Below are 72,089 nucleotides of genomic sequence, written 5' to 3' on the forward strand. Positions count from 1 at the left end.
GGAAAACATGCTAGCGATGAATGCCAAGGAACTTTAGGAAAATGTCATCGTTGCTATGAAGTGGGACATTTTTCGAGAGTGTGTCCTAATCCTTGGGTAACGAGGAGAAACTTGAATGAAGATCCAACTCTGAGACAACAAGCATCTACCGATACTTTGGTTCAATATGCACCAGATGAAGACACTACAGGTATATTTGAGCTTTGAGTAATTTGCCTGTATATTGATGAACCTGGGTGCATTGCATACAAATATAGTTGCATAATCTGTTATGTTACATTAACAGTATGGTGAACCTTTATCTGAAGTAGTTGCTATGAACTAATCGTGATGAACGGCTATGAAAGAAGATATCGGTACTTGTATCAGAAAAGCTGAATTATAGTTTGATGGAAATCAGAAATCAGATTGAAAGGAAGTTGATTGTGTTACTTGAAATATTGCGAGAATTATCAAATTTAGGTTCCGCTTATTTTGGGTATTGAATAAGTTTTGGATCAATCATGATTATTTGGGAAGAATTTATACATCTGATAAGATAAGTACGAAAATCAGTTATAGTTGAGTCTTCTTTTTGATTTTGCTGAATCTAGTATATCATGGAATCATGACTCTTGAATTTCTTGATATCGATTATGAGGTTTTGTATTCGACCTCGATTGATTTTGATTGACTCTTATTCCTTGTTAGAGTCTGATTTGATTCACTCACTTAAAGTCGAGATGCAAGTGAGTTGTTTTCACTTTGCAAATTTTGTCGTTCAGAATATTTGATCTTTGGATGACCTCTACTTGAGTGAGTTTCTTTGATTATGAATTGCAAGAGTCGTTGATCTTTTGGTATATAAATTCAGTATATTTTGATGATTTTGACTCGTAACTAATAGAAATTTTAATTCAGAGTATCAGTAAGAGTTTTAGATTGATTGTATGATTTTTTCAGAACTTGAAAAATAGAAAGAAGAAAATTAGAAGAATTCTTGATCAACTGATTAAAGACTTTGTTTTGAACTTGAGATATGAGACAAGATAGCAGATCAGAGATACTGGACTTTGAGATGAATATTCGTTTGATTGTGCCAGATAATTTAGACATGAGATATCACATTCTGGACGAGGCACACTACAACAGATTTTATATCCATTCAGTTGTTTGGAAATGTTGTATGAATTACTTGGAAATCAGTATTGACAACAGAAAATGGAAGACAATATGACAGAATTGAGTTTCCAATACCTATGTTTCCAGTAATAGAAGCAGAAAAGAAGAGACTGAGTGATCTATGAATCAGTTTAGCAACTCTAATGTCGAAACAAGAATAATTTTGCGACAAATTTTAGTTCGAAATTACTCAAATCGTCATGAGTTTGCGATTTGTATTGAAATAGATTCGTCAGATTCAAGAATACGCTGTATTAGTTGTAATATTGATATGAGTTGCTAGCTGTTAAGAAGTTAGTGATATGATGAAATTACAGGAAATTGTTGAAAATTTATTGTCGAGATAGAGATTTGAGATTTAGTTGAGAGAGTGTTTGATTGGAGGTGATTGCACTATACCATCCTCTGATCGATGGATTGTCTGAGGCGACTATCCGGATTTTATTTTTGAAATGCTCAGAATTATAGTATCTGATTCGGTATTATCTGATTTATTTTTGCCACTTGATGATTATGATTCTTGTAACAGCTAACTAATGGATATAGAGATAGAGTTTTGATTATGAGATGATAACAGAATCAGGAATTTCTTTGTTTTGAGAGAGTATTTCCAAAATATCGGCGATTAGACCGGATATGGTTTGTGAAAATAAAGAAAATGTAAAGATTGATCCGAACATAATAAGAACAGTGCAGACTGGACCGAGTTGGAAATTGAATGACAGATATAAATTTTGAAGTTTGAATGGAATGATCAGCGAGAACTGTTCTGTTTGAAGCATCATTTGATTCAGAAAGAGAGAGTCCAGAAACGATCTAGATGTTTGTGAATAAATAAGACTTGTTTCTGGTGTATACGCGGAATAACATCAATTAAACTCTTGTCTATGAATTCCAATTAGAGGAAACAGAACCTGATAAGGTTGTGAAATAATTGGAATGATCAATACAGATTTTGATAAGGAGTAAGAGCAGCTTAGAAGGGAGTTAACTCAGTGACTACGGAAGAATGAAATTGATATGATTGAATAGGTGATCAAAAAGGAAAAGATGAGAAGAGATATCAGAACAGATATCTGAAATTCACAGAATAGAAGTAAGAAGTACTTCAGGCAGCTTTTCAGTTTATGAAATTTTGTGGTAAGATTGAATGCGATTTCGAGGACGAAATCATTCCTTAGAGAGGAGGAATTGTAAGGCCCTGAAAATATGAATATTAATTATGGAATTAAAGATTTAAATTTCATATTTGGAAAATATTCAATTACAAATTTATGGAAATTAGAGATTTAATTTCCGAGCCAAAAATATTTAATTTGAGAATTTATGGATTTTGAGAATTAAATTCTGGGATTCTTAAATTAAAAGAATAAATATTCTAATTGAATATTTGTGGGATTTAAGATTCAAATTCCATGTTCCGAGAATTAAAGGATTTAATTGGAAGAAGAAACTCGAGCAAGGACTGAACTGCAAATATCAAAGTTTCAGTGGCTAAACTGCAAAAATGGGATTTGACTTGTCAACAAGAGATTTATATTACACTTTTCATGTGTATATATTCCCTTCAGCAGCAGTAAGACCGAGAGAGAGATGGAGGAAGGTTCCAAGGACCGATTTGCAATTTTAAAGGAAATTAAGGGCCAAAGTGCAATTTAAGATTTGCAAGTGGGATTACACGTGTGATGTGTATAACATTGCATGTATTCCATCAGATTAAGAAGCAACTTCAGTAGCAAAACCGAGAGAGGAGAAAAGAAGAACATGGTCGATTCTTTTCTTCCAAAATTCATAGAACTCGATCCGGCCGGTAGAATTTCAAATTGATCGTATATTTGCGATCACGGCTTCGAGTGCTACACTTTGACGTAAGTTTGGCTAAATTCTACCGTGTTTTAATTTTAAGATATTGTTAGAATTAAGATTTGATTGTATAAACGTGTTCTAGTATATACGACGATAGCATATTTAAGTCGGTCCGAAAAAAGATCGTCGTTTGGACATGTTTACAATTTTTGCAAGATTTTAGAGAATTCTGAAATATTGGAGATGGTATTTTCGAAATTGGGCTGATGGATTGAATATATTATGAGTTGTATATGGTAGAAATATTGATGTTAATGTTTTTGAAATTACCGAATTCGAATCGTTACGCCGTCGATTCTCGTTTGTCGAATTTCTGGAAAATGCAAGTGTTAATTTCGAAATTGTAGTGATGGGATGATAGTATTATGAGTTAGATATCAATGTTTGATTGATGTTTAAAGTATTAGAATCATCGGTTTCGAATTACTTCGCCATCGGTTGAATTTTTGGTTAATGGGACAAGATTTGAAGTTGATGAAACCTTGATGAGTTGAAATGAATTTGAGAAGCTAATGAGGAGTTGTATAAACCTTAATTTCAGAACTTGAAGTTGAAGGTATCGAAGTCGAGTTGACGAGTCCGGAATTGATTTGAGCTTGAGCTACAAGTTGGACACAACTAGAGTTGAAATCACAAGAAGGATTGAGCAGAATTCTGGACAGCTTATATTTGATCAAGTAGTGCGAGAGTTTCAGAGGTTTGAGTTCCGATTAAAGGTATGATTCGACATTAATTCGACAGGTAGAATAACTCGAGAACATGGTGGTTTTCGAGTTTATTAAATCACATACATGCATGATTAGGTGTTTTACTTAATCTTATATGATTCTATGAATTACTTGACTTAGTTGATTGAGTTAATTGATATATGAGTTGTTTGCTTTCAACATGATTTCTTGTTGAGATATATGATGGATAATTTATTTGAGATTGTTGGTTTAGATTATTTTGAAGTGTTGAGTTGTGGTAGATTGATTACAGAGTTGAGAGTAAACCCTTTGAGCCACAATTCTTTCGAAACCTTGAAAACAGAATCGAAAAGAAAATATTGGATATGGTGAACTTATATGCGAGAGGCTAGGGATCTGACTTGACTTCTTTTGCCATGGTTCTCAATATAGTGTTCACAGTCCAGGGAATATCAGATTTTACCACGGAGCGTAGGTGGGAGGCTTGATTTTTTTTATGGCCTGATTATATTCTTGGGATCCCAACGATATGAATTTTTAAATTATCGATTCTGTAAGACTTGAATCCTTTAACCTTCAACCGTATTCGAGTTTTTATGATATTGAATGAGTTTATTTTAAAGACATCCGGCAGGTAAGGTATAAGGAAATTGTTGATTGTAATAGTAAATTACTTGATTGAGTTATTTCTATTTGATTTATATAGATGTCTTTCATACTGAGATTTATTCTCACCGGAGTTTATCCGGCTGTTGTTTTGCTTGTATGTGTGCATTGCATTAGGTTGAAAAATATTCGAGTCGGACTTGACGTGGAAACGAGATATTAAGAGATTAGGGTGGAGACTCGGGTTAAGAATTGAAGTTGCTGTCAATTGATGTTTTGAGCTACCTGAAGTTTGTATATATGTTGTCAAACCTTGTATAAGTTAGTTGTTGGAAGTTTAGTTTCAATACTTGTATGCAACTTATGAGTTTGATGTATTGCATTGTAGAAACTTGTACAAGTTAAGGTTTGAGTTTGTATGCATGTTATACTTTGTAGCTTGCCTTTAGATCATTCTAGTATGGAATTGAGATGCTTTGAATGTTTCAAGCTCTTTATATCTTGCATAGGACAACAACAGCAGATTCTGGATTTTTGCACAAAACCTTCTCGCTCGATCGGTGGACTTTAACCGATCGAGCGAGGCCATGTGAATTGCGGGCAGAAAGTTTCTGAATTTGTGCTCGCTCGATCGGTGAACTTTTACCGATCGAGCGAGGCCTTGATTTAAAAATTAAAAAAAAATTATTGCTTTTGCTTTCAAGTTTAATTTGTTTTCTTGTAAGTTATTAGTTTAATTATCAGTGTAATTCTGATTGAATGTCGATAATTGAGATTAGCACCCGAGGTCTTTACATAAAATCTAATCTATTGTGATAATATGATAAATAAAAACTAATGCGTGTCAGGAGTTTTTGACTCCTTACTCTACCATTGAAAAAGAAAAAATAAATATTATTATAGAAATATTTTTTTTATTTTTAAATTTTAATTTTTTTTTAAAAGAGAAACCCTCCCCCAAACCTGAATATGACATTGTTTTTAATTTTTAAGAAAAATAAAGAGTACATGATGAAAGAGATATCAATGGAATTTATTTAAGATGAGGAACAAACACAAACCATTTTGTGACATGTTGAATCAATGATCCAGTTTCCTTTTCTTACTGGTTGGTTGAGACCAATTGATCTTTGTTATAGCCGAATCAGGTTGATGAACAAAATCTTGGAGATCATCAATTAATTGGTCTTCATTCGAAGCAGAGATGAGTATCCTTTGTTAATTTTATTGATGAAACTTTCAACTCTTTCCCAACCGTAACACCTGTAATATTTCCTTCAGCTAAAGTTATAGGAATAATACACAAAACCTGACTACCTTCAAGATAAGCTGTTGTTGAAATAGATCCCATTAACTCAATATTGCCTCTTCAGTATACCAAGTGAATTTTTCTCTCTGCTAACTTTTTTCCAAGATTAATTGCTGCATCAACAAATATTTCATTTTTTCCAGTATTAGAACCACAAAAGACACAAATATTTTTCAATTTTTGTGAAGAAAATCCTGCCATTTTTTTTCTCTATTTCTCTCTCACACTTTTTTTTATATGTAAAGAAAATTCAAGCATGCATTTTTAGAAAAACAACTGTACGAAAAGTCAAAATATGAATAGTAGAAAACATACACACATAAAAAGTGAAAAATATACGTTACCATCGGGGATAGTACCATCTATCTCTTCTCGTTGAAGTTGAAATACCCAATTCTTCTGATAGACGACATACGGGATCCACATTAAATGCAAGACAATCTATATAATGATCCCTCTCATAAAGAAATTTTGTCCACAATTTAAGAAGTTCATTTTGCACGTATCCACTGGAATGCGTCTCAAGAGACATTGGAAGTGGATCCAATGGTTTTTTACTCAGCCCATTCCTAATGAATAATATTTTATCTTCTCTATTTGCGAATGTCATTCCAACATTCCTACAATATTCGTGACAAGTCCACCTAGCACATTTGTAACATCCACCTATATTTTTAGCTCTACGTTTTTTAGCATAAGTACTTTTTCCAAATCCAGACATTTGTTTGATAATGATCTTACTTGCTTCCCCATCAATTCAAACATTTACTTCAATAATAAAGCGAATATCATCAGGAATATTATACGACATAAGTAAACGTAATCTCTCGCATCTAGCTTTATAAATATTTTTCAACTTATTATCAGCTATACCACAAAAATATTTACGAAGATTAAAAATACAAACATCCATATTAATATATATATATATATATATATATATATTGTATTCAATTATTTTGGAAAATTGAAATAAAACCGACTAAAAGTAGTCACGGAGTACCGTTATCCGCCACTTAATCGGGAAGTGAACTCAATTCTGCAAAAATAAAATAAAAATATAAGTAACAATTAATTTGGATCATATAAAGACATAAACTCATCATTAAGAATTTCATTTTCTAAAAATGGTTTAAGTTTTTGCCCATTAACTTTAAACACATTATTATTTTTAGGATTTTCAACATCAACAACACCATGAGGATAGACAAATTTAACAATAAATGGTCCAGACCATCGTGATCTAAGTTTTTCTGGAAACAAATGCAAGCGAGAATTATAAAGTAAAACTTTTTGTCCGATTTCAAAAGATTTCCTCATAATATTTTTATCATGAAAGGCTTTTGTTTTATCTTTATAAATCTTTGCATTTTCATATGCATTATTTCTTAATTCTTCTAGTTCATTTAATTGCAATTTTCTTAATTTAGATGCATCATCTAAATTAGTATTAAATGTTTTAATTGCCCAACAAGCTTTATGTTCAATTTCAACAGGTAGATGACAATGCTTTCCAAAAACTAATCTATAAGGTGACATTTTAAATGCAGTTCTATATGCCCATAATGCATCACTTAATCTTAAAGACCAATCTTTTCGATTTGGATTGACTGTTTTTTCCAAAATTTGTTTTATTTCTTTATTTGCAAGTTCAACCTGACCATTTGTTTGAGGGAGATATGGAGTAGAAACTTTATGTGCAATACCATATTTTCTTAACAACGAAAAAAATGATTTATTTATAAAATGACTTCCCCCATCACTGATTATAGCTCTAGGTATTCCAAATCAACTAAAAATATTTTCTTTCAAAAATTTTATCACAACTTTACGATCATTAGTTCTACATGCAATTGCTTCAATTCATTTTGAAACATAATCGACAGCCACTAAAATATAAGTGAATCCAAAATATAATGGAAATGGACCCATAAAATCTATTCCCCAACTGTCAAATATTTCAATAATCATGATTGGATTTAAAGGCATCATGTTTTGTTTTGAAATTGAACCCATTTTCTGACAATTTTCACAAGATTTGCAAAATGAATGTGTATCTTTGAATAAAGAAGGCCAATAAAATCCACATTGAAAGATTTTTGCAGCTGTTTTCTTTGACGAAAAATGACCTCCACATGCCTCAGAATGACAAAATTTAATGACACTAATTACCTGATTGTCGGGTATGGATCGTCGAAAAATTTGATCATGACAATACTTAAACAAATAAGGATCATCCCAATAAAATTTTTTGACCTCTTTCAATAATTTATTTTTATCTTGTGAAATCCAATGAGAAGACATTTTATTTGTCACAAGAAAATTTACAATATTAGCAAACCAAGACATGATAGTAGCATAAAATAGTTGATCATCCGGAAAATTTTCATTTATAGGTATTTCGTTTGAGATGATTTAGAAATTATTTTTGATAAATGATCGGCTAATACATTTTCTTTTTCTTCTTCAAGTTGATTGTTTTCTTCAAATAATTTTGATTCAAAAATATTTTCCGAATCAAAATTTTCCACTAAACAAACATCAGATTGTTGATTTAAGTTTTCTTGTTGACATTCTTCCATGATAGTTTCTATTGCATTATCATCTTCATCTTCAGTAATACATGGTTGTTTACTTAAATTGAATACATTAAGTTCTAAAGTCATATTTCCGAAAGACAATTTCATTATTCCATTTCAACAATTAATTAAAGAATTTGAAGTTGCTAGAAATGGACGTCCTAATATTACTAAAATTTCATTATGCACTTCTATTGGTTGTGTATCCAAAAAAATAAAATAAACAGGATATATGAATTTATCGACTTGAACTAACACATCTTCTACGATACCTCTAGGTATTTTGATTGACCTATCGGCTAGTAGAAGAGTAACAGATGTAGGTTTTAAATCTCCCAACTTAAGTTTTTCATAAACTGAATAAGGAAGTAAATTCACACTTGCTCCCAAATCTAACAAAGCTTTTTTAATTTTATTTTTTCCAATAATACATGAAATTGTTGGACAATCAGGATCTTTATATTTCAAAGTATAATTATTTTGAATAATAGAACTTACTTGTTCAGTTAAGAATGATTTATTCTTTACATGCAATTGTATTTTCACAGTACATAAATATTTTAAAAATTTTGCATAAGAAGGCACTTGTTTAATAGCATCTAATAATGAAATATTTATTTTTACTTGTTTAAAAACTTCATAAATATCAGAATCATTTTTTTGTTTTTTATTGTTTACTAATGCATGAGGAAAAGGAACAGGTTTATTTGACTCACATATTACTTCAGATAATTTATCATCAACTTTCTTAATCTTAGGACTCAAAGTATCATCTTTCTCGAAAGTATTAAGATTTTCATCCTTACTCTTTGAGTTTGACTGATCTTTGTTTTCATCACTATATGGATCATTAACTATTTTACTAATTCTAAGAGTAATAACATATTTTACTTGATCAAATTTATCTTGATTTTGATTTTTAGGATTAGGTTGTGTTTGAGATGAAAATTTTCCTTTTTTATGAATATTAAGTGCAGATGCAAATTTTGCAAGAGTTTCTTTCAAATCATTCATAGATTGAATGTTTTGAATATTGATAGACTCTTGCTTTTGAATGTATGCATGAATTTCATCTTCAAAATGTTTTCTTGGAGGTGGGATATAAGGAACATAACCTTGATGATTTTGGTTATTTTGAAAAGGTTGTTGTGAAGGTTGTGCATTATTATCGTTCCTCCAACTAAAATTAGGATGATTTCTCCAACCAGGATTATATGTTTGTGAAAAAGGATTTAATGTTGGTTTTTTAAAATTGTTAACATAATTGGCTTGTTCATGGAGACATTCTTTAAATGAAGGCAAAGTAGGACAATTTTTTGTAAGATGATCATGTGTATCACATATATGACAAACAATTTCTTGAACACTTTTTAATTGATCATTCCTTTTCATTTCTAATGACTCAATTTTTCTTGCTAAAGATGCAAGTTTGGCTTGAATATCTACATCATCTTTAAGATGATAAATACCAACCCCATTTGTTGAATTATTGGTTTTACTTGGTGGTTCAATTGAGCCTATATTATCCCAATTTTGAGCATTTTCTGCTATTGACTCCAAATATTACATAGCCTCATTTGGGTTTTTATCTTCAAAAGTTCCATTACACATAAATTCTATCATTTGTTTATCTTTAGGTATTAAACCTTCATAAAAGTGAGAAACTATCCTCCATATTTCAAAACCATGATGTGTGCATGTATTAAGTTACTCTTTATATCTAACCCAACATTGATAAAATGTTTTCCCTTGTTTTTGAGAAAAAGTTGTAATTTGTCTTTTAAAAGAGTTTGTTCTATGGGAAGGGAAATTTTTTTTTAGAAATTGTTGTTGCATTTCTTCCCATGATCTTATTGAACTTGATCTCAAATTTTGCAACCATGTTTTAGCTTTATCTTTTAAAGAAAAAGGGAAAAGCTTTAATCGAAGAATATCCATGCTACAATTTTGATCATTATAAGTGTTGCAAATCTCCTCAAATTCTCTTAAATGCAAATATGGATTTTCAGAATCTAGGCTATGAAAATTTGGTAAAAGATGAATGATTTGTGGCTTAAAATTGAAATTAGACGCATCAAGAGGAAAAACTAAACAAGATGGTGTACTAGTTCTTATTGGATTCATATGGTGTCTAAGTGTTCTTGGTTGTTCATGTTCTTGATTATTATTATTATTATCATCTTGATTAATAGAATTATCCTCCATGTTTAAAATATTTTCAGATGCTCGAACAAGTCTATCACTTTGTTTACGATTCCAAACAATCATACAATTAAAAACAACATACTATTTACATAAGTAACATAAATAACAAAAATTAAACTTAATTTATACCTCCCCGGCAACGGCACCAAAAACTTGCTACAACTTAAATCGTAATTCACCCAAGTGTAGGTTGTCTGCAAGTAATATACTCGTGAGTACGAGATCGATCCACGGAGAGGATGCTGTAAGTTTAATTTTAGCAATGATATATTATAGATGAAAATATTATTATAAAACTTCAAATACACAAATTATAAAATTGTCAAGGCTTCAAAGGTTCATTATTGGTTTATTTAAGATTACTTAACAAAAATAAATAAAAAAAACTAAAATAAGAATAAACATAAAAGAACAATGAAATATTTAAACAAATATATCATATAATATAGTTCCCACTATATTAATATCAGATTAAGCGATAATTAATATATGGTACCCATAAGTGCATAAATATAAATTGACATAAAATTAAATGTTAGATCAAATCACCATATTTCATTTAGAATAACCGGCAGAGCCACGCTATCGTCTAAATAAAATATATGACTTTTGTTTTATGTTATATGCGAGAAAGTAAATGTTAGTTGCGGAAAAGTAAATGTTAGATGCGAGAAAGTAAATGTTAGTTGCGGAAAAGTAAATGTTAGATCAAATCACAATATATTATTTAGAACAATCGGTAGAGCCACGCTATTGTCTAAATAATATATATGACTTTATTATAAATTTATACATATATTTATATTATATAATTATTGTAGTATTTATTGTATCATATTAGATAACAAATCAAGGTAACCACATTCCAGGTACCAAGTATTCGATGTAAATAGATAATAATAAATCATCCAAATTATACCTACAAATAAAGATCAATTAGTAAAAATAAAAATAGACAAGGAAAAAATATATAAAATATAAACAATCTTACTTGACCAACAATGAAACCTTTTCACCTTGTCATAAAATGAATTAGCTTGCCATGAACATAAGACTCAAGAGTAAGGATAAAAGAAATTTTATACTTAAACTTGGAGAAATATGCACACTCAAACTCTTATTCTTACACAGACAATATTTATTTTACAAGTGAGGAATATTTCTACACTTTTGCACACTACAAAGCTTATACAACACATCTATTTATAGGCCAAATGATAGCAAGAGTCCAAGACTCATTAAATGTGGAATATTAAAGTTGGTGGGTGCTTGTCTTCTTGAATGTTAATACCATGATCAAACTTTAATTGACATGTTTGATGCCTTAGACTTCCGATTTGGCTTTTTCACAAAACATATAACACATAACCCTTTGTCCGTAGATGTGTTTTGACATATAATTCACCCCTTTTGGATAAAAGGTGAAATACTTATGATATTTTTACTCCAAGCTGGTCATAGTAAAAATAAATATGTCTCCATTTTGATGTTTGATATCTTAATGAGGTTTTTGGAATTAAGAGTTTTCTACAAAGTTGACGATGCCTCTTTTCTGATTCTACAGGATTTAAGATTACTCCAATATGACCTTTGAATCTTGAGTAATTTTATTTTTACTAAACCTGCGCAAAATATAAAATACAACATTGTTAGTAAAATATTTAAATATAAACACAAAACACTAAAATAATACAACTTCATAATTTTAATGAAACATTAATTTTAAAACATACTTTTTAACATATAAATAATTATAAATTTTAAGTTTCATCATACGACTCAATCGAGTTCTATTGAATAAAACCCGATCGGGTCGGGTCGGAAAAAGTGGGGTTCGAGTAGAACCCGGTCGGGCAATGTCTTTTCCTAATTTTCCCGTAAATAATCGCAGCCCCTTTTTCATAAAACCTAGCCTCGCAACTTGTCAGGCCGATGGCTACCACCTCGCCGCAGAAAATTTTCAATTGTCGCGCTGATACCAAAATTTCAGAGAAAGGAGTGTGAGTCGCTAACTCCTGCGCTTCGGCACCTCCGGCCAAAGCCTTGGTTGTTTTGATGCTTTCCGACTGAGGAAGGGTGAAAGTAGAGCTTAGAAACAGGCTGCTCGAAGCTCAACCTCTTTCTCTAAGTTTCAGTTCATTCCAGCTGCGTTTTCAAACTCTCTAGCGTGGAAAGTGGCTGTTCGGATTCCAACCTCATTTAGCTTCGATTCTTGAAGACTCTAGGCTCTTTTCCAGCTCATTCAACCCTTTTCTAGAGACTATCGCAGGCTGCTGGAAGTGAGATTCTTATCCGCTTCGATTTCAATTGTTTTCATTACATTTGTCGCGTTATGTAAATGTATTAATTGGGTTTATGTTGTAGGTTCAATCGTTGGACGAATTCTAGGTATATTTGAATTATACTGTTGAATTGTTTAAGTCATTATTGCTGGTATTGGTAACTTGAATTAAATTTTTGAGCTGGAAGCCGTCTGTTGATTGTATTCGAATAATTAAAATGAAACAAATCATGAGGATAAGATTTGGTGCAAGTTTTTCCGAACAGATATGAAATTAGGGGGAATTATGAGTAATTGGAAATTCATGACGAGGAATTATGGATTAAATGGGAACTTATTCTTGTGTATGATTTGATTAGTAAGATGAAAAATTAACGAACAGATGCAATTATAAAATCTTTTAGGGGAGATTTTTTGAGAGTTTTATGGGATTGCTCCGAAAAGTTTAGGTATGTATGATGATATTGGCTCTAGGTCCAATGCACATGTTATTATTATTATTATTTGTTCTCTGGATATTGTTTTGAGCGCAAGGTCATTATTTTACTGTACTGGAGGCAAGTCTGAGAATTGCTTGAATGGATTCGCGGCTCAGACTTGTATGTCGGCCTGCCTATTGGACCAGAACAGTGACTGTAGTACATAGGATTGGACGTGTTCCTTCCTGCCCTGATGTGAGTGTTTACTCAATTGGGTGGATCCCGGACAGACGTACTATTCACCGTGTCTGTGTCGGCCGCCAGATAATAGCATATGTGTGCATGGCACGATGCATAGATGATTTACAGATTTTGTGTTTTGGCATGCATGTTTATTTCCTATATTATTATTTAATTGATTATTTATGCTGCTAACTATTTATACATATTGGGCGTTGGCTCACCCTAGGTGGGGTTTGTTTATGTTGTGGGTGCATAGGTACATCCGGGATGGATATTGACAGAACTTGGATTTCAGAGAAATGTTTAGACGACTCATGGGTATAGTATTTCGATTTCTTTTATTTATCTCACATCGGGATCGATATGTTTATCTTGCGTGTTCATTTATATTTTTTGTGTGTACCTAAGTGAAGGCGGTGCCTCCAGAATATTATATTTAATTTTGCTAGCATGTGTGGAATTTGCGTGATCTCACAATCATTAATTTAGAATAAAATAAGTCCATCTAGAAAGGCCCACAATAGGAATTAAACTAAAGAATTTTTTTTAAATGAGTCCACATACGTGATTAAATTGTTAAAGCATCGGTGAGATCATCCCAGGTCGTCACACAACTAGTTGGTTTGCCCTCTGCGAAAGCTTGTATTTATTGCTCCAAACAACGGTTGAGTACCTTGTCGGAAGCCGGGTTCCCATAAATGCGAAGTTGCCAACACCTTTGTCTAGAATTGGCTGGTGAAAATTGGGTATCTATCCGATATAATGGACTTACGAACCCCATGCAAACGGATCACCATGGAACAACACAGATCTACAACTTTACTTGCAATGTGAGAAGTTGGCAAGGGTCCAAAGGGGCGTACTTTGATAAGCGGTCAACCACCACCAAGATAGTTGTATACCCTTTAGATTGTGGCAACCCAATTATGAAATCAAGGGACACATCCTCCGAAACCCGTTCTGGTTCGTGGTTTGGCAAATATAGTACTTTGTGACAAACTCTTTTCCTGTTTTTCTTATTCCTTACCGGTAGAAACTTGCTGAAAATCTAGCATAGGTTCGTTTTACTCCCGCATGACCCCCCGGTTGCGGAGCAATTTAACTCTTGCAACATGAGCTATTTCAGGACCGATTCCTTTGCCAATAGGTACCTCCCTTTATATATAACCATCCATCTCGCATAGAATACAACCGACCGTCTTGCTCCGGGTCTTCCAAACGTTGATGAATAGAAATTAAATCAGAAAACTTTGGTTTTCTTTGCGCAAAGTGTCTAGGAAATCAAACTTTGGTCTCGATAAATCAGTGAATATAACTGGACAAAGTTTTTTTTCCTTCCTCATGAATTCGTGACAAGGAATTGGCAACCGAATTCTTACGTCCAATTTATATTTGATTAGGAACTGATATAAAAAAATTGTTCGGTCGTTTGAATTGTTTGAACGAGCAACTCCTTCAAACTTTTGTGATCTGTTCGAATGATAAATTGGTGCGCCAACAAGCATGGCCCCCACTTGAGCTGCCTCAATAAAATAATCTCTATCACATAGTTGGGAGCCAACTGCATCTTTGTGCCCAATATTTTGCTAATATGCCAATGGTTGATCGCCTATACGGCTATACCCCCTATCCCTACCTTCGAGGATCCGTTTCAAGGATGAATATCGTGGAGAAATCTGGAAGCATAAGCACAAGCACATTGGACATGGTTGATTTCAGTAAGTGGTGTTGCTAAAGCTACATAATCAGGTGCAAAACGCTGTAATAACCTGTGATCCCCAAGAACCCCTGCAGTTGCGGGTAATGGGGTGCTAAAGCTGCAGGTCCCGTCGGACACGGAAGCTCTCGATGCCCAACCGTCCACAATACATAACAGGGTTGAGCGGCCCCAAACGTACAAAGTATATCCCAAAAGATATCAGGCCCAACGTGATATGTCGTGCATAATATGTTTTGCAGTAAAACATGTATCATGCAGCAGATAAATATGCGACATATAAGCGTGTATACTACACTTGGGTATCTCAGTCGGTACATCACGTACCTCACTAATAGATCTAATAGAACGTCTACTCGTCCGAACCTAGACAATACAATCATAATGATTATCACATTCATGCCGGATCCAGAATTCCTAAGCATGCTTCTTAATTCACTATTGAAGGATTTAGGGTTATACCTGTGTCCATTGTCAGCCCACTGATGATGTCTCGATCTACGCGTCCTAGGTCACCAACCCCTGCTCGAGCGACAATAGTTCTGAAGCTTCCCAACACGAAACTGCCCTAGAAACTAGGTAGAAAACCCAAGGTATATGACTAGAACTCTCTCTCTCTTGAGAAACTGAGGGAAAGCGGTGAAGGAAACAAATGAAATCATCTTTATACTAACATCCCATAATCCCAAACAATATCATTAGACTTTGGCTTAAATTATGTAAAAGTATGTTAAATATACAAAACCTAACCTAAAGGCTTGCTGGCGGCGGCGGAAGGGCGGCGGGCCTAGTGGTTGATGGTGAGAAGACTTGAAGCAAAAATGGAAAACAAAAGAAAGTGGGTAGTGTTTTCCAATAACTAAGGTTTTAAAATTGGTAGATGACCGGCTAAATCGGTGTGATATAAATCTACTGGCAAGCGTACCAGGCCAAGTAATAGTAAAGTGGACAGAGAGTCCAAGTATCGATCCCACAGGGACTGTTGTCAATTCTCAAGAATTAATTATTTAGCTTAATCTAGACAGAATAATAAAACGAGAACTAAGAATTAAATAAAAATTTAATTACTAAAATAAAATAATAATTAAATATAAGAATAATAAATTCAATTAAAACGAGACAACCAAGACACACGCAGGTACCAAACAAATCATGCAAACAAGTGGCAAATCCAGGATCCAGATTTAATCTTAAATCACGGCGAATTATCTTATCTTGTTTAACAGTCTATTTCTAGAACATGTTAAACCTATTCAAGTTATGACGGATTAATTTTCATAATTCTAATCAAACATGAATGTATTCAATATTTGTGATAATTCAGTTTTCACCTAATGTCGCATACTGAAACCGAATACTATTTCTAGTCGGTTTAACCATATGTCAATTATTGGAGTGATCGAAATCAATTCCTCCTCTGTCGACTTGGAATTAATTAACAAGCAAGTAAATAGTTGATCAGGTTATTCACAAGACAGAATTTAAATCCAACAATCAATAATATTAACAAAAATCCAAAAATCCTAAATAAACATCCAAATATTCAACATAAAACTGTCTGGCCCAATCTCGCGGTCTTGGTTGAAGAAAAACTAATCAATAAACGAAAAGTATAGTTCAAACAAAAGTTTAATAATCTAAAGAAGAAAAGAAGAAAAACTCGAATGGAGCGTTCTTCAATCTCCAAGCCTCCTAGCCGCCGTCTATCTGATGCGATTCGAACCCCTTTTCACGTCTGACAATCTCCTATTTATATGTCTTTGAAAGCCCAAGAAATAAAGCCCGAAAAGTTGAAAGTTTTAATTCCCGAAAATTCTATTTTTTCTGATTCTGCGACATGAACGGACCCTGGATAAGAGTCCGTGTCTAGGTCCGTGCATTAAACTGGAAACGCCGATTTTTTTTACGAAGATGCACGGACCCTGATCCGGACCCCTACACGGGGTCCGTGCATACATCCTTGCCTGCGCGCAGTTTTCTTGAAAAATTCATATCTTCAGTTCTAGCCATCGGATCGAGCTGAAATTTGGACAGCAACTTCAAAACATCTTGAAATTCATTCTGAACAGTGGAGATCGGATTTGGATCTCTCTAAAATTAAATTTGATTTTTTTGAACAAAGCTGCTCCATAATTCACTCTTCAACAATTCATTTTCCTACAAAATTAACCCGAGGAGTGAAATACACACACATGCACTAAAACACATAAAAACATAAAAACACATAAAAACAATATGAAAGCACACAAAATAGACATAAACCTATAACGAAATAATGCACACAAAATGCACTTATCAGTAGACGTTGACTAGGTTTTTAAATTTAGTCTACTTTGATTAGGTTTTTAAATTTAGTTGACTCTGACCTTTGATTGAAATTTGAAATTTGTTGACCGCCTTGGCTGCCTCACCCGCCCAAGCGCCCGCCACCGCCGCCTTGCCCGCCGGACAACTTGGGGCCGCTTGATGTCAAGGCGGGGCGGTCGAGGCCTGTGCCTCCTCGTTGCGGCCTAGCCCTCGATCTTCCAGCACCGAGAATCTATAGGTGGCTTCTATGATGTAGCACTTGTCCCGCAGGTTCAAAAGGTGACGGCTCCTGTCAACGTAACACTTTGTCCTCCATAACACTTATTTCCAGGGGTTTGGCTGGCCGGTGAACGTCTTTGATACATTTTGTCACAACCAACAACTATTTCATATCCGTCCTCGATTAACGAAAATGATTTATCCAATTCTTATAAAAGTCCATTGAAAACCATTATAAATCATTTTTAGGCGGCCGCCTCGACTGCCATTTAGAACACTGATTTTTGCTCTTCAATTCTTCCCATGTGGAGGAATGAACCAATCCAGTGCCGGAATGAGAGCATAAAAATTGATATGTACAGCTCATATCAAGAAGGGGCATGTTATTTTGCGTAGCTCATCACATAAGTTAAGCATGTTTGACTTGGGACAATTTTGGGATTGGTGACTTTTGGGAAGTTTCTGCGTGTGAGTGAGGACATAAACACTTTGGTAAGACTCGTCCTGGTATAGTGGGGACAATCGTCGAATTTGGTGCATTATAGTTGGACGCCTGGGGCCGACACGAGGGTGGGGTGCTTAAAACATTTGATAGGTACTTTTTTTTTGGTACTACTTATACCAATAAGGTGCATCTTTTTTTTCAGAAAAAAACTTCAAATTTAAGCATGCTTGTCTTGGGGCAAATTTGGAATGGGTGGCCCTAGGAAGTTTCTCAGGGTGCATGCAGTGTTTTAAAACGCGGCCTAGGCACCGCCTATGCACCGGAAAAGTGGTAATTGGTCGCCCTAGGCCGCTTAGGCGGCAGTATCTGGCCTTTGGCGCCGCCTAATCAGGCTGTGCGGCCTAGGCGCTGCAGAAGAAGATGTAGGCGGCTGAAGAATTCTGCAGAAGAAGAAGATGGGCTGAAGAACGCTGCAGAAGAAGAAGAAGATGTAGGCGGCTGAAGAATGAAGACGTTTCATTTAAGTTTTGTTTTTGGGCTTTTAACTAAAAGCCAAATACCTTTCAAAAAAAAAAAAAGTTAAAAGCCCAATAAAAAAATGAAAGCCAATATTTTTTAGAGGCCTTAAACTAAAGTCCAATAAACAAAGTCAAGTCTACCATAACTTGAAAGGTAATGATATATATTAATTTGTAATGAAAATTTGAGCTAGAAAGAAATTTCGAAGGGATTTATGATTTTTTTGTTGATACCGGGGAATCCGCTTAGCGGCTAGTCCCCGCCTAGGCGCTAGCGAATTTTAGAACCTTGAGTGCATGTTCTTTTCAGGAGCTCATCACCTAAGAACTTCAAAGTTAAGCATGCTTGACTTGGGGTAATTTTAGGATGAGTGACTTGGGAAGTTTCTTAGGGTGCGTGTGACTGGAGGCATAAACACGCTGGAAAGACTCGTCTTGGTATAGTAGGGAGATCCGTCGAATTTGGGATGTTCTGTGATGCCCGGGCTGAATAGTAGCCGGGAAGCAACCCCTGACAGGCTTCTATGGGAAGGGGAACATGAATTAACCCATCCAACACCAAAATGAGAGGGATTATGAGATTGTGTAAGCATGAGACTGCATGGTTGAAGAGGACTTAAAAGGTTTGATAGGTACTACTCATATCAAGAAGACTCATCTTCTTTTCAGGAGCTCATCACTTTATAACTCCAAAATTAAGCGTGCTTGATTTGAGACAATTTTGGGATCGTTGATCCCCTTGGAAGTTTCTCAGGATGCTGGGTGATGACATAAATACGTTGTAAAGGCCCGTCTTAGTACAGTGGGGACAATCGTCGAATCTGTGAGCTGACGTCTCTTAGTACCGTATTGTTCAGGGACGAACCACGCGGAAGCTGGTGGGCATGTTACGCCTAGGACTGACTAGAAGGCGGGGAGTGATTGTCGGTGCCAAGAGGTTGTACGGACAAAGAGCGTTTCCTGGCAGACTTCTAGGATAAAAAGATTATGAATGAACCGATTCCACAGAGGAATGAGAAGGATTCTGAGACTGTGTATGAATGGGACTGCACGGTTGAAGATGCTTAAAAGATTGATAGATACTACTACTCGTACCAAGAACAATCATCTTTTTTTAGGAAGTTCATCACATAAGTACTCCAACGTTGAGCGTGCTTGACTTGGGTCAATTTTGGGATGGGTGATCCGTGAGTATAGTAGGGACAGTCGTCGAATTTGAGACGTTACATTTATCTTATCTGCCATGTGTCACAATCTCATTCATCTAGTCGGATTTCTCGGGATAAGGTAACCTGAAGTAGATTGGGTGGTCCGATTTTTATTTCAGTGGATCCCAACATCATGATTCTCAATTAATCAGTTCATTAATAATGTTTTATTAACAACTCTTCAATAATGTCTTAATTAATACTTCATTCAAATAAAGTCTTTGGTTATTACAAAAATAATTCTCCAGTTTGTGTATCCAACCGTGCACATATTACCCACCACCCTCACCAGATTTGTGAGACGATTCTCCCCGTGCAAAAGTTGATCCCGGCGAAGTCCCTTTATCCCAGGATACTCCTGCAGCTTGCTTCTGATTCATCTAACGAAAATGCAGGTTCATGTTTGCCCGCTCGAGCATCTTAGTAGCTCGCAAGTTGGGTCTCTGAATGTTGCGAAATTGATCTCTAATTGCCGCATTGCCTCTGCAACTTCTTCGTTCCCCACGACGTTTTCCTCTCAACATGAGCATCAATGAAAGAAACACAAAATAACACAACTTTGAGTGTTTGCCGACTCCGAATGAGACGCACTCAATTATTTTTCAACAATTTGATAATATCTACTCTCCACACTATTATGATACTAATTAAAATTGAGACACCCGAAGCCAAATGTTCTAGGGCGGTATATGGTCCGCAATATGGATGGTTAATGCCTGAAAGATGGAAACCCCACCAATGAATTAGCGATGGGTGACATGAGTGAGCTCATCATATAAGAACTCCAAAGCTAAGCGTGCTTGACTGGAGACAATTATATGATGGGTGATCCCTCGGAAGTTTCTCAGGGTGTGTGTGAGTGTGGACATAAGCACGCTGTAAAGACTCGTCTTGATACAGCGAGGATAGTCGTCGAACTGGGGCGATACAGTTGGTATCAGAGCTTGACCTCTCCTAATACGGTGTGGTTCGGGGACGAATCAAGTGGAAGCTGGTGGGCATGTGACACTCGAAGCCAAATGTCCTAGGGCGGTACATGATCCGTAATATGGCCCTGGGGGTTAATACCTGAAAGATGGAAACCCCAACAATGAATGGGCGATGGGTGACATGAATGATCCGACCCCGAAACCCCACCAATGAATGGAGGATGGGTGACATGAATGAACCGACCCCACACCGGAATGAGAGGTACAAAAGATTTGATATGTATTTCTAATATCAAGAAGGTGAATATTCTTTTCAGGAACTCATCATTTAAGAACTCCAAAGTTAAGCGTGCTTGACTTGAGTCAATTATAGGATGGGTAACCCCTGTGAAGTTTTTCATGGTGCGTGTGAGTAAGGATATAAACACGCTCGAATGACTCTTTTGATACAGCGAGGATAGTCGTTGAATTTTGGGCGTTACAACAATTCCTGGCGCAAAAGAAAAGAAACAATACGTAAGAAACTACGTACTTGAGGTGTGGTAAATGTGTTCCTCGTTTACATGACATAATCTTTACTCTGGGTTTGCTGCGTCTTCTAGAAGATGGTGTTATTTCCTCCTGGGCTTCCTGCTCCTTGTTGTTTTCTGATGTGGGCTCGAATGCCGTATGCTCTTGCTTCTTGGGTCAACTCTGCTGCCACTAAGCCCTTATTGACCCATTCCTTTAGTTGCTGGCCCATTCGCTCGGAGTACGTTTCTATGGATATAGGTTTATCGTGCCCTTCTCAGCTGACGATTTCAACCTATTTAGTTTAGCTATCTTAGTTGCATAATCAGCTGTGATGCAGGAGTCTATGTTTTTCTACTTTTTTTGTATCTTTGTTCGCCAACATGCATTTGCCCTTTGAAATATTCTTACCTCTATGATGTGAGACTATCTATTTTTTCTGTAGTGTATATTGCTTCATTCATTGGGTGGCATGAATGAATCAACTCATGGTTATAGTTATCAGTAATTTCACTAGTCGAATACATCTTTTAATCTGCTTCTTATTTGTTGCTCGAAGTTTAATATCCTATGCCTATCATGCTATAATTATTGTTTTGCTCGATCAAGTTTGCCGTTCTTTAGTAATGGCTCTATTCATTTCATGATATTATTTTTGCATCTCAACTGACAGAATGTTAATTTGAAGGTAAAATTGCCAGAAGGAGTTGCACCTTTTATGCATATCGCCCAAAATGAATTTTTTGGCCAAAAGTAAGATACAATCCTTTATATTCCTCACTGTAGGTGTTAGTGAATATGTCCCTCAATCAACCTGCATAGAATGCTAAATGATGTTCTGATGTTATGTTTGCTGAATGAGTCTCATTTTATGGTTTGGCGAACTTGGTGGTCGGGAAATAAATGTCATTTTTGTGTCTCTGTGTATTTTTTCAAGTTATATATTTTTCTGTTTGAAAGTAGGATAAAAATGATTCCCAAGGTCTTCTTTAAATGACTCGAAAGAATTATTATTGCGGTGGCATTAAGATTTTCACCATCTATGTTGTGTTATAACTTTTGGGTTAGAGTTTTGGCTTGTCATGAAGGACAACGATCTGATATTTTGTACTTGTTATATTGACCATTGGAGAAGTCTCAATTAAAAGGTGAAGTTAAAAAGAAGGCACATTTCCATTTTAGTTTATAATCTGTTGGATGTGTGAATGAAGTCCTTTAGTATGCTTGGGAGCCTTGAGTTGGAAAATTTGAAAATATATGATTTTGTGAAGTGAATTGTATTTTTTTCTATGAAAACTAGGTTTTGTACTCCTGATCTAAATCTGGCTTGAAAGTTGAGAATAGTATTTTAATATGATTCACAGCAACTGAGCAACACATTGGGTATCATTTAAGTAAGTTTTTCTACTGTTTTTTTGCCTTTTGATTCTTGCTGTCTGCTGTCTAGGTTAAGTCTTGGAATATATTTATTAGTTTTGTCCATTTTAGAAGTGTTGGAAGAACTTTCCTATTGCTCTACGTTTGAATTGGTATCAACAGCATAATAATCTCACCGTTATTTTAAAAACCAAGCTAATGCAACATCACCTGGATACAAGAAATTTAAAGCAAACATCATTAGCATGCCATCATAGTGATGATAATAAATATTACGGCCATTTTCACCTGATTGCAAAAGCCTCTTATATCTCACACACATACAGAGACATACGTGTCAGTGTGCAAGCATAAATATACACACGACTTGAGATGTGTCAACCGAAAGACTCCAAAATAGATCTCCTCGACGCATGCTACTTATATCATTAAAGATGTTGATAAGAGAAGATACCAAAAGCTAAATCTTGACCTTCGTCTCTAATGCCTAGACATCCCACGGTTTGACATCTCACCTGAAACAACACAAACAAGTGAGCACAATATAGTGATATAGTCCTTAACTCAATGTTCAAGGAGTCATCAAGTCGACACCCATTTTTGGAGTGCTTAGATATCACTATATCACATCATATAGTCAAGATATCACTAACGTCTCATCAACCTCGCAATCAATTGTTTGGCAGTTCGACCCATAGGTGTGCGTTGTGTTAACATTTGATAACTACATCTGATCATATATTTTATCAATAACAATGTTGTCATTCCTTACAACTTATAGATGCCAGTGCATAAATCCTCGACGAGGCACCCAAAGCTCCTTACGCTATCCTCTCCATAAGGTCCGCAGCTGCAAGCAACCTACTTGACACATGAAAAACACCAAATGACAGTTGAAGCCGAATACATTACTGCAAATGCCAATAAGACAAGATATAAAAAATATGCATGCAAAACAATATGATGCATGTAATGGTCACTGAAATACGGGTGCAACAACAATATGGGTGTTAAAGCCCATTTGCTTCAAATTAGTGTGGTCCTTATATTTATCATTCCCTTCGAGGTAGTTACATGCAACTACAACACACTGCCAGTGAATGAACAAAACTGCCTATAATAGCCTTATTGCCCATCATCCATTTCTAAATGCACAGATGTGTTTGCAACAGCAGTGCTGTACGATACCGCTATTCAGTAGTTGGTCACAATAAATTTAGTGCCCATGGCACAGTATACATTTATGGTGTGTATACATAATATCAATGTGATATCATGTACATGAATAACATAGCTCCATAAATGTAACAGTAATACAACGCTAGACTACTGCACAGACACATACGCACGTGTGTGGAATGGGACAAAATACTTCTTCTTCACCCGGGGACAGCATGGGGCTGCTGCCTAGTTTTCCCTGATATTATTCTTCTGAGTCTCAGCAGCTGCTTTGTCTTCGTCATACATTTTCTTGATGGCTTCAAACTGTTGCTGAAATACATAAAATTACCCATGGCAACTTGCTCAATTGAGACTCATTTTGGGAGAGGACCTCACAGTCTCATAGACAATTCGAGGGTCATTAAAAGAACCTCTTCATCATGATTGCGATTATTCCCCCTTGAATGAAGTTGAGGGGAATTATGGAGTGTCTTCGAATGATGTTACATCGCACGAGACATGATTTTTTGGTGTGAGGACATTAAAAACGATAACCTCTCTGGGTTGGAGAGTACCTGAGGAAGACGGTTTTTAAAGCTCGAGGATAAAGTTTACCTCGATGATGAGCGTAAACGTCTACAAACGCTGTGCAGCCAAATTTTTTTAAAGGTAGGTTATGGGATCGGGAAAGATGTGAATATGTATTTTGGAGGAGAGATAAAGGTGTTTGAAAAAGAAGCGAGCTGACTTGGAAGACGATTTATGAGGTAGGCAGTTGTAAGAATGGCATCCCCCAGAAGTATTTTGGGACGTTCATGGTAAACATGAGGGAACGAGCTACTTCTAAGAGATGATGGTTCTTTCTTTCAAAAACTCCATTTTGTTTGGGAGTATCTACACATGAACTTTGGTGGACAATTCCCGTGTTCCAACAAATAGTTTTCCAAGGTGGAGTTAAAATATTCTTTTCCATTATCAATATGAAAAGTGCGGATATTGGTTTGGAATTGGGTTTGTATCATCTTATGAAAGACTTTAAATGTTTGGCAAGTTTCAGATTTGTCACGAAGAAGATAAACCCATTTAACCAGTGTATGATCGTCAATGAAAGTGAGAAACCATTTCTTTTCATGGGATCTTGTGATTTGTTATGGCCCCTGCATGTCACTGTGAATTAAAATAATTGTAACATAATGGGTATATGGGGTAGGGGTGCAAACGAACCGAATCAAACCGAATAATGGTAAAATTTTAAGGCTCGAAGTCGGCTCGATATAAGTATATTCGAGTTCGAGCTCGATTCGAAGTACGATAATTTCAAATATTTTGGCTCGAGCTCGGCTCGAAATGAAGTTCGAGTTCAAGTTCGGCTCGAAATATGTGAACCTATTCGTGAACTATTGCTCAGATATTATTGTTCGAAGAGTTCGAAATGTTCGAAAATGTTCGAAATGTATATATATTTATTATATAATTATATTATATTAATTAAATATTAAGACTCGCGAATTATTGGCGAACTATCGAACAAAATAATTTTGGCTCGAGTTCGACTCGAAAAAAAGTTCGAACATGTTCGAATTAGGCTCTAGTTCGATAATTTCGAATAAGAATCAAATATTTATCGAGCCGGCTCGAAAGCTCACGAAGAGGTTCGATTCGTTTACACCCCTAATATGGGGTAGTAGAAAAAGAAGAACGAATATGCTTAGCTAACTGACACACTTCACATTGAAAAGAATTAGGAGTTTTATTACTAAACAAAGACAAAAATAGATGCTTTAAATAAGAAAAACTAGGATTGCCAAGGTTTAAAAGCCACGACATTATTTTCCTATCACTAGAATTAGAATACTAGAATTGGAATAAGTAGAGGTAACAAGAGACATCAAGGACAGCGGACTGCCCAATGAAGTATCCTCAATGTAGTAGAGTCCATAAATCCTAGCATCACCAATAGTCATCCCCGAAGGTAGGTCCTGAAGTTGACACGATAGTGGTAGAATTTAGCAACACAATGATTATCAAGTGTGATTTTGCTAACAGAATTAAATTGCATTTCAAAGAATGGACATGAAAAAAAGATTTGAGAGTAATCTATGGAGAAAATTGGATATTGCTAATGCCAACAACAAGAGTTAAAAGACCCATCAACAGTTTCTACATTGGTTCGACGAGAACAAGGAAAGTATGAACAAAATAAACGTGAATTACCTGTCATATGATCTGAGGCTCCCCCGAGTCAATGATCCAAGGGTCTGTAATAGGAGTAAATGAAGACGAAGGAATGTTACCAGATTGAGTTATTGAGCATGACCCGATGGTGGATCTGAGCGGATGATTTATCGACCCTGAGTGATGAGCTGACAGTATTCCTCGATCTGAGCAATCCGTTCTTTGCTAAATGGGGAAGAGACACCCGCTGGACTAGTGTTCTCTTTGCTGGATTGAGTGTGAAATCCTCGGCCATCAGATTGTTTCAGAGGTTGCCAATTAGCTGGTTTACCGTAGATGTCCCAGCATTTGTCTTTTGTATGGCTTGGTTTGTTACAGTGTTGGATGTCTGCTTGGTCATGGTCTTTGTGCAGGCTGTTTGTTGGACACTAAGGCCGATGCTTCAGAGGCTGCTGGAGGTGGATAGATATCATCAGTTAGCATCACCCTGCGGCAAACCTCCTCACGTCAAACTTCTGCAAATGCATTTTTGGGAGAGGATCACGAGCAACAATCTTGGCACGAACTTCGTACAGATTCCGATTAAGGCCAGCTAGAAAATTGAACACCCTTTCTTTTTCAAGATTATTTTTCGATTTGGTGCTGTAGGTAACACAGGTGGATTGATCATCAAGAAAAAGATCCAACTCTTGCTACAAATTTTGAAATTCAGTGAAATATTGGGTTATAGATTTTGACTGTTGCTTCATTTCTTTGAGTTTGGACTGGATTTCAAATGCTTAAAACACATTTCCGAGATCCGAGTACATGCGACGTGCCGCGTCCCAAACATCATGGAGTTGATCATCCACGCTAGCACAGTAGAATTTTCAGCCATCCTGATTTTATACGATCGGTAAGATTGCTTGGGGCAAGGAAGGTCTCTGGTTAGGTACCCAATTTTCCACGTCCACAGACATCTTTGCATATTTTGCCCATTGGAAGTAGTTCTTCCTGTCGAGCTTGTGTGCAGTAATATCAAGAGATGAAATATCGCTCCCGGATAGAGTTGCGATCGGAGCTGGAGTGTCATTGCTGGCAGATGCTTTCGAGGAATAAGAGGAATCGGACTTTGTTGAATCCATTGACATGGTTGTACTAGATGTGAAAAATTGACGTGAAAAGGCCTTAGACTTTGGTACCATATAAACGTAGAGGGAGAAACAAAGAATTTTGCATATATTGATGAATACGATGTTCCATCATTTATAGATGACAACAAGGTTCTAAAAAAAGCTAGGCTACTCCGCAGTAGGCGGGCAGCCACCCACTGCGTAGCGCCTAGGTGTCTAAGGGGCCACTTAGACGGCGCCTAGTTGGTATTTTTAAAAATATATATATTAATTATTAATTAATTATAAAAAATATATAAAATATTTTATAAGTATCAAAAGTTAGTAAGTATGAATTAACGTGTTCAACATTTTCATTAATATTTTTACAACCATGCTTATTGATGTGCATTAATTTTTATATGTACATATTTCAACGAAACATGCATAAATTTGTTCAGCAATTTTTTTAAAACAGTGAATTACAGTAGGAAGCATCTCATAAACTAAGGAAACAATAAAATATTATCCCATCATTCTAAAAACATAAAAGATCCTGTCAAATCATCTAATTCTATCTTAATTGATATTTACAAAATATAAACAATTAAAAATCTGTTCTATAAACAATAAAAATCTTTTCTACAAATTATTTATGGACATCTTATATGAACTGATAAGTTTCTTTTTAATTTTATTATTTATTGCAGATACAAAAAACTTAAAGAGGAGGATATTTCCATTTGTGAGTGCCAGTATGACGCCTTTAATACAGAAAGTGCCTGCGGAGAAAGCTGTCTGAATGTCCTAACAAACACAGAGTGCACACCAGGCTACTGTCCTTGTGTAGAACATTGCAGAAATCAGGTAGCATAAATTATATTGACATCATATATTTTTTAGAGTCTGAGAAAACTCTTAGTGAAAGAAGGGCCTTCGTGGAATTGGCTGAATGCTATTACATCAATTGCCTGCTTAGAATATCTTAAGTGTTTCTTGAATCTGTATCCTGATATACTTAAGGTTGTTTTGTGATTTTAGTGGTTTCCAAATTTCTGGAGCATGTGAGAGAGGTGAATCCTAGGGCTGGGTCAAGTTATGTTCCGCTAATTCAAGAATCGTGCAATTTGCATTGCAAAATTAGCTAAAATGATCGTTGATGGTGGGGACTTCCTTTTGCTGTAAATAGATAGGACACATTCATAGTGAATTACTAAAGCATGTATTTTCATCCTATTAGCCTGCAACGTGTCGGTGGCTCGGTGTCATCTAGTAGTGGTAATTAAGTCTCAGAACAATGGGTTTTCCCCTTTTTTTGTTCTGGCTTGTTGCAAATTAATGTCTTGATTTTAAAAGCATAACAGTACATTCAAAAGAAGTTTTTCGCGTTCTCGAATACTCCCAGCTTACGAACGAACACCTGGACTATATGACAACGTAAGTGTGGGTTGAACCATCGGCAGTAAGTATTAACTTTGTACTTCTGCTGAGGTTCTTCCACATTTGAATAATTCTGATTTTTCTTGCTTTATTACTCAGGCTCGTGATTGATTTATCCTCGACAAAGTAGATTTAATTTTTCATTTTGTCAGTTTCCCTGTAATGCCTGTACCTTGGACAAATTTTGCCATTTAAGATAGCTTCCTGACTGAAATCATGGAGTTTAAAATTTGTATTTGTATTTGTATTTTTTGAAATGGTAGGTTTTGTAAGTTATTGCATCCCTAGGTGGTAACTCGTGGTCCTGATGAATATTCGAATACTTTAGCAACTCTACGGAGCTTTAGATTTGCAGAGAAGAATGTTGAGGAGAAGTGACGTGTGGATGCCATTTACCGGGTGCTCTTGAAACTTTTCTATTTGATACTTGTATCAAATATTGTATGTCACTGTGAGGGCTTCTGTTCCTGACATGTACATCTAAATTTTTCCCTAGATCTTTCTGTTACAACTTTTCGGATCCATAATTCAAGCTTTTTGGGGAGCCTCGAAGGAGTTGACTTGATAAGTGAAATGCACGGATGAATTCCTCTGTTACAATCACAGAATATTTTTGTTTTGATAAGAAACATATACAATCACAGAATATTTAATATACAAAGATCGAAAAGAACATAGGTTTTAAGATATTTGCTATAATATTCAGTTCTTCTAATAAAATAATAACCCCAGAGTTGAATACTCTGTACGGTATCTCAGAATATCATTCCCTAGCCATGCTAGTACCTTCTTATTACAAACTGAACGAAAACCCTTCTGCCTAACCGTTTCCCCCCATCTCCTCCACTATATTCCCTCTTTTTTTTTAATTTCTATTCCTTCTAGAATACACGTGATATACATTGGGCTTCTCAGCATCTTTAAGGCCCAAATCTTCCAAGCCTGTATTACTCTCTCGTGTGTTCTATTACTTCCTGAAATATATCTGATTCAAGTTTGTTTGGGGAGCCTCGAATGACTTGAGTTGATGAATAAAGCGTGCACTCTCTTTTTGTTTACTACTTCCTGAAACGAGTCTTGGACAAGGTATGCATATCATTCACAAGAACAAAGTCTGCGTGGACAAATTCAATCCTCTCTTTTCGGTTCCATGCTTTGAAAAAATTCGTGTTAAGCAATAGCTTTCCACATTTGGGTCCTCTATATTAGTCAACATAAAGAATTGTGAAGCTGAGACTCAAATTTTTTATTGTCTGAGTTGGAAATTCAAATCTTTACCTACTAAAAGAAATAATGTTTCCCATTGTAATGTACCCCTCTTGCTGGTTGTAATCGGATATCACAAAGATTCAATATGAAGTATGATCTTCGAAAATTTGATTATGTTTGGTGATTTTTTCTTGATACATCATCGCTGCAACTTTTCGATATAGAAATGGGAAATAACTGTGTATGTGTTAGTTCATTCATGCAGAGGACAGCACCCACTTTTGCCAAAGTATTGTTCACATTAGTTACTTTTCACACTAGAAAGTTTGTATTTCTCTTCCTTATTTTACACTATCTATGGTGATTTGGTAAATGAGCAATCAAATGTAAATTTCCTTATCGAGACAATAAAATAGACTATTAGCTGTGACAATGACATGCTTGTTGTGAGGGAAAGAAGCTGTGGTGATGTTTAAGGAATAAAAATGTCAGTGACACTGTGTCCTACAAACATCTGGAAATCAACTGCATGATGTTATTTTGGCCTCGTAAAGCACCACTTGTCTTTTGAGTGGATAATGCTTGTTATTTTTCTTATTGTTTGATTTCATTTTTTGAAATGTGAATCTGACTTTCAAAAAAAGGAGTCAAAAAATTGTTAACCAGAAGGATTATCTATCCAATTTGTTGTGAATGTTTGACACTAGTTTATACCCTATGGCAATTTGCATTTATCGAAAGTCCTCTTTTTACATCAAGTAGGCTCTCTCTGTTAACTAGGATGCAATGATTTAGAGTATCTCATTGATTTTCTGTTTACTACGGATTGCAGAAATTTCAGAGATGCGAATATGCGAAGACAAATTTGTTTAAAACTGAAGGGCGTGGTTGGGGTCTTGCTGCTGATGATTGTATAAAGGTTATCCACATGTTATAAATTTTAACATTAGTTATAATTTATCTTACCATTGGTTCCACAATTACTATACAAGTCCCATTGGCTTGATTAGGTCTTTGATGTTTGTTCGCTTATCTGAATTTTATTGAATATTGCTTCCGTGATCAGGCTGGACAATTTATTATTGAGTATTGTGGGGAAGTAATATCATCAGAGGAGGCAACAGAAAGGTCTCATACTTATGAATCTCAAGGTAAGCAGCAGTGTTTGTTATAATTTTTTGGTGTATCATTGTTTCTGTTGCGTGTATGACCGTGCATTAATCAATGAAGGTCTGAAGGATGCATACATAATTTCTCTAAATGCAAATTACTTTATTGATGCCACTAAGAAAGGAAGCCTAGCAAGATTTATAAACCATTCATGGTAAGTAAAGTAGAATATTAAGAAAGTTGAATAAGATGTAGCAAAGCTGTTGGTCTACTGGACTAATGTGTGTGATTCAAGTTATAATTTTCCTAATTTTGCAGTGAACCAAATTGTGAGACGAGAAAATGGACAGTGTTGGGGGATACGAGGGTCGGGATATTTGCAAAGAAAGATATATCTATCGGAACTGAACTGGCATATGATTATAACTTTGAGTGGTATGGGGGTGCCAATGTTCGTTGCCTATGTGGAGCAAGTAACTGTTCCCTATTTCTTGGTGCCAAGTCCCATGGTTTTCAGGTGCATAGATTCTTGAAGAAATCTTTTTAGGTTAGATGTTCAAAATATATAGTCATCCCCCCTGATATGATCTGATTTATTCATGAAACCAAGGTGATTCCCATAGGTTGTCTTTATGTATAAGATTAACTGAAGTTTAAGTTGCTGACTAGTGATGAATTGTGACATCTATATGAACACTAATCATCTCTATTTATGGCCTTACTGGATAATTGACAAGAAATGTTTCACACCCCTTCCTGCCACTCTTGCATTTATTCTTTTTTTCCAAAATTTGGAGACAGAAAATCAGTTTTTATTTTTTGGTTCTTAAAGTTGAGAGCCTGCCAAAGATGAATACATGCAAACATAGAACATGAGATACTGAAATAACTAAATCTAATTTTTGTTTTCTATATGGATGCTGTCCTTTTTTGTTTCTTAACTACGGACATCTTCCCGCCAACTAGTAACATCAGTGTTTTCTGTTAAAGTTATGGTGTTGTCAAAGAGAGATTTAAAATAGAAAACAGAAAAATCTTGAGCATGTGACTAAATTATGTCGTACTGCCTCATTGAAATTTTTTGCATTGATTGAGCCTTATAAAAGTATTATGTTATATGCTGTTTTGTAGGAGTATAACCATGTGTGGGAAGATGGGGATGACAGGTAAAGTTTTATAAGGTTTTTGAGATTTGTGCTTCAATTTTAGTTTGAGACTAAAATTGTTAGTAGACATGAAATTTATTTCTTGTGTACTTGGAGTTACAACAAATTCACCTTTAAAACAGGCAAAGGTCCAGAAACAAGTTCTTAAGGTCCAATAAATTTAAATGAAGAATGAAAGTACATTAAGGAAGTTAAACACCAGTACACCACTAACTGCGACAATGAGAAAGGTTTCACTAGAAAGTAGGCATGGCGCTTCATCGTACAAAACATAGAAGCTTGAGAGGAACAGTGGAGAGATGTCGACAGAGTTGTAACAGTTGTGATTTGTGGGTAGTTCTTCCGATCTTTCATCTGAATGTGAAATGTTATATGTTTGGTCATGGATGTTTATTGATCTTATGGGGCTAAAATGTTGGTAGAGAGATTTTATGATCTATGGCAAGGTAAAATGGACATGGTGTCTCAGGAATGGGCCAAGAAATAGGAAAAAGAAAGTGGCTGGAATATGTTCACTGTCATAAGTTTTCTGAAATATGTCATGGCTCTCAGGGAGATCTATCTTTGTCTTCCTGCATCTTTCTGGAGATTTTATTTATTATTCTGCTGTCTGTTAATTGTTGAAAGCATAATACATCCATATACACGATTAATTTCCTTGACAACTTATGGTTCTTGTATTCATTTATTACAGTTGAGATTTATGCTCTTGAACAGATTATCTTTATTGCATAATCTTGCATCTTTTAACACTGAGCAATATCAGACCTGTGTATTTCAGATATACCGTGGAAAATATTCCTCTGTATGATTCTGCTGAGGACGACCCTTTTCCAAAGCCTGTTTGCTCTACAATTCCTCTTACACAGGAGTCTCAATCTGGTGGAAGAAATACTCTTTGTGTCTTAACGTGTGATAGTGAAGTATCTGAAATTAAATTGGAGGCAACTACTAGTTCAGTTTGCATGCCAAGTGAGGCAATGAATCCTGTGGAATCTGAGAAGAACAATGAACCAGAATTATGCTCAGAAGATAGAAAACAAATCTTTTCACAAACCAATGCAATGATATCTCGGATCCGAAGTAACAGTGCATGTCGAAATTATAACATTGGACCAGGTCCCACGCCAAAGAAAAAAACACAGCTTCCCAGGCAGAAAACAAAAATTTCAGGCCGGAAATATGCAAGTTGCAAACCTATTGCTGAATTATTTGCGTCAAAAGAATTCCAAGAGGAAATTTCAAAATATGAGGTACATAAAGTTTCTCTAAATTGGTTGGTTGGGAAAGTAATACCTGCACTTTCTTGTGTGGTTCTTCGTTTAGATCTTTACTGTGACTTGGAAGCTCGAGTTGACCGACTGCCACTCCAATGGTTTCATAACTTTTATATACATTTTTCACAAAAAAAAGATATTTAATATCAAGGACATGCCCCCAGCACTCCGCATAATCTCGATTGCTTGCTAACCCACCTGAATCCCGATCAATCATGATCTATCATGCTGTGGCAACAATTTGTGCTGTTTTTTATGTGCATAATATTATTAAGGGTTATTCTTTATATGGCTTTCATAAACAAATGGATTTCTAGAACAGGTAATTCTCCTTCAAAATCGTACAAGCATGAACTATGGGCACTTTCAACCATAGGAAACGAAGTCAGATGCTGTAATTGTGAATTCTTCTCCTATCCTACCAGTACACCAATATGTGGCCTCATTGCACCTTTGATAATTAGTTTTGCTGATGTCAGAAGTGCGTTTCCTGGTGGTATTCACTACCCACTGGGTGGTAAAGTATAAAATTTCTATGAGGGAAGAGAATAATTCTTATTGACCGAATTAAGCGTACAAGTTAACACCCTAATATATACAAGGAAATAACAGAATATCTAAATATTAAATCCTATCTAATCCTTATTTAAATATTGAATAAATATCTTATCCAATCTATTTAAATCTTCAACACTGTTCTTGTTGAGCTTGTTGATACTTTTGCAGGAACTTAAAAATAAGGCCACCTCTGAGCTCAATCTACTGTATGACGATATTCGCCCGGCAATAGAAGAACGTGAAAAAGACAGCCAAGACAGCGTACCTACCAGCTTAGCAGAGAAGTGGATACAGGCAACATGTTCTAAGTGGAAATCAGAGTTCGACTTGCACTTTAACATCGTCAAGAATGTCATTTGTGGTCCCAAGATGGCTAGTGGCAATGAATTAAAGACTTCGGGAGAAGAAAATAGCCAGAATGAAATGAAGTATTTGACAAACTGAAGGTACTTGGTTATGGAACAGTTTAGAGAGGATGATTCGTCAGTTGTACTTCCTATTATTTTACCATTCATTGTAATATAGGGATATTCAAAATTTTAGCGTTAGAACTTTAGTTCAGACTCTCAATTATCGACCATTTGATCCCTAAACTGAAATCTATTCAAGTGTATGAAATTAGCTGTTTTTAAGTTGAATGTCACCTTATGAAGTACTGAAATACAGTTTCAATATGCTCTGATTAGTGATTACACCACAATATCCATGTATCATTATAAGATTTGGATTGTTATGAAACATCAAGCATCACTTTCGATATGGCATGTTTCTCTATTGAAGTGATCGTTAGAGGATTTTTTGGTTTACAGGTGAGCAAGAGTCTTTTATGTTGTGTACGATGCAATGATCAAAACATGACGTTTACACTTCATTGTTTAAAAAACCTCAAATCGTGTGCGCTTCCATTAGGATGAGCTTATAAATACATATATACATGATGTTCTTTTACAAGACACACACACACGTATATATACTAGGAAAGTGCAAATGCATTGTACATGAGTAATTAACCATTAAAAATATGAGTAAGAAATTTAGATAATATTTAAATGGTGGATTAGCAGAGAAGAAAATGAAGGGGTTTCATTAACACATATTATGAAAGAAAATGAGGTGTAGAAGAGGAAATTAACAATTGAAATTGATGTATTTATATGTATGTTAGGTATGCTAAGAAAGTGCACACGTGAAGAAAATAAAGAGTTTTATTACTACATAATATGAAGAAAATAAGGGGTACAAAAAGGAAATTCACAATTGAAAGTAATATATTTATATGTAGTAATAATAAATAACTAGATAGATAGGGGCACATGCATTGTTCGTGAGAAATAATTGTCGGGGAATTTATGAACGAAATATATGTAATATCGTGTCTTTTTGATGTCGAATAATATAAGAAATTTTTTTAATGAAAATTTATATAATTTCTTCGCAAGTTTAGATGACAAAGAAATAGGAAAAATGTTTTTTTTTGTCCATTAATTTGTCTATTTTTTTATTTAATTTAATCTATTAATTTTTTAAATTTTGCCAATGTAACGATAATAATACATATTTAATGCACGTAAAAGTTATCATCGCGCTCTTTTTCCTACTTAATTTTAACTTTTCCAAGCACAATCTTTACTCTTGATGCAGCATCGCTCTTATTCGTTTCGGTAATATCACCTAATATTTTATCGTTGTTGATCTCTATTTTCTTCTTCTTTCCTTTTAATGCCTCCACAACTTCCTCAAATACGATAATCCTAGCAATATTTGTAATATCTTCCACCAAAATTGTTAAATATCCATACCAGCTACAAGTTTGAGTTAGTTTGTCGTTTAGTTTTCTACTTTCATGCAGTATATATAACGGTTGTCAAAATTTGAATACATACTATTACCTCGGAACTATATTGTTTTTTTTTTGTTGTTGTTTTTTTAATTTTAACCAATTTAGAAAAGTAAGGCCATTCGTCATTTTGGTACTGGTAGTTTTGAGACAATGATCACATGCTTCGTAGTAAGGTAACAATTGATTCTCAATATCTTTGATAGTCCCTTTCAAATAGTAATATGCATTCTATATTACAAAAAAAGAAAAAGAAAAAGAAAAGATATTTTCATTCATGACAATTTGAACTTGTTCTTATTCAATTGTGATCATTAATCCTGATTGAGAAATCATACTTCTATAGAAATGCAAAAAATAGGTCAACATCAACATCAACAAGGCATGCAGATAAATAAAATATTTAAACAATATCTGTCAAAGTAGTCTTCATTTTAACTATTTTGTTAATGACTACTCATTGTGTGTCAAATATTTTTCTCATCCAAATGATATTTAGTTCCTTGCGTCTCTTTTCCTTACCCAGCCTGTATATTTAAATATGTTTGTTTGAAAATAAAGAAGGAAATGAAAAAAGGATACGGAGCTGTCTCAAGAAAAAAAAAACCTTGATAACGTAAAGAGACAAAAATAATGAGCACTATAAAACACGTACGAGACACATAAATAAATGTTTATTGCTGACATAAAAGTGCAAACCACGAAATTGTCAGAATAGTAACAAAGAGTTTTCTGAGGATGAAATATCAGAGATAGGGGTGAGCAAAATTTCGGTTAAATCGAATTAATCGATCGAACCGAATCAATTTGGAAATTCGGTTCGGTTAATTCGGTTCGGTTAATTCGGAAATTCGGTTTTTATGTTATAAAATTTCGGTTAAATCGGTTAATTCGGTTCGGTTTTCGGTTTTCTTAAAAAAAAATTCGGATAATTCGGTTAACCGAATTATAAATAATTAAATTTTGAATTTTTTTTATTAGGCCTTATATATAATTTATAATATATTTTAAATGTTTTTATATTTAATATTTTACTTAATTTTTCTTATTTTAATTTTTTAAGCTCAATATATTTTTATAATGATAAAAATATCATATTTAAATTATTAATTTTATAAAAATTTTAATTTTTTAATTTTTTTTAAAAAAATCGGTTAATTCGGTCGGTTAACCGAATTAACCGATTTTTAATCCGGTTCGGTTAAATCGGTTTTAATATAAATTCGGTTCGATTCGGTTAACCAAAATGCAATTCGATTAATTCGGTTTCGGTTAATTTGATTCGGTTTTTGACCGAATTAACCGAATGCTCACCCCTAATCAGAGATGATTCTAGTCCACCCTCATGCACTGATCGGGAAGTTTTCTAGAGGGTGGCCGACGAAGGAAAAGACGCTTCAAGCATTTTCGTCCGTAGGGTTTTCAGGTCCGTACATTGTGAAATTCTTGAGACCAGGGTTTCTTTTCATTGATTTTAAATTGGAGGAAGATATGGCGCGTTTCTGGGGTAAGGGCCTTTGGTTTCTCCAAGGCGATCTGTTGCGTGTTTTTAAATGGACTCCTTGTAAGAAAATATGGCACATAATTAAAAATGAGATATATACGATGACGGAAGCGGTGACGACCGATGCCGCCATACTTGAACACTGTGCATATGGCGTCTCACATTCAGAAAAGTGAGACACGCAACGCACGCTTAGTTTGAATCTCGTGCTCCCGAACTCATTGATGGTATGAGAATTTGCCTATAAATACCGAGGCTCTTGAGGTCCCTAAATACACAACTCATAACAACACAAATACACCATCTGCGAGAGAGTTGGAGTGTTTAGAAGGCTTCAACTGAAGAGGAAAGCAGCACACTTACAAATTATTCGATGGCTGGAGGTAACGCTCGATCTTGCTTCCGCATATTATTTATCATGTTCATATATTGTATAAACATGATAATTGAGAAAACTCTAACATTTGGTATCAGAGCCATGATACCTCTGCCTTGAATATTTGTCTTGATTTTGCTCGATTCTTCATACGGTGAAACTTCGGAAAATTGATTCTCAAATTTTGATATGCAAATATTTTTGAAGCATGTATTGAGAATCGAGAGTGGACAGAAGATTTTGGTAAACTTAAGAAAAGAAATTATTTTAAATTTTTTTGTTCGTAATTTTCGGAGAAGAATAATGTTTTCTGCAAATTCTGAAATGAGAAACAAAGGTTGAAGATGAAGTTGTGCATGTGAAATATTTAGATATATGCATTAATGATTAATGCTAAGGAACCTTCACGTGGAGTCAGATCATTTCATTCAATTGTTGAGATAACATGTGTCGGCAAGTTGTATTTTATTTTTAATTAAAATAATAAGAAATGCCGACAAAAGTTGTATATATATATATATAAAATTTCCAATATATGTTTAGTAATTTTGCATGCTATATGTTATGTCAAATACTATGGGTATTTATTTATTTGATTAACATGCAAAATTAATATTATGTTTGGCATTTATATTTTGAATTTTTAAATGAAATTATATTGGAAAATATTGGTTATATTCACATTATGTTCATATTAAATTATTATTATGATATTTATGATTTATATGAACAATTCATGTTAAAAATGTGAATAAAATTTTTGATAAAAAATTTTTTGGCATAAAAATTCACATTATGGAGTTGAATAATAATTATGAAGTAACATTATAAAACATGATCTAAGGGAGTTCTTCACAGACCGGTTTAAACTGTCTTGACTTGCGACTGGTCTCCCTGATGAACGTTGCTTTGTCTAGAAAATAGGTTTTTAAAGAGGCCTCGCCCTACCTATCAACTGGGAGAACTCTTAGAAAGTGTCGATTATGTTACTAAATAATTATTATTATAAAACATTAAGTGAAGCCAAAATTTTTGTCCGGTGAACCGTATAATTTTAAATAATTAAGGTTTAGCCTCAGCACCCTTAATTATGCAAAATTATGCATTAAGTTGATTTGGATCACATAATGGACATAAATTGTAATTAATTGCATAAATATGATAAATTTTACCCAACAGGGATATTTATTATATTTATGTGATTAATTAGAATAAAATATCAAAATTACATTTTTCTTAATTTACCCACAGGAGTTAAGGAAAATTATTTTTGATAGTTTTATTATAAAATTAAAGAAAAATCTTATTGAATTAAAACTTTAGCCCACAGGCAAGTTTTATGTCACTAGATTTTTATGACATGTTTTTTAAAACATGAAATTTACCTCAAAATTTTTAAGTTAATAAGCATATATATTTTTATGCAGTTATGCAACCTGCGAGTTTTTCTGATATGAAATGTGATATTCCCGAGCTAAAGGGCGATAATTATAAAATATAGAAAGAAAGAATTCTTCTTCAATTAGGGTGGATGCATATTGATTATGCTATTCAAAAAGACGAACCACCTGCTATTACTGAAAACAGCATTCCGGATGATGTTGATCTTTATGAAAAGTGGGAGCGATCTAATCGACTCTGCGTAATGTTCATAAAGACCAAGATCTCTGCTGGTATGCGTGGTTCTGTCGATCAGCATAATAATGTCAAAGATTTACTGAAGGCTATTGATGAACAGTTCCAGTCTTCAGATAAGGCACTTGCCAGCACCCTAATTATGGAATTCTCTTCGTTAAGGCTCACCAATGTGAGAGGTGTGCACGAGCACATCATGAAAATGCGGGATATAGCGGCTCGACTGAAGATACTTGAGGTGGATATATCTGAAACTTTCTTGGTGCATTACATTCTGAATACACTTCCACAACAATACGGTCCTTTTAAAATTTCTTATAACACACATAAAGATAAATGGTCAATTAATGAACTTATGACCATGTGTGTTCAAGAAGAAGGGAGGTTGTTAATGGAATTGGGTGAAAATGCACTACTGACGATAAAAGGAAAGAATCAGAATCAGGCCAATAAGAAAGGGAAAGATAAAATACCGTCCCAAGGAGGAATTAAAAAGGAATCCAAGTGTTTTTTCTGTAAAAAGAAAGGGCACATGAGGAAGGATTGCTCTAAATTCCAGAAATGGCTTGAGATAAAAGGTATTTCAATCTCATTTGTCTGTTATGAATCTAATATGGTTGATATGATTTATAACACTTGGTGGATTGATTCTGGTTATACAATCCATGTTACAAATACCTTGCAGGGTATGCAAAACCTAAGGAAACCTATGGGAAATGAGCTAAACATCTATTCAGGAAACAAGATGTCTTCGCTTGTTGAGGCTATTGGGACTTGCTGCCTAGTATTGGATAGTGGTTATATTTTAAAATTTGAAAAGACATTTTATGTTCCTGGTTTCTCTAGGAATTTAATTTCTGTATCAAGACTTGTACCATTTGGTTATTCTTTCAGTTTTTGAATAACTCAATAAATATATTTTATAAATCCAATCTTGTTGGAAATGGTACAATTATTGATGGTCTTTTATCTCTTTCTTTACAAAATAATACAAATACCACTATGCATGTTCAAGGAGGTATTAAAAGATGTGTTATAAATGAAGATTCCTCTATATTGTGGCATCGGAGACTGGGACATATCTCCATTTAAAGAATAAAAAGATTAGTAAGAGATGGAGTACTTAGTACTCTAGATTTTGCTGATTTTGAAACTTGTGTGGACTGCATTAAAGGAAAGCAGACCAACAAGTCTAAAAAGGGTGCCAAGAGGAGTACGGACATATTAGAAATCATACATTCAGATATATGTTGTCCAGACATGGACATGCAAAATCCAAAATATTTCATCTCTTTCATTGATGATTACTCACGATACATGTATATCTACTTGCTTCATAACAAAAACGAAGCTTTGGATGCCTTTAAGGTTTTCAAGGCCGAAGTGGAGAAGCAATGTGGAAAACATATTCAGATTGTGAGGACCGATAGAGGTCGAGAATATTATGGTAGATACACTGAGAATGGACAAGCACCTGGTCCGTTTGCAAAGTTTCTCCAAGAACATGGGATTGTTGCCCAATATACTATGCCTGGTTCTCCAGACCAAAATGGCATAGCGGAAAGGAGAAACCGAACATTATTGGAAATGGTGCGGAGAATGTTTAGTAGCTCCAAACTTCCTAAATCCTTGTGGACCGAAGCTCTTAAGACAGCTGTGTATATATTAAACCGTGTTCCAACAAAGGCTATTCCAAAAACGCCATTTAAATTGTTTAAAGGTTGGAAACCGAGTTTGCAACATATACGCATTTGGGGCTGTCCTTCTGAAATAAGAGTTTACATCCCACAAGAAAAGAAGCTGGACCCAAGAACTATTAGTGGATATTTCATTGGATATGCCGAAAAATCCAAAGGGTACAGATTTTATTGTCCATCTCATAACACTAGAATTGTGGAATCAAGAAATGCAAAGTTTCTTGAAAATAACTTGAATAGTAGGAGTGATCACTTTAATGAATCATTTTGTAAAGAAGATCACATTAATGTACAACCCTCATATTCAGGTGATAGATTGATTGTTGTTCAAACCCCTCAAGCACAAACGGGTGTTAGACAACCGATCACTGAAGTTCCACAAATCGCTGATGATATTCCAATAGATCAAGTTGTTAATGAGGATCAACAAGAAATTGTTGATCAACTAGTTACTCAAAATAACAACATAAGGGGATCTACTAGAATAAGAAGGTCAGCGATATCTAGTGATTATATTGTGTATTTACAAGAATCGGATTTTAACATCGGAGCCAAAAATGATCCTGAAACATTTTCACAAGCCATGAGTTGTAACGAGTCGAAATTATGGTATGATGCTATGAAAGAAGAGATGAATTCTATGGCATTTAATGGAGTATGGGATCTTGTTCAGTTGCCTGATTGTTTAAAAGCCATTGGATGTAAATGGGTCTTCAAAACAAAGAAAGACTCATTGGGCAACATTGAAAGATATAAAGTAAGACTCGTCGCCAAAGGATTCAATCAAAGGGAAGGAATCGATTACAAGGAGACCTTTTCTCCTGTATCTAAGAAAGATTCTCTCCGTATCATTCTAGCATTAGTTGCACACTTTGACTTGGAATTACAACAAATGGATGTGAAAACAACATTTCTCAATGGAAATCTAGAGGAAGAGGTTTATATGAAACAACCTGAAGGATTTTTCTCTAGTGATGGTGAGCAATTGGTTTGCAAATTAAAGAAGTCTATATATGGATTGAAACAAGCTTCTCGACAATGGTATTTGAAATTTCATGATGTTATCTCTTCATTTGGATTCGTAGAGAACATCATGGATAATTTTATATACCAAAAGGTCAGTGGGAGTAAGATTTGTTTCATTATTCTATATGTGGATGATATATTGCTTGCAACCAATGATATGAGTTTGCTGTATGAGGTGAAACAATTCCTCTCTAAAAACTTTGATATGAAGGATATGGGTGATGCATCTTATGTCATTGGCATTAAGATACATAGAGACAGAATTAGAGGAATTCTAGGTCTGTCTCAAGGAACCTATATCAACGAGGTTTTAGAGAGATATTAGATGAAAGATTGTTCACCAAGTGTAGCTCCCATTGTAAAAGGTGACAGGTTCAATTTGAACCAATGCCCAAAGAATTATCTTGAACGGAAACAAATGAAAAACATTCCTTATGCTTCTGCTGTCGGAAGCTTGATGTATGCTCAGGTTTGTACTAGACCTGACATTGCATTTGTTGTTGGGATGTTGGGAAGATATCAGAGTAATCCAGGTTTAGACCACTGGAAAGCTGCAAAGAAAGTGATGAGGTACCTTCAAGGGACCAAAGACTATATGCTTATGTTCAGACGAACTGAGAATTTGGAAGTAATTGGCTACTCTGATTCAGACTACGCTGGCTGCATTGACTCTCGAAAATCCACTTCAGGATATATTTTTATGCTAGCTAGTGGACGCTGTTAATAAAACTAAATACGGCGTACAATTCACGCTGCGGATAGTGCCTTACTGTCGACGGCGCGCGGTGCAAGTTGTTAATAAAATTAAAGATGGCGTGCAATCAACGTCGTGGATAGTGTTTTACTTTCGATGGCGCGCGATGCACGCTGTTGGTAAAATTAAAGAAGGCGTGCTGATAGTAGTGTTTTGTTTGCATTTTTAGTGTCGTTTTGATTAGTGTTTTGCATGCATTTTGTGTCATTATTTATGTTTTAGTCTAGTTTTATTTTATGTCGTGCATTTAGCTTCCTAATGTTTTATTGGTTTATTGTGTAGGAATTGATATTTTGTTGGTTAAAGAAATTGGAATGCGTCCATGCGTCGAAGGAAATAGGAGAAGTCAAAATTTTCATCAACAAGTGATGCGCTCGATCCGGGAAAGTTGTAGGATCGAGCATGGTCAAAGATTTCTGAAGGCAGTAGGATGCTCAAGGTCGCGTGCTCGATCGGGTGGAAGTTTCGGATCGAGCGAGCTCAAGGAATTTTCGAGGCAGAAGGTTGCCCAGTTTGGCGCGCTCGATCCTAGCATTTTCCCGAATCGAGCGCGCAGGTCCGTTGCGGGAAGGATTTGTAATTTTGGAAACTTCTTTTAATTTTTGCTCTAGACTTTTATTAGACTTATAGTTCCATTTTGGGGAGATTATCAGATTATTCTACACGCTTAGAACGCGAAGAAATCTCTGTGGACGGCTAGGTTTTCATCTTTCTTTTCTTATTTTTATTTTCTCTCATGAATTTTTGTAGAGAATTCATGAGTATTGTTGGCTAAACTTTAGTACTTGGTTGAGGAAGACAAAACCCTTGATTTTACTTATTCATGAGATTTTGATTTACAATGTTTGATTTTTATCAAGTATCAAGAATTATTCTGAATTGATTGATATGCTTGTGTATGAGATTTTTAGATTGGCTATCTTAGGATTTCATTATACAAACAAAAGCTAAATTAGAATTCAAATCCGTAATTGTTTGAAACCTCTAATTTGCGAAGCAACTGCGTGTAATATTTTCTGCTGTTGAATTTATTATTTCGTAGGGATAATAATTGACTAGGCTAAATACAACCGCTGGTGTTTGTGTTGTCTAGTTTCGTCAGTTTTACTAGTTTGAATGCTACCGTGAATTTAAATCTGATCGCTGGTATTGGGTTAGTTTATGGGGTAAGGGTTAACTTAGACTGCTGTTGTCTAGTTAACTAAAAATTAAGGTGAGACTGGAATTAAATTTTCAATGACGAATATTTGATGAGATTAATTTTTATTTTAGTGAATCGATGATTGAATGAATGAATATCAAGGGTGTAGTCGACCGATACCAAGTTTTATTTCTTATTGATTTCCTCAGTTAATTTTTAATCTTGCATGATAGTTATAGAAATTTATTATAAATTAGTTTGAATTTTTAGTGGTTAATCTCAAACCAAAACTCCCTTTTTATTTAAAAGAACACTTTTAAATTTACCTTTTCTCGTGGGAACAATCCCTACTCACACTACTTCATTATTTGTTTATCTGATTGAGTCGGGTAATTTGGGCGTACGCGATAAGCGCTACCAAATTTTGGTGCCGTTGCCGGGGAACGGTGTTAATTTATTGTGTTCTTCTTATTTTATTTTTAATTTTAATTTTTTTATTTTTTTTATTCCTCGTAGTGCTACTATGGTTTGTTAAAGCTTTCAGGTGACTCTGCTGAAGAAAATTTTCTCTACGATTCGGAAATAGAAAGGACCTTGCATACGCGGAGGAGAGAACTTCGTAGAAAACAACAAGAGGAAGCTGCTCGAGCTGCATTCCCAGAAAAAGAGATGGCTGCTAACGCCAATCTGAGTTTGAGACAATTGGGCACTCCTGATCCAAATCAACAACCCTTATGCATTACTTTTCCAACTTTAGAAAATAATGCTAATTTTGAATTGAAATCTGGACTGATACACTTACTGCCTGCTTTTCATGGTCTTGCAGGTGAGGATCCGCACAAGCATCTGATGGAATTCCACGTGGTGTGTTCAAGCATGAAACCGCATGGAGTTACAGATGAGCAGATTCAGCTCAGAGCCTTTCCTTTCTCTTTAAAAAGTTCTGCTAAGGATTGGCTGTACTACCTACCTTCTGGATCCATCACCACCTGGACTGAGATGAAGAGGATATTTTTGGAGAAGTACTTTCCAGCTTCTAGAGCAGCAAACATCCGGAAAGAAATTTATGGGTGCAAACAGCAGATGGGAGAGTCACTGCACGAGTATTGGGAGCGCTTCAAGAAACTTTGCGCTAGCTGTCCGCAGCACCAGATAAGTGAAAATTTACTAATTCAATACTGTTATGAAGGGTTGTTGTCTCATGACAGGAATATGCTGGATGCGGCTAGTGGAGGAGTTTTTGTGGACAAAACTCCGGTGCAAGCAAGGAACTTAATAGAAAATATGGCTGCTAATTCTCAGCAATTTGGCACCAACAGAAGTGATCCTGCACCAAGGAAGAGTAACGAGGTAAATGTTTCTTTCTTTGAACAACAATTGAGCGAACTGACGTCTCTTGTGCGTCATATGGCTGTAGGGAATGGAAAAATTGCTAAGGTATGTGGAATTTGTACTCAAGTGGGACATGCAACTGACATGTGCCCCACTCTTCAAGAGGGATACGCGGAACAAGTCAATGCAGCTGGAGGATTTCCAGGACCACCTCAACAGAAGTATGATCCTTACTCCAACACATACAATCAAGGTTGGAGGGATCATCCGAACCTCAGATACGGAAATCCACAAGCGAATCCACCTGGACCTCAAGCACCACAGCACAATCAATCTTATAGGCCGCCGTACCCTCCACCACAGCGCCCTCAGATTCCTACGCCAGGTGAGTCTCAAGAAAACATAGTTCAGAATCTTGCCACTAATACTTTGGCTTTTCAACAGGACACCCGGACGAGCATCCAAAACTTAAATACCCAAATGGGCCAGCTCGCTGCAGCAATTAGCAAGTTGGAAGCACAAAATTCCAGCCGTTTACCTTCACAAACAGTGGTGAATCCGAAGGAGAACGTGAGTGCTATTACTTTGAGGAGTGGAAAGGAGCTGCAGATTCAAGATGGATTGGTCAAAGAACCGGCAGAGATTGAAGGGGACAAAGAAGCTAAGGTGGAGGAGAATGAGCCCATTCCTAAAGAAGCACCGAGAGATAAATTCCCTCCTTTTTCTGAGTATAAACCTGTAGCCCCTTTTCCCTTAGCTTTAAAGGACTCTAGGAAAAATGAGGGGATTAAGGAGCTCTATGAAACTTTTTGTAGATGCGAGGTAAACATTCCACTGTTAGATGCTATTAAGCAAGTACCTCGCTATGCTAAATTTTTGAAAGAATTATGTACTGCGAAAAGAGAACAAAAATTGAAGGGTTCTAAGAAAGTTGAATTGGGAGAACAGGTCTCTGCCGTTATTCAAAGAAAGGTACCTACAAAATGCAAGGACCCAGGTATGTTCTCGATTCCATGTAAAATAGGAGATGTTCAGCTTGATACAGCCATGCTAGATTTAGGAGCGTCGATTAATGTCATGCCATATTCTGTTTATGCTTCCTTAAATCTTGGGTCTTTGAATGAAACTGATATTGTTATCCAAATGTGTGGGGACCCGGGTTGCTAATATTATCTTAGGGAAATTTATTATAATTAACAATTAATCAAGTACTTAAAAGAATTAAAGAACCAAGAGCTAAAATTTTTTTTTATTTTTTTTTAAAAGTTACAGTGTCTCGCTCGATCGACGAAAGTTGCCCGATCGAGCGAGCTCAAACTAGAAGCTCTCGGTCCAGGGAATTCTTGCCCTCGCTCGATCGGTGAATATCACCCGATCGAGCGGGCAAGAAATTCCACTCCTCTGTTTTGCAATATACATGGCTCGCTCGATCGGTGCATTTCACCCGATCGAGCGGGCTTCAATTCTTGAAAAAAATCTGCTGCTAACAAAGTGCTTTCAAAGGTAGAAACAATAACCATAATCTCTTGTACAATCTACCAAATAAGATACATGCCATCTTATAACATCTAATAATCTTCCATACACAAGCTAAGACATATTCAACTACTTATACAACATTCTTGTATCTGTTCTAACATGGTTCATCAACTCAAAGTACATGTAATATTGCTAACACCCATGTCCACACATGCTACAACTCTATCTCGAGCCATCACTGTCTCTTTTGACTAGCTCCTGCCCCACCTATTGCCATGCACACATACAAAACAAAGCAATAGCCGGATACCTCCGGTGAGAATAAAATCCCAGTATAAACAACATAAAGCGCGAGATAATAAACGTGAATGCAATGCATATGGCAAAAGAGGCTATCAAGCTGATATCAATCGAATATAAGTTCTTTGGGATCCCGAGGAAATAAAATCTTTAACGAACACCAACTCACCAATCGAGGTGAAGTCAAATACTTTATTTCCTCTGACTTTGGTGCAACTATAGTGAGTCTTCTGGCTCTGGAAGTAAGTCTACAATCCGTGCCACTCAACTACAGCCCTCCAAACGTCATATGCACTCTAGGCCTTTCAACCCTCTGTGCTTTTTAGGCTGGAGTTCAAGATGAATGCAACATGTTTTGTATGCATTAAATGCTATAAAACATCTTGAACAACTAATCACATAAGCATGTAAAGCAATCAAAGCATCTAATCACATAAAATACATAATCAACCAAGTATGTGATTAACAAGGGAATACTCGAAACGATAGCTATTTCGAGTGTTCTATCCCATCTGAATTTGCTGTCATTTATACCTTTCGATGTCGAGTCTGAAAGTACTTCAAATTTGAAAATACAATCAACAACAACATGTCAAAATCTGCTCAGCTTCTCAACTTCATTTCAAATACAATGCTAGCAAACCTTGCTTCAACTCCTTCTCGGTTCGAATCGGGATTCTCGAGTTGTCAATCATCGAATGAAAGCTGAGAAATAACATATCGAATAACCAACAAGATCAGATGCAAATCAAACCATGCTCCGTTTAATCAATAATATCAAAGTCTTGACATTTTGCGAATCGACGGCGTAACGGCTACAAACCGGCAATCCAAACAATATCCAAAACAATCAAGATCACTTATAATCTCATATCAATATCATCAAAAGCATCATAATCAGATAGGATAGGGTTCGAATTTTGCTTGCTAAAATCATATAAAATCCAAACGATAGTCTTTTTCCGAACCGTCTGCGAATACGTAATCGGTACAGCTCATAAATGCTTATATCTTAAAATCATAAATTTCCATCTTCAACATATAAATAAAGTCTGAGAAAGATGAATGAAACTTGTACCAAAACGAAGGTCTCGGAGCGGTGATCACAGATATATATTTATTCGGAATTTCTGACAACCGGAGCGCAAGTTATCGAAGCTTTTTCAGAGCAACAATGGAGTCTTGGAGGGTTGAAGCGTTTTCTCTGTTTTCCTTCTCCAAATTCTGATATGTCACGTGTAATTCAGAATAATTCAAGTGGAGAATGAGATATATATAGCATATTTTCACTTTAGTCCCTAAACTTTTGGCTATTTGCAATTCAGTCCCCGGAGAAGCGATTTAATTCAATTTCAATCCTTTTCAATTTAAAAATATTAGAATTTAATTCTAAACTCTAAATATTCCCAAATTAAATATTCTCGAATTAAAATTAAATAATCCCGGGCCTTACAAAATGGCTGATCGATCTACTATTTTCCCGAGGGGTTTATTAGAAGATGTCCTAGTGCAAGTTGGCGAATTGGTCTTCCAGGCTGATTTTTATATTCTTGACATGAAAAACAATGAATTGAATAATCCTATTTTATTAGGAAGACCATTCTTGAAAACTTCTAAGTCTGTAATAGATGTTGATAACGGTACTCTCACTATGGAATTCGATGGGAAAATTGCCAAATTTAATATTTTTGATGCCCTGAAAAATCCTGTTTGTGAAAGTGTTGTTAATATACTTGCAACGCCTGCTGAAATTTCCACTGCTAAAATTTTTGTCTCTGATATGCAGGCACCAAAAACTGCGACAAAATATCCTCCTGATAACGCGAAAAGGATGCCCATGAGAAAAGAGAAACGGGGTCAAGGAGCTAGCACCTCCAAGAAATTGACGCAGCAAATGCTTGGGACCAAATTTTTTGGAAAATGTTTTAAATGGGTGAAGGTGGACAAATGAACAAAATTTAAACCACCTTGAGGCACTGCAACATTCAGTCGAGCCAACGACCGTAAAGAAAGGGGCTGACTGGGAGGCAACCCAGTATTTCTAATAAATTTTTTTTTTTAGTTTTTGCTTTTACTTTATTTTTTTTTTATTTTTGTTTCGTTAAATTTTGTTTTTATTTAATTTTCGTAAAAAAAATTTTGGCACGAGGCGCGCTCGATCTTGGAAATTTTTGGGATCGAGTGCACATATTGAAAAAAATTTACGGCCTCGCTTTTTCTTGCGGCGCGCTCGATCGGGTATTTTTCCCGGATCGAGCGCGCCCTTTTTTTTTTTACTTTATAGCTGTGCGTTTCTTTTATTTTTCCCCCACTCCCCCTACAAATTCCCCTCGGCCCTTAGAACCAATTTTCTCCAAATTTTCGAAATTTCCAAATTTTTCACAATTGGTTATCTATCTATTGCAGGATCATTCTAGGGCTTGGAATCTTCATTTTTTCCCTCCTCTCTACTCCTCCAAGGCCATATTTTGCTAGAAAAGCCGGAATTGTTCGTGCACACAAGGTGTTCGAAGAATTGCCAATATTACTCATCCTTGCCAATTTTTGAGTGATCATGGGTCCAAAGCGTACTACTGAGAGAGGCGAATCTTCTCGCCAAGGCACACGAGCTACAACCACATCCTTCAACCTTGCCGGCCGTTTTGTCAATCAAGCGGCCCGGGATCGCTACGACCACGCTAAGAACCATCGCTCCCCTATTACTGAGAGGGGTTTTGATCTCGATGTGACTGTAAACAAAGTAGCGGCTCAAGTCTTGGCACGTGGGTGGGGAACGTTCTGTAAGCAACCCGCTCCAGCCATTGTCCCTCTTGTTAGGAAATTCTATGCTAATGCTGCGGAGCGGACGGATGGCAAAGCCTTTGTCCAGGGCACTTTGATTTCCTACGCAGCTTCTGAGTTGAACGCCATGCTAGAGACACCAGATGTCGATGACAGCATTTTCCAAAGTGCTGCCCTTTACCCGGATGTTCACGAGATCCTTACTCAGCTGTGCTTTACCAGGGCTGCTTGGTTGGATCCGGTTACTTACAAGTTCTTCAAAGAGAAATATCTTTTTGTGAATCCGGCCACCTGGTACGCATTCCTCTGCCGCCGCCTAATGCCAATCTCACACAAGAGTGAAGTTGATGTTGAGCGTGCTGTGCTGCTATACGCTCTTGATGTCGGACTCCCGGTCAATGTGGGTCGAGTTATTCATGATCAGATACGGCAGTCGATCACTTCTAAGACATCAAGTCTTTTCTTTCCCATATTCATTACACAGTTATGCCTGCGCGCTGGTGTGCAAGCTAAAGCAGACGAGGAATGGTTGCAGCCGATGCGACCAATAGACCAAGCAGTTGTTGATGCCAAAAGAGCTTATAGGCGGAGCCTATTTCTGGTGGATGACCAATTTGTGGCAGTGCACCAACCGGTGCGTCCTATTCCGCCTCCACGCCGCCCGACTGTAGTTACTGTTCAAGAGATGGCCGCTTTCACGCAGCACCAGAACATGTTCAATGCGGCCACAGCTGAAAATTTTTAGGTGATAGATTACATTACTCGTGGCATCTCCGAGAGACTTGGGATTTATCCCACCACGCTCCCACCAGCAGTTCCTTTCCCGCCACCTTTTGAGTTTCCATGGGTCAACCCAGTGCCACCGCCAGAGAATGATGAGGATGGGGCGGACGCCAATCCATAAACCTGGCGAGTTTTCTTTTTATCTTTTCATTTCTTTGCATTGCATTCATTTTCTTTTGTGTTGTTAGTTTTTTAGTTTAGTTCTCGAGCATTGAGGGCAATGCTTCGTTTAAGTGTGGGGGGGGGGGTGCATTCAGTGTTTTGTTGTTTGTTTTGCATTGTGTTTGTTGCGTACTTGCATATAGTTCATAAATTGTTTCATGAGTGTTTTGTGTGCATGAGTTGAGGATGAAATTGTTAGCCTATGATGAGATAGTTGAAAAATGGATTTTTGAAAAAATTTAACTCTTGATTGGATATGAGAAACCGTAGGTTGTTTGTTGAATATTCTTAAGCACGCATGTTTAACCAGTGAAGTGTAGCGATGTATTAGATATCGTGGATGTCTGTTGGACCATTGCACGACAATAGGTGTTTGTGAAACTTGATAGTGTTTGAATCTTGATGATTTCTTTGATATGACATAAATGATCTTGGGCGCACCTAGAAAAAAATAAATAAATTTTACAACTCCATCCGGGCCTGAAAAGGATTGAAATCCTAATCCTAAAAAAATCAAATTCAAGGCTAAGTATGCAGATAAAATGGGGTTGATGCTCCATCCGGGCTATAGACGAGGGGATTGAAATTCTAATCCTGTCTTAGTTGTAGCTAAGTTTGCGGATAATTATTGGGGCTAAAGCAATACCGGGTGTAAAATCCGGAGGTGCGTAATCATTCTCAAGAAAGTTGTGTTGTGTTGAAGGATTGTTGGGAGGAGAGTTCTTGATGGTGTAGCTTGCACCGAATTGTTATAGGTTGATAAGTGTATTTTATACACTTAATTTATATATGATTTTAATTGTTAATTATTGGTTTCAAGCAGATTTATGTGGGTATTTTATTGTTTTTGTGTTTATAGGGAGTTATGGAATTTTGTGGAGAAAAGAATAATTATTGAATTATTTGGAGAGGAGTGGAAGAAGAATTAGAAGAGAAAATAAGAAGAGAAGAAAAGAAAGTAACGATCAGACAAGACAAGAAGATGAATAGTGTTGGGCTTTGTTATTGGGCCAAAAATTCTTTAGCGCTTGAGTTTAGCGCCTTCACAAGAGCAATCGCGCATGTTTCTGAGGGAATTGGAATTCGAGATTGAAGGGCGCTCGCACCGATTCTTGCGCGCCCGCCCCGTTCCTGTTTTGGAAAGTTTATTAAATCGGGCAATTAATTCTTGGGCTTGATTTTGTGGGCTTTTGTGCACGCTATAAAAGGATTTTTGTTAGACTTGAGAAGGGATAGCCGCCACAATATTTTATACAGAAATCAGAGAATTAATCGTGTGATTTGCTGAAGATTTCTGGAGCTTAACTGAAGAACGAAGACGGAGTTTGATAGTCCGGACACGGCATCGACGACGGATTTGTTTCTTATCTTTTATTTAATTCTGAACATGTTTGCATTTATTATTTATTGTTTTCAGAATTTTAGTATGAACTAATTTTTATAGTCTAGAGGTCGGATGGAACCTGGTGTAAACGCTTTCATGAATTTTTGATTTTATTGAATTGGATTTCTTCTAGATTAATTGTTTTTTCTAGAATTGATTGTCTTTTCAATTATCTGATCAATAATTGATTTGTTATATTTATTTGAAATCATTGCTCGGGAGAGGGGATTTTGAATAGGACGTTAGAAATTACACTGTTAATTATTTATACAGCTCGGGAGAGTGTATGATTTTAACAGAGCTTTTAAAAAAGAACATTGTTTTGTGATAGATCACTGCGATAAATTCTTAATAGGGATATTGGAATTTAATTGTAGTTGATAAAAATTATTTGTTGCTCGGGAGAGGGAAATAATAAACTTAAGTGTTCTTGGCTATTAATTGACTGAAATTCATGAAGATTAATTATTTAGGATTGACTGTTGTTGAAATCAGGTGAAATCTATACCTCTAGACCGTTATTCTCTGATTGAATTTTAATCTGAAAGTTGTGTGCGTGCTTTTAAATCATCTGATTATTTATTTTATTGCAAAATTCTCAAAGTTTGATTTTCTAGATAAAGTTTGGACTATTCTAATTACAAGTACTAAATATTTTCATTTTACTCCCTGTGGAATCGATATCTGATTTAATCACTATATTAAAACTTGACACTCGTACGCTTGCGAGGAATTTTCACAACAACATGTTTTTGGCGCCGTTGCCGGGGAGTAAATTTTGATTATTTTTTAGTCTTGTTACCAATTAGTCTAGATTTTAATTTAGAGTTTTTATTTTATTTTCTAAGTTACTAATTAATTTTTTTTCTTATCTTTTAATTGCAGTCTATGCGACAATCTCAAAGTGCTAATTCTCTACTGTTTGATCCGGAGATCGAGCGCACTGCACGTGCTTTAAGAGGAGCTAGAAGAGAAGAAATTGAAAGAATGGCTGAACAAGAAGCAAATCAAGCTCCCCTAGTGCCAATTAGAGATCACTTCAGACCGACGATCCAGGCTCACTATTCTGGAATCGCTCGAGGAACTATCAATGCAAACAATTTTGAGCTGAAGCCTGCATTGATAAACATGGTTCAATCGAACCAATTTAATGGGAGTGCCATAGCTGATCCTCATCTGCATCTCAGGACCTTCTTAGAAATTACCGATACGGTAAAAATTAATGGTGTGTCTGAGGATATTATACTCTTACGCTTGTTTCCGTTTTCTCTCAGGGATCAAGCCAGATTTGGTTGCAATCACTGCCGCTTGGAAGCATCACTACTTGGGAGGTGATGGCAGAAAAATTTCTTGCAAAATATTTTCCTCCTGCCAAAACCACCCAACTGAAGATCGAGATCAGCACCTTCCGGCAGATGGACACTGAACAGTTATACGAGGCGTGGGAAAGGTATAAAGAATTATTAAGACGTTGTCCTAACCACAATTTTGCAGATTGGGAACAGATCGAGTGGTTTTACAACGGACTGAATGCGCCTACAAGGATGAATGTCGATTCCGCTGCTGGAGGTACTATATTTGCGAAGGATCATGTTCAGACTTATGATATGTTGGAGGAGATGACGGTCAATAGTTTCCAATGGCCATCGGAGCGTATAGGAGTAAAGAAACCAGCTGGAGTGTATACAGTGGATCCTCTCACGTCCATCACTGCTCAGTTATCTGCACTGACTACACAGGTAGCTTCTCTGAATAAAATTAATATTGCAGATTCAACTGGAGTTGAAGGATCACCGGCCATAGAGCAAGTCAATTATATAAATCCAAATGGTTACCGAGGTTATGGAGCGTACAGAGGTAATCCTATTTCCAATACTTTTCACCCTAATTTGCGGAATAATGAAAATTTTTCATATACTAACAATACTAATAAGGGTGATGGTAAGTTGTCTTTGGAGGATATGGTTAGTACCTTTGTGCAGGAATCAGGTAAGCGGATGGCAAGAACTGAGTCTCGCCTTGACAGCTTGGAGACGCACATGACTAACATGGGTGCTGTGTTGCAATCCATGGAGACTAGTATTGGGCAGTTGGCGAACGCACTGAAGGACAACAATCGCGGCCAGTTCCCTTGCAATACTGAGGTGAATCCCAAGGAGCAGTGCAATTCCATAAAAGTGCGGAGTGCCAAAGACGTTGGAGTTCAAATTCCTACTGTTGCGGATAAGAAACTTGAGGAAAAAGTTAAGGAGAAAGAGAAGGATCTTGAATCTGAGCCAAAACCGATGTATAAGCCTTCACTTCTATACCCTCAAAGGTTCAAGAAGAAAGCATTGGACGAACAATTTTCCAAGTTCTTGGAGATTTTTAAGAAGATTCACATCAACATTCCCTTTGCTGAAGCTTTGGAACAAATGCCGAATTATGCGAAGTTCATCAAGGAGGTGATGTCCAAGAAGAGGAGGCTGCTAGAGAACGAGATAGTGAATTTAACGGAAGAGTGCAGTGCGGTGCTCCAAAAGAATATGCCACAAAAGCTTAAGGATCCAGGGAGTTTTACTATTCATTGCACTATTGGCTCTTCTTATTTTAATAATGCACTTTGCGATTTAGGATCTAGCATTAATCTCATGCCCTTGTCTGTTTTCAGGAGCTTAGGACTTGGTGAGGTGAAGCCCACCATGATCGCGTTGCAGTTGGCTGATCGATCTATCACATATCCGCTTGGAATCATTGAAGATGTTTTGGTAAAAGTAGATAAATTTATTTTTCCAGCGGATTTTGTTGTGTTAGATATGCAGGAGGATGCAAACATGCCCCTGATATTGGGGAGACCTTTCTTGGCCACTGCCGATGCCAAGATAGAGGTGAAGAGAGGTGCATTGTCAATGGGTGTGGACGGTGAGAGTGTAATTTTTAATATATTCATGAAGTCATCTAACACCCCTATTGAAAAATTATGCTTGATAGAGCCGGTTATGAATTTGGAGGGTCGTTCAAAAGCCGACATTGCGATTGATTCATCGAACGCGAGAGCGCCAAAACCACCAAAGAAGGCCACGAAAAAAGCAAAATTTAAAAGGCGGTTCGTGGAATTTATTTGGCGAGTGAAAGAGAAGGGGAAGAATTAATCCCGTGAAAGTCGGGCTGAAGACTTTAAACCAAGCGCTACTTGGGAGGCAACCCAAGCATTTTATTTTATTTTATTTTATTTGTTTTTATTTTAAGTTTATTTAATTTTTGTTATTTAATGTTTTAAGTTTTTTTTATTTTAAATTTTTGAGCTAATTTTTCTTAATTTTCAAAAATTTGCAGGGCTCCAGAAATCTCAAATTCGAGCAAGAGGCGCGCCCGCCCCATGTATGGGAGCGCCCGCGCCTTACCTGGACCAAAGTGAAGTTATTTTGCGACTTAAAGGCGCGTCCGCGCCACTCCATTCGAGCCCCCGCGCCTTCCCTTCGTTGCGGTAATACACAATAGCTCATCCACCAGATGCTGTTATATCATTGATTCATGAGTTTTATGCAAATTTGATGGTCAAAGACGTGAATCTGAAAGTTCGAGTTCGAGGGAAATTGGTGCCTTTTGATAAGAGTACAATTAACCGTCTCTATGAAATGCCGGATTTGGACATTTCTGATGATGAGTATGAGGTATTTAAGAATGAGTCATATCCAGAGAATATTATAATTCAGACTTTGTGTCATGATGGGGCGGAATGGAAGAGGAATTCAAAGGATGAAGCTGTTACATTTCCATCCATCTTTCTTAGACGAGAAGCGAATAATTGGCATGAGTTTGTGGCTGCCAGAATTTTGCCATCTGGGCATACATCTGATGTGACTAAGGTTAGAGCTGGTCTGGTGTACTGCATTGTCACTGGAAAATCTGTTGATGCTGGGAGGGTGATTCAGGAGTCTATTATTGCTGCAGTTAGGGGTTCCTCGACTATCAGTTTACCCCACTCGTCTTTGATTACTCAACTTTGCCGGTTAGCTGGTGTTGTGTGGGATGATACGGAGCAGATTCTTCCAATTCGAGGTCCTATAAGAATTACTGGTGCATTGAGACGAGACAAGAAGAAGAAAGCAGCCAGTACTTCTGAACAGGCAGCTGAACCACCGCAACCCTCGGAGCCACTACCACACTTTGAGCCAGCACCTTCCCATTTGGAAGGACCTATGTCACTACCGACGCATCCGGCCACTGAGTATTCTACTCGTGATGATTCTACGGCCATGCTTTCTCAGATGAAAAAGCAGTGGAAGATGATGCGAGCACACATGACATATATGCATGACTTCACTGCCGCTCTTGCCCAGAATTATCCGCCCACTGTTGTGCCTTATCCAGTTCCTCCGCAGTGGTCTTCTGATGATACTGCTTGTAACGCCCCGTTTTTATCTTAAATGAGTTTATTTGAGTTAATCGGAGATTGCAGAGTTCACGAGCCGACTTTATTTTGATCAGGGTTCTTTTTGCAAATTTTGGAAATTTCAGGGACTAAAACGCAAATATTGGATTTGTTATATTATCTACTCATTTGTTTGACTTTGAAAGCACTCCTCCTCCTCCTCACAACCGAGCTCCACCATTGAAGACGCCTCCAACACTTTTCAAGCTTTGTGATTTTGATTTCCGGTCGATCCAGCCGTTGGAAATTATTTCTGAAGGCAGATTATCGATCACAGCAGTGAGAGCTCTGTTATATTGTAAGTTCTTCTACGATCGGACGCTTTCTAGTTTTTGGATGTTGTTAGAATCGAGTTAGATTCGAGTATGTTGTTCTCTACAGAGTTCTGATCGTTTATTATCTGTCAGTTTTGAAATAGAGCGACGTTTGGAATTGTTATGATTTTTGGAAGTATTATTCGAAAATCTAGCTTTTGAGATTTGTTGGGTTTGTCTTGTTGTTGTTGTATTAGCATTGAATTGAGTTGTTATCAGTATTGAACTGCTGTCTGCGTTGCCGGTTTGTTCAGTTATAGCCGTTATGCCGTCGGTTAGAGTTTTGGGAATTTTGAACCGTTTTGAGTTTTGAACTTGGCTTGTAAGTTGATCGTGGTTATTGATCAATCATCTCTTGTATCTGAACAGATTCGTTCGGAGTTGTCAAGCCCAGAGTTAGCAGCTGTTTGATCGTTTCAGAGAATTGGACGAAGAACGGTATAAAGAGTTTTCCTTGAACCGTTGCCTTGTTGTTGTTAGATTGTGTAGTTGTTTATACAATCTCTTTTGTAGCTTATCCAGAGTTGGAGCTACTGCATTGAAAGGTAAAAGCAGTCATCGTAGCGGGATAGCATACTCGGGACTGTGGTTCTCGAGTTTTCCCTTTTGAAATCTCATACTTGCATCTACACTTGTTCTAGCATGAGGAACTTGTGTATTGTTTGATTGTATTGGTTTTGTTAAAAGGATTATGTTTTATGTTTCTGTTATGCATTCATCTTGAGCCAATCTTGTTTCAGCGGGCAGAACCATCCTTTTTGTTTAGACGTTTGGGAACTATGATTGAGTGGCCCAGGTCGTAGTCGTTTCGTCTGGTGCTAGCATACTCATTATAGTTGCTCAAAGTATAGAGGAGTGAGATACGTGGCACCACCTCGATTGGGAGAGTCGGTGAGTTGTTACTTGATCTTATCCTCGGGATCCCAAAGGCACAGCAGCAATCCCTCGTTATCAGATTTGATATCCCTGTTTAAAGACATGCAATTCATTACGATGTTATTGAGTTCGTTATTGTATTGAAAGCATGTTTGTTACTTGTATTACTTGTTATGTTTCTTTTACTGGGAATGTCGTTCTCACCGGTTATCCGGCTGTTGCTTTGTTTTGTATGTGTACTTGGCAACAGGTGGGGCAGGAACAAGTCAGAAGAGGCATGGTTAGCTTCGAGGGCAAGTAGTAGAAGTGAGACTCGGTTTAGAAGTCGAATTAGCATGTTTATCTAGTTTAAGATTGAAGCATGTTAGAACTAGAACTTGATATGTTTTGTTATTCGAATTAGTTTGTATTCGGATTGTAATCTAAATCGAAGTATGTTGTTGTTGTATCGATTTAGACTTCTGGTTGTTTTTAGGCCTTCTGAAAGCATGACTTGTTATGGCATGTTTCCCTACACCCTGTTATTGCATATGTGTTTGAAGGCATGTCGGACCAAGCGCGGAATCCTTTCTTTATTTTCTGCAGCCTGAGCATTTTCTGCCCAGGCCTTCCGCGCACGGGCAAGGCATTCCTCGCGCGCGCGCGAGGCCTCCGTTGGGCCTCTGAGTTGTTTGCCCGCGCGCGCGCGAGCTTGGTACCTTGCGCGGGCGCGAGCCTTTGGTTGGTCTCAGTCGTTGAAGCCCGCGCAGGCGCGAGCTTGGTTCCTCGCGCGGGCGCGCGGCGTTTAAAAAAAAAAAAAAAAAAAAAAGCAAAACTTTGAATTGTTTTACTCTTGGATTCTTGTTCGCTTAATTGTTGTTTAATCCGAGATTAGTGGTTTAGAATCGAGGTCTCACATTAAGTGGTATCAGAGCGTTAAGATTCTTGGTCGAACTAGAGTGAGCGGGGTAGATCGAGCCTATGTGTAATGACTCCTCGCATGTGTTTGAATTATTTAATTGTGTACTTAATTCCATGCGAGCATGCTTTATTATTTGAGCATTATTTGAATTACATGGTTGTGTGATTTAAATTAATAAAGCATGATCTACTTGAGATATAACTGTTTCTGTTCTCGACTGGTATTCGGTATTCCAAGCGGTTGTAAGGGCACTGATGGTAGCAATTGAGATATCTCGTGTGCTAACCTTTGATTATCAGATGGGTCCTCGTCGAGTGATAAACAGAAACACACCACCAGTTATCCCTGCGACTGAGCAAGCTAGCACTGAGGTTGATCAGTTGGATGCTTCAGCGACTCCTATGGAAACCTTGATGAAGAGGTTTCAGTCGTTCAATCCGCCATTGTTGATGGGTTCAGAAAATCCAGTTGACTGTGAGAGTTGGTTGGATGATATGGATCAGTTGTTTGATTCCATTGACTACACAGATGACCGCCGAATCAGGTTAGTAATTCATCAGCTGCGTGGTGGTGCTAAGAGCTGGTGGATCATGACAAAGAAAGCAATTGAGAGTAGAGGTACAGAGGTTACTTGGACTCTTTTTAAATCTGAGTTTTATAAGCGGTTTTTTCCTATCTCGTATCGTAAGGATAAGGGAGCAGAGTTTGCAAATTTGAGGCAAGGGAATCTGAACATTGAAGAGTACGTGGCTAAGTTCGATAGTCTGTTGCGTTTTGCACCGCTAATTGCCGGAGATGAAGAAGCTAAGGCAGATCAGTTCATCAACGGGTTGAACCCCGATGTCTTCACGTTGGTTAACACCAACAGGCCTAGCAACTTTGCGGATGCCATGAATTACGCAAAGGGAGCAGAAGCAGGCTTGTGGAGGCAAAGAGGTAATCAGGGGGCACCTCAGCAGCAGAGGCAGTATCAGAACCAACCATCTCAGTACCAGAATCAGCCACCTCAACATCAGAACCAGCAGCAGAGGTATGAAGGTGGAAACAGTGGGGGAAACAGAAAGGATCAGTACAAGGCAAGAGGTAAACAGTTCAAGAGACAGGGGAACAGTTCGTCCAGTTCCAGTGGTTCGAAGCAATTCGGTTCAGGACCGAGTTATGGGTCATCATCCTTGTACTGCAGCAAGTGTGGAGGAAGACACTCACCGGATCAGTGTGTGGGAGTCTTCGGCAATTGTAACACATGTCAGCAACCGGGACACTTCTCTAAAGTGTGCCCTCAACGTAATAGAGATAGAGCTCAGAGTGGGAGTTCGTCTAGACCTGCAGCTCAGACGGAGAGGCAGTCGTCTGCAGTACACTCTTTCCAACCCCAGCAACAGCAGAACAGACAAGGAGGTAGCTCTAGTGCAAATCAGCCTCCGAGACAGCAAGCACGAGTCTTTGCATTGACAGAGGATCAGGCTCAGGCAGCACCTGACGATGTCATAGCAGGTAACTGTTCGATTTTCGGTCATTCTGCTCATGTCTTGATAGATACAGGTGCTTCCCATTCCTTTATCTCTGAGAAATATGTGTTATTGCATGCTTTGCCAACTGAATTGTTGCCTACTGTAGTAGCTGTTACTTCACCTTTGGGTGGAGGAATTGTTTCTGTCCGACTAGTCAGGAACTGTGAACTTTGTTTTGAAGGAAATTTGTTAGAATTCGACTGTATTGTACTTGGACTGTCAGATTTTGATTGTATCGTCGGGATAGATGCTTTAACCAAGTACAGGGCGACAGTTGATTGTTTTCTGAAGGTTGTCAGGTTCAGACCTGAATTGGCAGACGAGTGGAAATTCTTTGGTAAGGGTTCTCGATCTAGAATTCCTTTGATTTCAGTGTTATCTATGACTCGTTTGTTACAGAGAGGTGCAGAAGGATTTTTGGTTTATGCGGTTGATGTACTGAAATCTAGCCCAGCTTTGGTTGACTTACCAGTGGTTAGAGATTTTGCTGATGTGTTTCCGGAAGATGTTCCTGGATTGCCACCCATTCGAGAAGTTGAATTCAGCATTGACTTAGTGCCAGGTACTCAACCTATTTCAAAAGCTCCTTATCGTATGGCACTTGTTGAATTGAGAGAGTTGAAGGAGCAGCTTGAGGATTTGATTGCCAAGGGATACATCAGACCTAGTGTATTGCCTTGGGGTGCTCCTGTTCTATTCGTTCGGAAGAAGGATGGTTCTATGCGGCTCTGTATCGACTACCGCCAATTGAATCAGGCTACAGTGAAGAACAGATATCCTTTACCCCGAATAGATGACTTGTTTGATCAACTGCAGGGTTCTTCTGTCTACTCTAAGATTGATCTGAGGTCAGGCTACCATCAGCTGAGAGTGCGAGAGGAAGATGTTCCTAAGACCGCATTCAGAACGAGGTATGGTCACTTTGAGTTTATAGTCATGCCGTTCGGTTTGACTAACGCTCCAGCTGTTTTTATGGGTTTGATGAACCGTATCTTTCAGCGTTATTTAGATGAGTTCGTCATTATTTTCATCGATGATATTCTTATCTACTCGAAGAACCGTACTGACCATGCAGAGCACTTGAGAATCGTCTTGCAGATTTTACGAGTTGAGCAGTTGTTTGCCAAGCTATCGAAATGCGAATTCTGGTTAGATCGAGTTGTCTTTCTCGGTCATATTATTTTTGAAGATGGGATTTCTGTCGATCCCAGCAAAATCGAAGCGGTTATGAATTGGCCTAGACCGACATCAGTACCTGAGATCCGAAGCTTCATGGGTTTAGCTGGTTATTACCGTCGTTTCATCGAGGGTTTCTCGTCTATTGCCAAGCCTATTACCCAGCTGACTCAGAAGAATGCGCCTTTTGTCTGGACTTCAGATTGTGAGGCTAGCTTTGTTGATCTGAAGAGGAGACTGACCAGTGCTCCAAATCTTTCTATTCCGAAGGGTACTGGAGGTTTCACAGTGTATTGTGATGCTTCTAACCGAGGTTTGGGTTGTGTTCTTATGCAGCATAAGCATGTGATAGCGTATGCATCGAGGCAGCTGAAACCGCACGAGACTCGTTATCCTGTTCATGATCTTGAACTTGCAGCAATTGTATTTGCTTTGAAGATCTGGCGTCACTATCTTTATGGTGAGTCTTTCGAGATCTTTTCTGATCATAAGAGTCTTAAGTACTTGTTTTCACAGGCAGAGCTGAATATGAGACAGAGAAGATGGTTAGATCTGTTGAAGGATTTCGACTGTGAGATCAAGTATTATCCAGGGAAGTCGAATGCAGTTGCAGATGACTTGAGCCGAAAGCTTTGTTCTTTATCTCTTTCAACTATCGGTGTTTCTCAGTTGGTCGATGATTGTTGCACTTCTGGTCTAGAGTTTGAAACAGATAGGGAGACTATCAGAGTGTTTGCTATTCAAGCCGAGCCGGAGTTGTTTGTTGCAATCAGAGAAGCACAGAAGTCTGAGCCGAGCATTCAGGTTTCAGTAGAGAAAGTCAGAACTGGGCATCAGTCAGAATTCCAGGTTAGAGATGACGTTTTGTTTGTGAATAACCGTATTGTTGTGCCTGATATTTCGGAGTTGAGACAGCGTATTCTCCGAGAGGCTCATTGCAGTCGGTTTAGCATTCATCCTGGAGGTCGTAAGATGTACAACGATCTGAAGAGTCAGTTCTGGTGGAAGAGAATGAAGGACGATGTTGCGAGATTTGTATCTCGGTGTTTGAATTGTCAGCAAGTGAAAGCAGAGCGGAAGCGACTAGGTGGTCTTTTGCACAGCCTATCTGTTCCTGAATGGAAATGGGATCACATTTCTATGGATTTTGTCACGAAGCTACCACGATCCGTTCTAGGATGCGATGCTATTTGGGTAGTGATCGACCGATTGACGAAGTCAGCGTGTTTTATTCCGTACAGGATGACGTATCGTCATGATCAGATGGCTGAGTTGTATGTTAGCAATGTTGTGAGATTGCATGGTGTGCCGAAGTCGATCGTTTCAGACAGAGATCCTAGATTCACTTCTCACTTCTGGCACAGTCTTCAGGGGGCACTTGGTACTCGATTGCATCTGAGTACAGCTTATCATCCTCAGACAGATGGACAGTCAGAGCGGACTATCCAGACGTTGGAGGATATGCTGCGAGCGGTAGTTCTAGACTTTGGCACTAGTTGGCAGGATTCTTTGCCTCTTGTCGAGTTTTCTTACAACAACAGCTTCCAAGCGAGTATCGGTATGGCGCCTTTTGAGGCTTTGTATGGTAGAAAGTGCCGATCTCCGTTGTTTTGGGATGAATTGTCCGAGTCACCAGATTTGGGACCGGAGATGCTTAGAGATATGGCAGAGCAGGTTAAGATCATTCAGACCAGAATGAAGTCAGCTCAAGATAGACAGACGAAGTATGCGAATGTCAGACGTCGACCTCTGAGTTTTGAGCAGGGAGACCGTGTATTCCTTAAGATTTCTCCGTTCAGAGGCACCGTCAGATTCGGTAAGAGAGGAAAGTTATCTCCGAGATTCATCGGTCCGTACGAAATTCTCGAGAAAATAGGCGATCTTGCCTACAGACTTGCACTTCCTCCGTCTTTATCTGGTATTCACGACGTTTTTCACGTCTCTATGCTGCGAAAGTATCAACCAGATATTTCTCATATCCTTCAGCCTGACGAAGCCGAGTTAGACGAGACCCTGAGCTATTTTGAGCGACCGATTCAGATCCTTGATCGGAAAGAAAAGCAACTCAGAACCAAGTTGATTTCGTTGGTGAAAGTGCAGTGGAGCCGTCACGGAGTCGAGGAAGCGACTTGGGAGACAGAATCTGACATGAGACAACGTTTTCCAGAGTTGTTCGGATGACGTGAGTTCTTCTTACTGTCTTTAGTTCTTTATTCTATCTTATGAGTTGTGGTTCTCGTTGATTTCGAGGACGAAATCTCTTCTTAGTGGGGGAGAATTGTAACGCCCCGTTTTTATCTTAAATGAGTTTATTTGAGTTAATCGGAGATTGCAGAGTTCACGAGCCGACTTTATTTTGATCAGGGTTCTTTTTGCAAATTTTGGAAATTTCAGGGACTAAAACGCAAATATTGGATTTGTTATATTATCTACTCATTTGTTTGACTTTGAAAGCACTCCTCCTCCTCCTCACAACCGAGCTCCACCATTGAAGACGCCTCCAACACTTTTCAAGCTTTGTGATTTTGATTTCCGGTCGATCCAGCCGTTGGAAATTATTTCTGAAGGCAGATTATCGATCACAGCAGTGAGAGCTCTGTTATATTGTAAGTTCTTCTACGATCGGACGCATTCTAGTTTTTGGATGTTGTTAGAATCGAGTTAGATTCGAGTATGTTGTTCTCTACAGAGTTCTGATCGTTTATTATCTGTCAGTTTTGAAATAGAGCGACGTTTGGAATTGTTATGATTTTTGGAAGTATTATTCGAAAATCTAGCTTTTGAGATTTGTTGGGTTTGTCTTGTTGTTGTTGTATTAGCATTGAATTGAGTTGTTATCAGTATTGAACTGCTGTCTGCGTTGCCGGTTTGTTCAGTTATAGCCGTTATGCCGTCGGTTAGAGTTTTGGGAATTTCGAACCGTTTTGAGTTTTGAACTTGGCTTGTAAGTTGATCGTGGTTATTGATCAATCATCTCTTGTATCTGAACAGATTCGTTCGGAGTTGTCAAGCCCAGAGTTAGCAGCTGTTTGATCATTTCAGAGAATTGGACGAAGAACGGTATAAAGAGTTTTCCTTGAACCGTTGCCTTGTTGTTGTTAGATTGTGTAGTTGTTTATACAATCTCTTTTGTAGCTTATCCAGAGTTGGAGCTACTGCATTGAAAGGTAAAAGCAGTCATCATAGCGGGATAGCATACTCGGGACTGTGGTTCTCGAGTTTTCCCTTTTGAAATCTCATACTTGCATTTACACTTGTTCTAGCATGAGGAACTTGTGTATTGTTTGATTGTATTGGTTTTGTTAAAAGGATTATGTTTTATGTTTCTGTTATGCATTCATCTTGAGCCAATCTTGTTTCAGCGGGCAGAAGCATCCTTTTTGTTTAGACGTTTGGGAACTATGATTGAGTGGCCCAGGTCGTAGTCGTTTCGTCTGGTGCTAGCATACTCATTATAGTTGCTCAAAGTCTAGAGGAGTGAGATACGTGGCACCACCTCGATTGGGAGAGTCGGTGAGTTGTTACGTGATCTTATCCTCGGGATCCCAAAGGCACAGCAGCAATCCCTCGTTATCAGATTTGATATCCCTGTTTAAAGACATGCATTTCATTACGATGTTATTGAGTTCGTTATTGTATTGAAAGCATGTTTGTTACTTGTATTACTTGTTATGTTGCTTTTACTGGGAATGTCGTTCTCACCGGTTATCCGGCTGTTGCTTTATTTTGTATGTGTACTTGGCAACAGGTGGGGCAGAAACAAGTCAGAAGAGGCATGGTTAGCTTCGAGGGCAAGTAGTAGAAGTGAGACTCGGTTTAGAAGTCGAATTAGCATGTTTATCTAGTTTAAGATTGAAGCATGTTAGAACTCGAACTTGATATGTTTTGTTATTCGAATTAGTTTGTATTCGGATTGTAATCTAAATCGAAGTATGTTGTTGTTGTATCGATTTAGACTTCTGGTTGTTTTTAGGCCTTCTGAAAGCATGACTTGTTATGGCATGTTTCCCTACACCCTGTTATTGCATATGTGTTTGAAGGCATGTCGGACCAAGCGCGGAATCCTTTCTTTATTTTCTGCAGCCTGAGCATTTTCTGCCCAGGCCTTCCGCGCGCGGGCTAGGCGTTCCTCGCGCGCGCGCGAGGCCTCCGTTGGGCCTCTGAATTGTTTGCCCGCGCGCGCGCGAGCTTGGTACCTCGCGCGGGCGCGAGCCTTTGGTTGGTCTCGGTCGTTGAAGCCCGCGCACGCGCGAGTTTGGTTCCTTGCGCGGGCGCGCGGCGTTTAAAAAAAAAAAAAAAAAAAAAAAAAAAAAACTTTGAATTGTTTTACTCTTGGATTCTTGTTCGCTTAATTGTTGTTTAATCCGAGATTAGTGGTTTAGAATCGAGGTCTCACACTGCTGCTGCTGCACCTTCGTTCCATGGAGATGATGATGATGACGCCGAGTCCTGATGCTCGGTGTCGAAGGTATGAGTCCCTTGATCTTTTTATTGTTTTTAATCATTAGGGACAATGATTACATTAAGTTTGGGGGGATGAATCAATGTTTGATTTAGTTTGATTTAGTTGTTTGATTGTTTGGTTGATTAGTTGAGTTTTATTGTGTGCTTCATAGATAAAATTTTTGTTGTTGAGTTGAGTTGAGTTGAAAAGGAGTCAAGAAAGAAATGGATGCATGGCTGAAAAATTTTTGTTTTGTGCTATAACTGAAATCCATGATTGTCCACCTATCTGACAAATATTTTTGAAAATATGGAACCAATTAGATGAACAATTTCCTATATATTCTGTGATTAATGCTTGAATCTGATTTTTGAGACATACAGACATAGATATGATTGAGGCATTGTTTGAAATTTTTGGGCCTGATTTTATTGAATTTATCTTTAGTTGCCTATTTGAGCTACACGTACATTAGTACATTGAGGTACGAGAAGATCTGAAATTTTTTGTGAAAATCATCGTTAACTGCTGATGATTATTTTTTCTGCACTGATTAAGATTTGTATGATTTAATTGTGGATTGAGACTTGTCTAGAACTAGTTTGAACACTCTTCGAGGCGAAATACGGGCAAAACTGAGATTAGGAATGATTTAGGCGATTTTTCTGAATTCGTTTGAGCCTTTCAAGCTACCTATTACTATTTTATCCTTAGTACCTTGTTTGAGCTTTATTGAAAATCGAATGACATGCGTGTAAACGTGTGATTAAAACTCCATTCGTCATTATTTCAAGGTCCTACATTGACTACCTGAATAGCCTATACACTATTTCCTACGTTTAAGGGAGTAATTTGAATGCTAAAATATTTATGCTCCTAGTTTTATTTGTGAGAAAAAGGATTGGTGTGGTGGATGAATTGAAAAGAGAAAAAAAAAAGGTAGTAGAAAAAAGAGTTGAAAAATGTGGTTGAAAAAGTTGTGAAAGAAAGAAAAAAAATTGTGAGAGACTTCAAAAGTTGAGAAATGAAATGAAGGAAGAAAGGATGTGAAATTGTGAATGAAAAAGGAGTTGAAGTTAGAATGAGCATAAAAATATGAATTACTCTTTATTTGAATTCTTATCCTTCGCTTGTAGCCATGAGCCATGCCTTACATTATAAGCTGAATAAGTCCTATTGACCGAGTCTCAGTTGCCCAATATACTAGTGGAGAAGAGTTGCGAGAATTTAGCCTATGGACTGTTGATTGATGCTTTTAATGATTATGAATTTTGATCGAAACACGCACACACTATTATTCTTTGCATTTACCTGATTGTGAGTGTTTTTGATTTATATCCTATATTTGATCCTATGCTATCCTTGAAAAGTCCTCATGATCTATGAATGTTTGAATTGAATTCGGATGATGGTGTTTTGAACTTGAGTTGCGGAGATTGTGAGTTTATGCGGTTATTATTTTGTGATTGGCTAAAACTTTCAAGTGTTAGTAGGTTGGATATGATTTGGATTTGATATTTTTGAAATCATTGATGAGGCCATTGTTCCATAATATTTCTTGACTATTCTTGTTGGTTTTTGATAGAATGAGTTTTTGGAATTTAATAGTTTTGCTCGGGACTAGCAAAAGTCTAAGTTTGGGGGTATTTGATAAGTGTATTTTATACACTTAATTTATATATGATTTTAATTGTTAATTATTGGTTTCAAACAGATTTATGTGGGTATTTTATTGTTTTTGTGTTTATAGGGAGTTATGGAATTTTGTGGAGAAAAGAATAATTATTGAATTATTTGGAGAGGAGTGGAAGAAGAATTAGAAGAGAAAATAAGAAGAGAAGAAAAGAAAGTAACGATCAGACAAGACAAGAAGATGAATAGTGTTGGGCTTTGTTATTGGGCCAAGAATTCTTTAGCGCTTGAGTTTAGCGCCTTCACAAGAGCAATCGCACATGTTTCTGAGGGAATTGGAATTCGAGATTGAAGGGCGCTCGCACCGATTCTTGCGCGCCCGCCCCGTTCCTGTTTTGGAAAGTTTATTAAATCGGGAAATTAATTCTTGGGCTTGATTTTGTGGGCTTTTGTGCACGCTATAAAAGGATTTTTGTTAGACTTGAGAAGGGAGAGCCGCCACAATATTTTATACAGAAATCAGAGAATTAATCGTGTGATTTGCTGAAGATTTCTGGAGCTTAACTGAAGAACGAAGACGGAGTTTGATAGTCCGGACACGGCATCGACGACGGATTTGTTTCTTATCTTTTATTTAATTCTGAACATGTTTGCATTTATTATTTATTGTTTTCAGAATTTTAGTATGAACTAATTTTTATAGTCTAGAGGTCGGATGGAACCTGGTGTAGACGCTTTCATGAATTTTTGATTTTATTGAATTGGATTTCTTCTAGATTAATTGTTTTTTCTAGAATTGATTGTCTTTTCAATTATCTGATCAATAATTGATTTTTTATATTTATTTGAAATCATTGCTCGGGAGAGGGGATTTTGAATAGGACATTAGAAATTACACTGTTAATTATTTATACAGCTCGGGAGAGTGTATGATTTTAACAGAGCTTTTAAAAAAGAACATTGTTTTGTGATAGATCATTGCGATAAATTCTTAATAGGGATATTGGAATTTAATTGTAGTTGATAAAAATTATTTGTTGCTCGGGAGAGGGAAATAATAAACTTAAGTGTTCTTGGCTATTAATTGACTGAAATTCATGAAGATTAATTATTTAGGATTGACTGTTGTTGAAACCAGGTGAAATCTATACCTCTAGACCGTTATTCTCTGATTGAATTTTAATCTGAAAGTTGTGTGCGTGCTTTTAAATCATCTGATTATTTATTTTATTGCAAAATTCTCAAAGTTTGATTTTCTAGATAAAGTTTGGACTATTCTAATTACAAGTACTAAATATTTTCATTTTACTCCCTGTGGGATCGATATCTGATTTAATCACTATATTAAAACTTGACACTCGTACGCTTGCGAGGAATTTTCACAACATAGGTCGGCGAACAGTCTTGAAACTTTGTTCTTTTGAAGTTGCATGTAACTGGGGTAACATGACACACACACACGTTCGCATTCGACTGAAGGTGTATCATTGATGATTGAGAGTCGCTATGAAATTATTATTTTTAGATGAAAGTGGTTTTCTCTGAGGCTATGATTTGCGTGATTCATTCTTGCTTATGTTTTTGTTCTGTTTCATTTTGTTTTTGCATAACTTTCTCGAGGGCGAGCAAAGTTTAAGTGTGGGGGTATTTGATAGTAGTGTTTTTTTTGCATTTTGAGTGTCGTTTTGATTAGTGTTTTGCATGCATTTTGTGTCATTATTTATGTTTTAGTCTAGTTTTATTTTATGTCATGCATTTAGCTTCCTAATGTTTTATTGGTTTATTGTGTAGGAATTGATATTTTGTTAGTTAAAGAAATTGGAACGCGTCCATGCGTCGAAGGAAATAGGAGAAGTCAAAATTTTCATCAACAAGTGATGCGCTCGATCCGAGAAAGTTTTAGGATCGAGCGCGGTCAAAGATTTCTGAAGGCAGCAGGATGCTCAAGGTCGCGCGCTCGATCGGGTGGAAGTCCCGGATCGAGCGAGCTCAAGGAATTTTCGAGGCAGAAGGTTGCCCAGTTTGGCGCGCTCGATCCTAGCATTTTCCCGGATCGAGCGCGCAGGTCCGTTGCGGGAAGGATTTGTAATTTTGGAAACTTCTTTTAATTTTTGTTCTAGACTTTTATTAGACTTATAGTTCCGTTTTGGGGAGATTATCAGATTATTCTATACGCTTAGAACGCGAAGAACTCTCTGTGGACGGCTAGGTTTTCATCTTTCTTTTCTTATTTTTATTTTCTCTCATGAATTTTTGTAGAGAATTCATGAGTATTATTGGCTAAACTTTAGTACTTGGTTGAGGAAGACAAAACCCTTGATTTTACTTATTCATGAGATTTTGATTTACAATGTTTGATTTTTATCAAGTATCGCAAATAATTATTCTGAATTGATTGATATGCTTGTGTATGAGATTTTTAGATTGGCTATCTTAGGATTTCATTATACAAACAAAAGCTAAATTAGAATTCAAATCCGTAATTGTTTGAAACCTCTAATTTGCAAAGCAGCTGCGTGTAATATTTTTTGCTGTTGAATTTTTTATTTCGTAGGGTTAATAATTGACTAGGCTAAATACAACTGCTCGTGTTTGTGTTGTCTAGTTTCGTCAGTTTTACTAGTTTGAATGCTACCGTGAATTTAAATCTGATCGCTGGTATTGGGTTAGTTTATGGGGTAAGGGTTAACTTAGACTGTTGTTGTCTAGTTAATTAAAATTAAGGTGAGACTGGAACTAAATTTCCAATGACGAATATTTGATGAGATTAATTTTTATTTTATTGAATCGATGATTGAATGAATGAATATCAAGGGTGTAGTTGACCGATACCAAGTCTTATTTCTTATTGATTTCCTCAGTTAATTTTTAATCTTGCATGACAGTTATATAAATTTATTATAAATTAGTTTGAATTTTTAGTGGTTAATCTCAAACCAAAACCCCCTTTTTATTTAAAAGAACACTTTTAAATTTACCTTTCTGTTGTAAAAACTGGCGGTCAGATCAATCACGATTGATACCCGGTGCAGCGGAAGTTTAAAATTTTTATCATGGAACAATTCCATGGTGTGGGTATCAACCATTCAACGATTAAATTATTGTGTGTGTAAAATTCAAATAACAATTATTAAATTTTACCTTCAATCTCGCAACGAGATTACTGGACACCAACAGATTTTATCTGCTCTTGTTGTCTCTCCCTGGAACCGATGAACTCCTTCAATCAGGTCCACGAACAGAGGTTTAATCCCTCTGATAGATTGCACTAGAAAATCTATCAGAAGTTTTCTGCGAAGAGAATAAACGAATCTGATTCGTTATTCCTTACTGCGATTCAAAATCACAGACCGGAAAATCTCGGGCAGAGTATGGGGAGGGTTCGGCCGAAACAATCTTTGAGAGGAACTAGGGTTTTCGATTTTTGCTCTAAAAAATTATGACCTGTTGTGTGTAATTTCTGTACTGAAATAACTTATTTATAATGCAGGCCACTAACACCTTAGGGCCCATTAGTCATAAGCTAGGGCCCGAAAAGCAAAGCCCGCACGTTCAGAAATTAATATAAAATTCATCGTGACTCCGATCGATGAACCAATTTCACCAATGTGCACAGAAACCATTTCTGCACATTTTAAAGTCAAAATAAATTTTCCTGAATCCGAATTCAGTGGTTTCCAAAAATGTCCATCCCTATGTCATTTTAGGAAATCCTACTCCCTAACTCTTATTTAAGAAGTCCAACTCCTTAGTTCATTAAATTTAACTCTTTAAATTTAACTATCTCAGCGGGGATTAAAACTCCATTACACTGTGTGACCCTCAATGGTTCAGGGATACAGCTAGCCGTGGGCTCACAACTCCTTGTGACTCGGAACAACACTTTCCGACTTACCCAACGAATCATGGTAAAGCGCCTAGCAACATCGCCCCATGATTCCCTAGGTATCACTGATAGTGCCTACAAGAACCAGTAGATTTTGGTTAGCGTACAGTACGGTCCCTTCATCCATATATCCCGATCGAATCAACAACCATTGGTATATCGAGAGTCGCTCAAGATTCGATAACTATGCAATACATCTTGAAGATCAAATTAGTGACATCGCATGTGCTACTAAGAAACCATTTCTTAAATCACATCAAGTACTCTGGCCAGAGATTTGTCACACTAATATCTCCTCAGATCGCATAGGATATCCATACTCGCAAGTATGTGGTGAATCCTTGACAACAATGCATTGACTCCTATATGTGTCGTAACTGTACCCAATCTCGACACCTGATGACCCCCATAGAGTCGGTAAACGAGTCAAAGCACAGCACTAGCATATAGAGTCTCCATGATGTTTCAAGTCGTAAGGACTAATGGTGTACAACCAAAACCGCGGACTTTATCCACTCGATAAGTGATAACCACTTGGAAAGTCCGGATAGGGTAGTTCGATTATTCATCCTATGAATATCCATTTGCATGCTTCGAACATCTCCATGTTCCCTACCAATGAAACGTGGTACTCCGCATCGCAAATGCTAGTCTCAAACTCGAGCGATCCTTATCCTTATTATCGGACGGCTCAATCGACTAGGAACGGTTTTTAGAATATACAGTGACTATAAGATGTATTTCATGATAGACATCTCCATGTTCTACCACATCTTACATACACTATAGTATATTCAAGGTCTTTATCAAAACAACAATAGTATATCACAATATAACAATATGAAGTAATATAAAGTCATTGCCATAAAAGTGTAAATAATATTAAACAAAAGATTGTTTATACAAAGAGTCATCAAAGCCCATAGCCACACAGTTGGCTCACTGGGCACCCACTCTTACAATCTCCCA

The 72,089-nt window shown here is 36.9% G+C and overlaps 2 protein-coding genes across 3 annotated transcripts; both read left to right on the plus strand.

The window, feature by feature from the left end:
• The first annotated feature begins 12,263 nt into the window (after window positions 1-12,263).
• LOC140877989 (histone-lysine N-methyltransferase ASHH1) lies at window positions 12,264-34,467 on the plus strand. Of its 2 annotated transcripts, XM_073281600.1 has the most exons (12): window positions 12,264-12,694; window positions 12,780-12,803; window positions 13,615-13,676; window positions 21,900-21,964; window positions 27,726-27,882; window positions 30,497-30,583; window positions 30,731-30,815; window positions 30,895-30,988; window positions 31,093-31,291; window positions 31,906-31,940; window positions 32,722-33,193; window positions 33,944-34,467. In XM_073281600.1, exons 3-12 carry the CDS (start codon window positions 13,626-13,628, stop codon window positions 34,217-34,219), a joined length of 1,521 nt encoding a protein of 506 aa, XP_073137701.1. In that variant the 5' UTR covers window positions 12,264-12,694; window positions 12,780-12,803; window positions 13,615-13,625; the 3' UTR covers window positions 34,220-34,467. The 2 variants fall into 2 exon arrangements, with proteins under 2 accessions (XP_073137701.1, XP_073137697.1); XM_073281596.1 differs by lacking the exon at window positions 12,780-12,803 and having other exon boundaries at window positions 12,265-12,694.
• A 4,556-nt stretch (window positions 34,468-39,023) lies between these two features.
• Window positions 39,024-39,847, plus strand: LOC140862825 (uncharacterized). The gene is made up of 2 exons (XM_073265867.1): window positions 39,024-39,705; window positions 39,813-39,847. The coding sequence occupies exons 1-2, from the start codon at window positions 39,024-39,026 to the stop codon at window positions 39,845-39,847; spliced, it is 717 nt and encodes a 238-aa protein (XP_073121968.1).
• The last annotated feature ends 32,242 nt before the right edge of the window (window positions 39,848-72,089 follow it).

Source organism: Henckelia pumila, chromosome 1 (assembly GCF_033568475.1).
Source record: "Henckelia pumila isolate YLH828 chromosome 1, ASM3356847v2, whole genome shotgun sequence".
Taxonomy (NCBI): Eukaryota; Viridiplantae; Streptophyta; class Magnoliopsida; order Lamiales; family Gesneriaceae; genus Henckelia; species Henckelia pumila.

What these genes read in the sequence shown, in the direction of transcription:
- LOC140877989 (XM_073281600.1), top strand. Translation starts at nt 13,626, where the DNA reads ATGGATATTGACAGAACTTGGATTTCAGAGAAATGTTTAGACGACTCA. An exon ending in AATGAATTTTTTGGCCAAAA is followed by an intron (nt 21,965 to 27,725) that starts GTAAGATACAAT and finishes TATTTATTGCAG; the next exon opens with ATACAAAAAACTTAAAGAGG. An exon ending in AGGAAATTTCAAAATATGAG is followed by an intron (nt 33,194 to 33,943) that starts GTACATAAAGTT and finishes ATACTTTTGCAG; the next exon opens with GAACTTAAAAATAAGGCCAC.
- LOC140862825 (XM_073265867.1), top strand. Translation starts at nt 39,024, where the DNA reads ATGCATATTGATTATGCTATTCAAAAAGACGAACCACCTGCTATTACT. An exon ending in GAAATGGCTTGAGATAAAAG is followed by an intron (nt 39,706 to 39,812) that starts GTATTTCAATCT and finishes AATACCTTGCAG; the next exon opens with GGTATGCAAAACCTAAGGAA.